The following is a 69184-nucleotide window of genomic DNA, read 5'->3' as shown; positions in this document are numbered from 1 at the left end:
GGTGGATGAGGACTATAAAACCTCTGCCTGTGGCCTTCAAAGTCTTAATAAACACGGCTGCTTAGATAAAGTGATATTTACGGAAGCAGAGAACCGGTTGTTCACCTATATGAATCCCACCACTGATCTCAGCAGGTTACCCAGCTATGTCTGTCTGCTGGGAGAAAGAGTGCAAAGAAGAGCGACAAAGATGATAAAGCATCTGGAAATTAAATCATACAATGAATGGTTGAGGGAACTGGGAATGTCTAGTTTAATGAAGAAAAGGACGAGGGGGGACATGACAGCAGTCTTCCAGTATCTCAGGGGCTGCCCCAAAGAAGAGGGAGTCAAGCTATTCTCCAAAGCACCTGAGGGCAGGACAAGAAACAAGGGATGGAAACTAACCAAGGAGAGAAGCAACCTGGATCTAAGGAGAAATTTTTTGTCAGCCAGAACAATCCACCAGTGTAACGGTTTCCCCCAGACGTTGTGGGTGCTCCATCACTGGAGGCTTCTAAGAAGAGGCTGGAAAGCCATCTGTCTGGGATAAAATAAGGACTCTTGCCTTGGGCAAAAAGTTGGATTAGAAGACATCTGAGCCGTTCCACTGATAAATTGTTCTTAGTGTCAGATAATTTCTCCTTAGTGCTAGATTGGATCTCTCTTTAATAAGCTTCTAACTATTTCTTCTTCCAATGAGGCAGTTTTGGATTTTATTTCCTTCTTCCAGAGAATTAACTCAATATACTCCCCCCTCTTCATCCAAGCATTCAGAGCTAAACTGAACAGAAGAGGACCCAGAAACCCTTGTGGCACCATCCTTGATCATTCCTGATGGATCCTGGGTGTTCTGAGAATCTGGTTTGCATATTGCTCATGTTTGGTAATGTCATCAGTGCAGGAAGATTGGTCCAAGGATAGGAAGGGTTAGTACACAGCAGCTTCTCCTACCTGCTTGGGGTATTTTTTTATTCCTTGTTCCTTTATCTGTCCTTGTTCCTCCTTAACTAGGGTTGGTTATAGGATTGGGGAGGTGAGGGAGGGGCCCTCTGAGCTGATTAGGGCAGCCAGAAGACCCAACTGAAATTCCTAAATTTCACAAGACAGAGAGAACTTCAACTGCAGTGAGTGATGGAACACGATTTGGATTAAGTAAGCTTGAGATTGCAGAATTCCTAGAGGTTATTGCATATCAATAATCCTCATTGATACTGAACATTAAAATTGCTTGGATTTTACTAGTGTCATAGTTCCAACAGATGAAACCCTTCAAAGAACTTCGAGGCATTGTTTACCTTAAAGAATCTTTATTAGAGAAGCATGACATTGGCACTAACACGGTTGAAGCCAAAAACTGGATTCCCCTCCCCTGAGCACATAGCATCAAAGCACAATTCCCTCCTCTATTAACAGTCACAAATCACATTCTCCAATTAGTTTGAAATGCAGGCTTTCCCTCCAGTTCTCCACCCCGGCCAATTCTTATCATCTCTTATTTCATTAACCTTGGTTCTCACGCTAGGTCCAGAATTGTTATGTCTATCCAAACTCTCATGCATCATCTAACTCTAACTCTAACTCTAAGAGTAAAACATAAGAAGAAAATGGTGGCATCTCTAACTGTTGTCAAAGCAAAAACATCCAATGTTAGCAGGGTTGAGAACTAGATAGCAACTGGGGTGGCAGGGCTGCTCAATTGCAATTCCAGTGTGGGGATGGAGGCTGAGTTGGCCCTGTTGAGTAAACCTGGCAAAGAGGGAACAATTCGATCTTACAGAAATGATCTGCAGGGTCCCTTCCAGTGGATCACATTTCATTTGTATAGAAAAGGAATGTCAAAGAGATCGGTTTCAGGAGATGTGATCAAGATAACGCTTCTGTAAAACACATGTTTTTACAATGTCCTGATAGGAGAGAATATTTGTAGTGTAGGATTGAGGGCATGCTCTTTGGTGCTCCCTGAGCTGGTTGGTTTTCTTGCAGACGTTTCATGACCTGACTAGGTGATAGCATCAGTACTAGAAGAGAGGGGGGTCTTGTGGTGAGGAGAATGGAGGAGGAGGAGGAGGAGCAGGAGAACTGTGGGGCCTTGGTGCTCTTTGAGCTTGGTGGTCTGCTTGCAGACATTTCATTACCCAACCAAGGGTGCAAGAAGGGAATGGGGTTGTGGACTAGAGAATAGGGAGGGAAGAGAAGGAGGAGGAGGAGGGGGTGGGGAGGGGAAGAGGGAGAGGACAACTGTGGGGTCCTTGGTGCTCCCTGAACTTGGCTGTTTTCTTCCAGATATTTTATGACCCAAACTAAGTAATATTTGTGGAGAGGAGGAGGAGGAGAAAAATTGTGAAATGTCAAGGTTCAACACTGGAGGTTTTTGAGAAGAGACTGGACAGCCATTTGTCTGAAATGGTGTAGGATTTCCTGCCTGAGCAGGGGATTGGACTAGATGACCTCCAAGATCCCTTCCAACTTTATTATTATTATTATTATTATTATTATTATTATCATCATCATCATCATCATCATCATCAGAAACAAGTAAATCAGAAATTTGGAGGCTAGCAAATTTCTCAAAAAACATATTTATTGTTACAGAGTATCGGCATAATCAAAAGTGAAACCAAGTCTGGAATATCAATAACAAACTCTCCATTACAAAGTATAAAGTTCCCACCCCCAAAACTATGCAATATACCATGTTCCCCCAATAAACGCAGTTCGCAGGCTTTTGTGCTCTACACCCCGGGCCTGGATGTGGGAGCAATAGAGGACCTTGGTTCCCACCGGACAGCAAATTTGAATTTCACCGAACATGCCTTGACTATCTGGCGTACTGGATTTTGGATGAGGGCATAGAGGTGGATCCTGCCAAAGTGAAGGCGATACTGGAATGGCCACTCCCACGCAGCGGAAAGCCGCTCCAAAGCTTTCTGTGGTTTGCTGACTTTTACCGGCAATTTATCCCCTCTTTGTCAAAAATAGCCATGTCAATCACTGATCTACTCAAAACAGAAAAAAGGGGGCGGGAACCTCGACCTTGTTGGCCATTGTAATGGTCGCTAGAACGCCGGACTGTGTTAAATTAAACCAAGCACCTGGGCAAATCCCCTTCCCTCCATTCCATGTGGCAATTTCAAATGAGGGGGGAAATGGCTGCAGTCAGGCTCATTTGCAAAGATAATAATAATAATAATAATAATAATAATAATAGTAGTAGTAGTAGTAGTAGTAGTAGTAGTAGTAGTAGTAGTAGTAGTAGTAGTAATGTTGGAAGGGAACTTGGAAGTCATCTAGTCCAACTCCCCCGCCCCAATATCCCCCTGAGACACTGGAAGACTGCTATCCTGTCCCCCCTTGTCCTTCTCTTCATTAGTCTAGACCATTGGTTCTCAACCTTTTTAATGCCGCGACCCCCCAACCGGTCATAAGTCGAGGACTACTCAACCGGTCATAAGTCGAGGACTACTCAACTGGTGCAGCACCGTTTGCAGAATGGGACTTTTGGCGGGCTCAGCAGGGCAGAGACAGCCTGGACAATTCCTATTGGCTTTTGAAAGCCAATAGAATTAGACTCTATTCAAGAGAGTCTATTCTATTGGTTTTCAAGAGCCAATAGAATAAAAGGGAGTAGCATAGCTAAGGAAAAGGGGGGAAAATGGTGGACTGCGTTGTTTGGTGACCCCCGTGAAATGGTCGTTCGACCCCAAATGGGGTCCCAACCCACAGGTTGAGAACCACTGGTCTAGACATACCCAGTTCCAGCAGCTGTTCCTTATATGCTTTAGCCTCCAGTCCCCTGATCATCTTTGTTGCTCTTCTCTGCACTTTTTCTAGAGTCTCAGCATCTTTTTTACATCGTGGTGACCAAAACTGGATGCAGTATTCCAAGTGTGGCCTTACCAAGGCCTTATAAAGTGATATTAACATTTCAGGTGATCTTGATTCTATCCCTCTGTTAATGCAGCCTAGCACTGTGTTGGCTTTTTTGGCAGCTGCAGCACACGGCTGGCTCATATTTAAGGGATTGTCCACTAGGACTCAGAGATCTGAGAGAGCTTGATTTTATTTATTAAAACCTTGGTGTTTTATTTCCTGGTGATCGCTTTCTTTTATATAACTGGAGTATACTCTTCTGGGAGATCGAAGATTGCATCATTGAACAAATATGCCCGGGATTCGTATTTTTACAACCATTAAGGATATATATTTGTTTATCTGCAAACAGCTTTGTAAGTGTTTTAGATTGGGAAATTAGTTATATAAAAGCAAATGTTTCCTGCTTTAGGTACAGGTGATTGTTTACATGAAAAGAGCACGGTAAGGGGAGGGCAGGAAAGGAGTTACGGATGGAGCCTGGGTTGCTGTGTATGAGTCATCATCTAGGAATTGTTTTGGGGTTTTTTTGTGCCATCTTATGCCTGGTACCATGACCTGATCTTTTTGTTCTGCAAAGGCATAAAAGGTGGAAGACATCTTTCCCGGCTGTTGCCTTCATCTGTCTACCAGCCACGAAGAGAGATGGGGTCGCCCAACTCTATTTTGATCAAAATAAAAGTTGTTTGCTTGCTGAAACCTCGGCTTAGGAGTTTCTTTGGCTCTTTTAAATTCCTGAGTAATGCTGGGACAATTCTGAGGCTAAGTGGAAAAACCTTAATTTTTTTTCTTTCTTTCCTTCTCACGCAATCAACGTGTATCAACTCTTGATCTCACCGGGTGGATCCTCGGTGTTCTGGGAACTTGGTTTGCATATTGCTCCCATTTCATGGCCATTCTTGCCATCCGTGCAGCAAGATTGGTCTATAAATAGGAAAGGTTGCTACACAGCAGCTTCTCCTACCTGCTTGGGGTATTTTTTTTATTCCTTGCTCCTTCATCTGTCCTTGCTCCTCCTTAACCAGGGTTGATTAATAGATGGGCAGTGAGGGGCACCCTGGGCTGATCAGTGTCCTCTGATGGCAGTCAGAAGACCCAATGGAAAATCCTTAAATTTCACAAGACAGAACTTCAACTGCCCTGGGAGATGGGTTTGGATGAGGCAAGGTTGGAGAATTCAGAAGTTCTTCCATAGCAATAAGCCTTACTGATACCAAATATTAAAATCAGCAGTCAAACAACAATTGCTTGGATTTGGCAAGGTTGCAATTCATCTGGTAGGGCTGCTCAGTTGAAGTCCCAATGTGGGGAATGGAAGCTGGGTTGAGTAAATCTGGCAATATTTGTAGCCCCGTGTTGAATTGTGGGGTCCTTGGTGCTCTCTCATTACACAACTAGCTAACCTCATCATTGCTAGAAGGGAGTGAGGTTTGTGGAGACGAGGAGGAGGAGGAGGAGGAGAAGGAGGAGGGAGAGGGAGAGGACTGTGGGGACTTGGATGCTCTCTGAGCTTGGTTGTTTTCTTGCAGATGTTTCATTACTCTAGGGAACAAGGGACTGGAACAGGACAACAGGGACCTGCCTAGCTTTCGCCAAACTGGCCAGCCAATCCAACTTTTGGAATTCCCCATCTCTTGTCCAACCGTCTTGTGAAAGAGGAAAGAATTCAAATTCTCACTGTATTACCTCATCCTGCTTCCTGGATCTGTAGGTGTGAAATTGCCACTGGGGAGAATAAGTAGAGCGAGCAGCCCAGGTGTGGGGCAAACAGCCATAATGTCTTCTGCTGCTGCTCAGACTCCTCACCCTCTGGGCAGAGCTGACCCCCGTCTCTGGCCAGGACCATCCAAGTGAGCTTCCAGAATGATCTTGAAATCCTTTGCTGGAAGGGGCTGACGTGATCAGAGTTCTCCCCCAGGAAGGGAAAACCAAGAACCCCAGTCTAGAACCTCTGGCTTGGTGGTGACTCTTCATGGAAGCTTCTTGAGATGGTAGTTGGGTGTCAGCTGAAGAGGAGACAGAAATGGGAGGAGGGAAAGAAAGAGAAATGCAGTTTCAGGGGAAGGCTGACCTGTCTCAATTCAATGCAACAGCAGAATCAGGATTTTAAGCAACAGGATCCATCATTCAGCCATCCGGTCCAAACCCCAGAGCAGGAAATCAAAGTAAAATGTTCTAGATGGCTCCCCATTGTTTGCAATCTGAGCGTGTTAGGAGGGCACCTGGTTGGGGAAGTGCGTTAAAGACTTTTTGCTAGCTAATAGATAATATTGGCCCCTTCATATTTCACAGAGTTTTGATATCTTCCTTCTGAAACGGGACCATGTAAAGCCAATGTTCAGGCCTTCTACTACAACTCGGCTTCAAACAATTGTGAACAGTTTACTTATGGTGGATGCCGCGGCAATGCCAATAATTTTGAGACCAAAAATAAATGTCACTACACCTGTGTTGGTAAGTAGGGAAGGAGCTGTGGACAGACTCTTCCAATATAAGATAATTTATGTTGCTCAAGGTTGAACTGTGGAGGTCCTTGGTGCTCTCTGAACTTGGTGGTTTTCTTGCAGATGTTTCATGACCCAACTAAGGAACATTGTCAGTACTAGAAGGGAGTGGAATTTGCGGGGAGGAGGAGGATAAGAAGGGGAGAAGGAGGAGGAGGAGGAGGAGGAGGAAGACTGTGGGGCATATTCTCATAGAATAGAATAGAATAGAATAGAATAGAATAGAATAGAATAGAATAGAATGGAATGGAATGGAATGGAATGGAATGGGATGGGATGGGATGGGATGGGATGGGATGGGATGGGATGGGATGGGATGGGATAGGATAGGATAGGATAGGATAGGATAGGATAGGATAGGATAGACCTGGAAGGGACCTTGGAGGTCTTATAGTCCAGCTCCGTGCTCAAGCAGGAGACGCTATACCAGCAGTAGGCCACCTTGGTTCTTTTATGACTTATGGACTTCAACTACCAGAATTCCTGAGCCAGCCATGCTGAGGGGAAAGGGAGAGGTTTCCAAGCTGAGCCATGCTGGCTGAGGAATTCTGGGAGTTGAAGTCCACCAGTCATAAAAGAACCAAGGTTGCCTACCCCTGACCTATACCATCTCAATCAGGTGATTGTCCAGTCTCTTTTTAAAAAACTCCAGCGATGGAATGCCCACAATTTTTGGAGGCAACTTCTATTCCACTGGTTGATTCTCCTCACTGTCAAGAAGTTTCTCTTGATCGTTTCCTTGCAGATGTCATGGACCTCTTCAGAGCGACTGTGTATGGGGTTTCCTCCCAGTTTATATACTGCACTTTGCCCTGGAAGTCTTGATCAGGGTGCTGTTTTCTTCTTGACAACTCCTTGATTGGGGAATTATTTTCTGTGTGGTTGTTTGTCCCTACTCATGTGCTTGTCGACATGGATACTCTACCCTCCCCTTTCTGGAAATATCAAAGAGCCATCTCTGTCTAAGTCCAGGTCTGTGTGCCGAGTGTCTCCGCTCAGAACTTCCACCCCACTTCCTGAAAGTCCTCTGCGTTTAGCCTAAGAACCTCAGGGTAACCTCCAGGAGACCCCAGGAAAGAGGAGGTCCAGAGGCAGAGTGCTATCTTTCCCCCTCTGTTTTGGGGGAAGGGGCTGCAGGTGTTGTGATTTTGTGCCAGTCTGTGATCCCAGTAGTTGAGTCTGGGGAATCAGAGGAGGAGGAGGAGGGGCCTGGAGAGCCATCAGAGTCAGAGGGAGGCTCTGATGAGTGCAGGACTTACAAACTAACGAAGAAGTTGGTCCTTCCACTCGTGATCAAGCTGAGAATCAGCTGTGCTGGGAAGCTGAGTCAGACTTGGAGGAAGCACAGCTGGAAGACCTCAGAGATGCTCGTAAATGTAGGCAGGTCACATGAGTAGGACAGAGGGAGGCAATGGGGCGACTCCAGGGGAGAAGGAGAAAGCAGTGAGAAGCTATGCCTTGGGGGCTGCATAACAAAAAGGGAATGTGTGGGCAGAGTGCTATATTTCCCCTCTGTTTTGGGGAAAGGGGCTGCAGGGATGTGCAGAGTCAGGAGAGAATGTCTCTGCCTCCCATTCCCTGGAATCCCTTCCTGATGGGGAGGGTAGACTAAGATGCACATTCAGCACACTCACAAGGAGAAACACCTTCCTCTTTGGTAGAAACTGGAGGTGCACGTTCCCCTTCCCAGGTCAAGAGAGAGGAGCCCAGTTATAAAGCCCAGCTCAGGGTCCCGAGAGGCTGACCCAAAAAGGAAACGGATCTGCTCTGTGGGGAAGGAGCTGGCTCATCTGGATGTATGGAGATGTTTTGGCTCCTGAAAGGCCCAGAGATGGGATCTTGCTTGATCTGGGATTCCAATTCTGAAAGAATCTCTCAGCCTTGGGATCTTCTATTTTGCAGAGAAACGTGGAGTGTGTCCCCAGGGTCCTCAACAACAGGGCCAGCATTCCTTGTCGTGAGAATTGTGAAAATGACTGGAAATGCCCTGGGCAGCAGAAGTGTTGCCGTTACGGATGCATGACTGAGTGCAAGGATGCCATCTTTGAGACGTTTGGTAGGTCCCACACATTGTCACTTGTGCAGTTTGCTCAGTGCAAAGGAACGACTGTGGGGTGTCTCCTTGGTCCAGATGTGCTCTGGGCACCTGCAGGTTTCTCTGGGGTCTCTCAGGCTCTCCTCCTGTCCATCAAAGGTGGAGCAGATGTTAAAAAAAAGGAAGGTGCCCTGATGTGGAAGCAGAGCTTGGTGTGGTGCGGTGGGTCGCTTCTTCCTCATAGATACCCCACCCATGAGACTGACCCTCACCCTCACCCTCCCACTGTCCCTTGACCTCTTCTCCTCCTGAACCTCCTTTGAGAGAATGCCCTCCCCCATTCCAGCTGCTGCTGGACACTGTGTTGGAGAAGATGGTCCTCCTGCCAGCCTGGTCAGGAAGCCAGAAGGTCTCAGGCAAGGAGGACTTCCAAGAGGAGGAGAGGCTGGGACAGAACCCCTTGCCCACTTTGGTCCAGCTCATCCTCTGGGCAGACCAGAACTGGTCCATGCTGAGGTGACAGGAAGGTCCACTATAGCTTTGCCTTGAGGTCTCTTGGAAAGAGAGGATTGAGAAAGGACATTGGGGGTCATCTAGTCCATCCTCTTTCCAGTACAGAAATCCTCAGAGCATCCTGGAGAGATTCTGTCCCACCTTTGCTTGAAACCTTCAGCCCCATAACTCCAGTGGGGAGGTTGCCCCATTGCTTCCCTTCTCTCCCAATCCGGACATTCACCCCCGATTTCAGGCCTGGGTCTCCATGGCTGAAAGATTAGGCAGGATGAAGCCCTGGAGGGAATTATGGGCAAAAACCTCATGTCTGAATGCTTGTTTTTACAGTGTCACCCACGAGGAGACCCACCAGAATTGGCTCTAGTGTTCCAACTTGAATCAAAGAGTCTTCTTCTGTCCTGGACCACCCTGGAGATCCTCCCCTCCAAAACTCACCCTGGGTTCATTCCTTCTTCTCTGCAATAAAGCATTGGCTCAACTGATCTCTTGGTCTCAGGTGTTTTCTTTGGCCCCTTTGGGGGTTTTCCCTCCCCACTTTAACCATTGTCCCCCCCCTGTCAGAGAAGAGGAGCATCGTTCCCTAATGTGGCTTTCCAGAGGGAATACACAGGGGAAGCACCTCTGGGAGACTGAAGTCCCTGAAACTCAGTCCCCACAAAGGGCTTACTCCAGAGTAAGTTTTGGATGGATGCAGAGATTCTGGTGTGTTGTGCAATAACTCCACACAGATGGTCCGGCTGGAGACCATGAAAAAAATCAGAAAACTTTCTGCCCTTATTTAAAATACGTATAACAGAAAAAAAAGAGAGAAGCAGCAGGAAAAATAAACGAGAATAGAAAACAGAACAGCAGGAAAAATATTAGCTGCATGAGGGCTGCTTATGCTTATAGATACGTGTCTGCTTTACTCATATGTCATCATAGCTGTCCACACAAAATCTCCTTTTCCTGCCCTCTGATCATAAGTCACCAGCACCTTCATCTCCTCCACCTGGAGAACCAAGAGCCTCTGCAGGAGACGAGCTCCTGGCCATCTTCCCTTGGGCTCCTTCTGATGTACCCAGATGCTCCTCAAAGGTCTTTGTTCTGGATCGTATAACTCTATGTAACCCTCACTAGAGCATGTAGGTTTGCATGTAAGAATGTTTGGCATTTATTGGGTTAAGTGCTGTCTCCTTAAGAGATGGCTTATGGGTGATGTAGTTTTAGCTAGTCAGTCATCCCATGTTAATGGGTCAGTGAGAGGACTTTCTAAAGGGCATTGGGAGACTTCCTGGACACAAGCCAGATTGGAAGGACTTTGTCTAAAGAGAAGCATGGGCCATCAGATGTCACCCGATGACCCTGTTCTGCTATAAAGATGGTATGGAGAGAGCATTATCTTCTCAACTATGGGAATGAACAGAGCAACCATCGTAAATGCAAGTAATCTCTCTGAATAAATACATTTCTGTTATGAAATTATTCCTATTGAGTTTATCTGTCTGATCTGATTTATAAGGCGTTTTAACTCTGGGTCAGAACAGTCTTAGCTTGGTTGTCTTCTCTCCAGAATGGCCACTAAAGGCTCTTCAGAAGCCTGTCCTCATAAGCCATGTCCAGAAGACTTTGTGTCATCTGGCAGATCTGGCAGAATTGTCAAAAGGCCAGAACGTGTCCTGGTGTAGGTTGGAGAGGAGACTCCTGTCATCTACTGCTACTTTCCCCACCTCAGATACGCCTGACAATCTCAGTTTAGAGGAGGAGGAGGAGGAGGAGGAGGAGGAGGAGGAGGAGGAGGACTTGGAACTGGAACTGTCCAACAGGGAAGGCATGCCAGGGGCTGAGGACAATGCTATCCCAAACTCCTCAGGCATTGGGAAGGTGGTCAACCAGGCAGCGAGCTGCCTGCCTGCACAGACATAGGGGGGAGGATCGGCTGCTGACTGGCAGTAGTGCTGATAGGCAGCTAATCCCCTCTGATGAAGAACAGCTGCCTCCTCCACCGATCCAGCTTTTTTTGTCTGCTGCTTCACACGCTCGCTCATAGTCAAGTGATTGTCCACTAGGATTCCAAGGTCCCTCTCACAGTTCCTGTTGGTGCTCAGATGCTCAACAAATCCACCCCCACACTCTCTCCTTAGTGGTCTATCTCAGCAATGCCTTCCCTACAGGACCAAGGCAAATGGTCAAGACAGAGGAGGACTTTGTTGCTCTGCTGTTAGGTGTCCTCTTTACACAAATCCTCCTGCAACAGTCTGAAGAAATCACCACGGCTGTGATCACACAACCTCCTCTTGCAGCTGTGTTTGCAGCTGTGGCGAAGGGCCCTTCCAGCCAGGGCGAGTTGGAGGCTTCTCACCTCCTCCTTGGGAAACATCAGAGTTGGAAGGGACCTTCTATCTTCTAGTCCAACCTCCTGCTCAAGCAGGAGACCCTACACCAGTCTGGACAAATTTACAGATGACACCAAGCTGATAGGAATAGCCAACACTCCAGAAGATAGGCTTAAGATACAAGATGATCTTGACAGATCATTCTATGTTGGGGAAAAGGTTTATCTTTCAGCTTGAAGGTTTGCCCAGGTGCTTTATTAGTCAAAATAATCTTTTATCCCGTGGGAACCAAGGTCATCTACTGCTTCCAGGACCAGAGACTGGGCATTGTATAAAAAGCCCACCAAATGAGTATATTGGGGAACGTAGTTGCTTGCATAGTTTTGTGGGTGGGACATTTAACTTTGTAATTGGGCAATTGTTACTTGGGTATTCAGACTTGGTTTCACTTTTGACCATGCTGGTACTTTGTAACTAATAAAGATGTTCTTTGAGGGATTTCCAATCCTTAGAGTTCTGCTTTATTTGTCTCTGTTTGTCAGAACTATGACGTTTAAACATGGGGTGCTATCTAACAAAATGAAATTCAGTGGTGAAAAAAGTAAGGTTCTACATTTAGGCAAGAAAATGCACAGGTACAGTGTAGGTGGTACCTTGCTCAATAGTAGTAACTGTGAGAGGAATCTCGGACTCCTAGTGGACAATCACTTAAATATGAGCCAGCAGTGTGCTTCAGCTGCCCAAAAAGCCAACACAGTGCTAGGCTGCATTAACAGAGGGATAGAATCAAGATCACATGAAGTGTTAATACCACTTTACAAGGCCTTGGTAAGGCCACACTTGGAATACGGCATCCAGTTTTGGTCACCACGTTGTAAAAAAGATGTTGAGACTCTAGAATGAGTGCAGAGAAGAGCAACAAAGATGATTAGGGGACCGGAGGCTAAAACATACAAAGAACTGATTGCTGGAATTAGGTATGTCTAGTTTAATGAAAAGAAGGACTAGGGGTGACATGATAGCAGCCTTCCAGTATCTCAGGGGCTGCCCCAAAGAAGAGAGAGTCAAGCTATTCTCCAAAGTGCCTGAAGGCAGGACAAGAAACAATGGATGGAAACTGACCAAGGAGAGAAGCAACCTGGAATTAGGGAGAAACTTCCTGACAGCTAAACAATTAACCAGTGGAACAACCTGCCTCCAGAAGGGGTGAATGCTCCAACACTGGAGGTTTTTAAGAAGAGACTGGACAGCCATTTGTCTGAAATGGTGTAGGGTTTCCTGCATGAGCAAGTGGTAATAATAATAATAATAATAATAATAATAATAATAATAATAATAATAATAATAATAGCAGAATAGAAGAGAAAGAACTGGAGAAGATAACAAAATACAAAGACCTACAAATAGAAATAGAAAGACTGTGGCAAAAGCAAGCAAGGTAGTACCAATAGTAATAGGCTCCTTAGGTGCAATCCCAAAACAACTGGAGCACCACTTGAACACCATTGGCATTGACAAATTCGCTAGTAGTCAATTGCAAAAGGCGGCCTTATTAGGAACTGCTTCCATCCTGCGACGATATCTGTAATACCATCAAACATCCACATCTGCCTATCCCAGGTCCTGGGTAAGGACTCGATAGGTAGACAAAATGCCAAATCCAGTCTGAACATCTGGCTGACTGTGCGATGATCAATAGTAATAATAGTAATAATAACAATAATAACAATAATAACAAGAAGAAGAAGAAGAAGAAGAAGAAGAAGAAGAAGAAGAAGAAGAAGAAGAAGAAGAAGAAGAAGAAGAAGAAGAAGAAGAAGAAGAAGAAGAACAACAACAACAACAACAACAACAACAACAACAACAACAGAGTTGAAAGAGACCTTGGAGGTGTTTTAGTTCAACCCCCTACTTAGGCAGGAAACTCTATAGTCTCTTCTTAAAAACTTCCAGTGTTGGAGCATTCCCCGCATCTGGAGGCAGGTTGTTCCACTGATTAATTGTTCTCACTGTCAGGAAGTTTCTCCTGGTTCCAGGTTGCTTCTCTCCTTGGTTAGTTTCCATCTGCTGCTTCTTGTCCTGCCTTCAGGCACTTTGGAGAAGAGCTTGACTCCCTCTTCTTTGGGGCAGCCCCTGAGATACTGGAAGGCTGCTATCCTGTCCCCCCTTGTCCTTCTCTTCCTTAAACTAGACATACCCAATTCCAGCAACCGTGCCTTGTATGTTTTTGTTCTGTTGCTCTTGGACTAGATGACCTCCAAGTTCCCTTCCAACTATGTTGTTGTTGTTATTGTTGTTGTTGTTATCTGTCCAGTCTCTTCTTAAAAAGTTCCAGCAATGGAGCACCCACAACTTCTGAAGTCATTCCACTGATCAGCTGTTCTCACTGTCAGGAAATTTCTCTTTCCTCATCTTCTACCCATTTCTTCTTGTAATGAGGAAATTTTGGATTTCATTTCCTTCTTCCAGAGGATTAACTCTCGCATGCGATCAATATACTCCCCCTTCTTCATCCAGGGATTCAGAGCTAAAGCAAAGAGTGGAGGACCCAGGAGAAACCCTTGTGGCCCCACCCTCGATAATTCCTGTTGGATCCTGAGTGTTCTGAAAACCTGGTTTGCATATTGCTCACCTTTCACTGTCATTCTGGGTAACGTCATCAGTGCAGTGAGATTGGTCCATGGATAGGAACGGTTGGTACACAGAAGCTTCTCCTAACTGTGGAGGATTAGAGTTCTCACATGGCAGTCAAAAGAAGCAAAACAAATTCCTAAATGTCACAAGACAGAGAGGTGGAAAATGGTATTGATCATTAGGCAACGTAGGGGAATGTAGGAGGAGGTCAAGAAGTTACTGCATAGCAATACGTCTCATCGATACCAAACATTTAAAAACAGCATCCAAATAATAATTGTTTCAAGAATGATTTCTACTTTCAACTATAATAATAATACTAACAACAACAACAATAACAACAGCAGCAGCAATAATAATAATAATAATAATAATAATAATAAAATTGGAAGGGACCTTGGGGGTCATGTAGTCCAACCCCCTGCTCAGGCAGGAAACCCTATACCATTTCAGCCACATGGTTGTCCAGTCTCTTCTTAAAAACTTCCAGTGCTGGAGAAGGGAGGGAGGGAGGGAGGGAGGGAGGGAGGGAGGGAGGAAGGAAGGAAGGAAGGAAGGAAGGAAGGAAGGAAGGAAGGAAGGAAGGAAGGAAGGAAGGAAGGAAAGAAGGAATAACAGGATAACAGATGGAAGGGACCTTGGAGGTCATCTAGTCCAACCCCCTGCTCAGACAGGAAACCCTATACCATTTCAGACAAATGACTGTCCAGTGTCTTCTTGAAAACCTCCAGTGATGGAGCACTCACAGCTTCTAGAGGCAAGCTGTTCCACTGGTTAATTGTTCTGTCAGGAAATTTCTCCTTAATTCTAGGTTGCTTCTCTCTTAGGTGAGTTTCCATCCATTGCTTCTTGTCCAGCCTTCAGGTGCTTTGGAGAATAGCTTGACTCCCTCTTCTTTGTGGCAACCCCTGAGATATTGGAAGACTGATATCAAGTCATCCCTTGTCCTTCTGTTCATTAGACTAGACATACCCAATTCCAGCAACCGTTTCTTGGGGTTTGAACCCTGTCTGGTTTTTCGTTGACATGTTTTGCTTCGCTGCCAACTTGCCCCTGTGGATTTCTTTCTTTCTTTCTTTCTTTCTTTCTTTCTTTCTTTCTTTCTTTCTTTCTTTCTTTCTTTCTTTCTTTCTTTCTTTCTTTCTTCCTTCCTTCCTTTCTTTCTTTCTTCCTTTCTTTCTTCTTCTTTATTGGCCAAGTAATAATAATAATAATAATAATAATAATAGTAAAGTTGGAAGTGACCTTGGAGGTCATCTAGTCCAACCCCCTGCTCAGGCAGGAAACCCTATACCATTTCAGACAAATGACTGTCCAGTCTCTTCTTAAAAACTTCCAGCGTTGGAGTATTCACCGCTTCTGGAGGCAGGTTGTTCCACTGATTAACTGTTCTAACTGTCAGGAAATATTTAGCTTGATAAAAAAGGGGGGGGACAAGGGGAGGGAATGCAAGGGGGGAGGGAAATTGCATCTGAGCATCATCATTTCTGGTGAGAGACTGCCCAGCCCAAGAGCCCAGTGATCAGGTGGACTAGCGTGGGTCACTGGTTCCCATAACAAAATAAAGAGAAGCGATTGGTGGGTGTTAATGGGTGACCCACAGGGAAAGGGGGGGGATTAACTATGCTAGCTTTTACATGGTGTGGGAAGTCAGCACCCCCCCCCAGAGAAGGAAATATTTAAAAGGCAGAATATATTTCCCTAAAGGATTTTAAAAGCAGAAACCAACCCCGCCCCTAAGTCTCTCTGTCCCAAACAGAAACCAACTCTACAGAATTACAGATGTGTTAATCTTGTCAGAAAGACAGGAGTCAGGAAACTGGGATTAGGAAGAAAGATCTCTAGAATCAACACCAACAATCTAAGAGTCGTCAGCCACAGCCCCAGGGAAGCAGGATATGACCCTTGGGAGATAATAGGATTAACCCACCACCATCAGAATACCAGAAAGGCACACTCAGACTTAGGTCAAAGTTCATGCCACAGGAACAACTCCAAACAAAAAGGCTCCAGAGGGTATAAAAACCCACTCCCTACATGTGCTCTCTCTCTCTCTCTTTTCTTCCAGAGCCATTTTTCTGTCTGGCTCTCCTCTTCAATAAACTGCAACCTTCTTTCTAAAGCAGTCGCCATGTTGTTTATTCCTGGCTTGGACTGAACCATGATGAAGACTTTTCCTTCAACAACGGGAAACCCAGAGCTGCTTTCGCTTCATCTTCTACCAATATGGTTTATTCGGTAAATGTTGGTAAAATAATGTCCCAGGAGTTCCTTTTTCTGGATCCACCAACTGGACAATTGACAAATTGCTTGGATTTTAGAAGATGCAGGTTTCCATCTTAGGCCCAGGACTCTTCAGTCTCTTCATCAATGACTTAGATGAGGGAATAGAAGGGGAAATTGTCAAATTTGCAGATGACACTAAACTGGCAGGAAGAGCCAACAGCCCAGAAGACAAACTCAGGATCCAAAAAAAACTTGACAGACTTGAACAGTGGGCCCTATCCAACAACATGAGTTTCAGTGTGGAGAAAACGTTTTACACTTAGGCAGGAAAAACCCCAAAGATACAAGTACTGGCTCAAAAACAGCAGCTGTGAGCGGGGCCTTGGAGTTCCTGGTGGACGATCACTTCAACATGAGCCAGCCATGTGTGGCAGCAGGCGAAAAAGCTAACACAATCCTTAGCTGTATAAGCAAAGGCATAGAATTAAAATCACATGAAGTATTAGTACCACTTTACAAAGACTTAGTAAGGCCCCACCTGGGACCCTGCACCCAGTTTTGGTCACCACATTACAATAAAGATGTTGGGACTTTGGAAAAAGTGCAGAGAAGAGCAACTAAGATGATTAAAGCCCTGGAGAACAAAACATATGAAGAACAGTTGCAGGATTCGGGAATGGCCAGTCTAGAGAAAAGAAGGACTAGGGGGGACATGATAGTAATATTCCAGTATTTGAGGGGCTGCCACAAAAAAGACAAGGGGGTCAATTCATTTTCCAAAACAACCTGGAATTAAGAACAATCAACCAATGGAACAATTTGCCTCCAGAAATTGGTAGATGCTCCATCATTGAAGGTTTATAAGAAAAGACTGGATAGCCACCTATCTGAAGTGGTATAGGTTATTCTATTCTATTCTGTTCTGTTCTGTTCTGTTCCGTTCCGTTCCGTTCCGTTCTGTTCCATTCTATTCTATTCATTATTTCATTCCATATTTTCTATTCTATTCTATTCTATTCTATTCTATTCTATTCTATTCTATTCTATTCATTATTTCATTCCATATTTTCTATTCTATTCTATTCTATTCTATTCTATTCTATTCTATTCTATTCTATTCTATTCTATTCTATTCTATTCTCTATTCTATTCTACTCTATTCCTATTCATTTATTCTATTCTATTCTATTCTATTCTATTCTATTCTATTCTATTCTATTCTATTCTATTCTATTCTATTCTATTCTATTCTATTCTATTCTATTCCATTCCATTCCATTCCATTCTATTCTATATTATTTTATTCTGTTCCGTTCCATTCCGTTCCCTTCCCTTCCCTTCCGTTCCGTTCCATTCCATTCCATTCCATTCTATTCTACTCTATTCATTATTTCATTCCATATTTTCTATTCTATTCTATTCTATTCTATTCTATTCTATTCATTATTTCATTCCTTCTATTCTATTCTATTCTATTCTATTCTATTCTATTTATTCATATCTGTATATAATAATAATAATAGTAATAATAATAATAGTAATAATAATAATGGAGTAAGGACTTGATAGGTAGACAAAATGCCAAATCCAGTCTGAACATCTGGCTGACTGTGCGATGATCAATAATAATAATAATAATATTAATAATAACTGCTTCCAACCCTCAATGATATCTGTAATAACATAAAACATCCACATCTGCCTATCCCAGGTCCTTGGGATGGATTCTATAGGTAGACAAAAATACCAAATCCAGTCTGAATATCTGGCTGACTGTGTGATGATTAATAATAATAATAATAATAATAATACACATCTGCCTATCCCAGGTCCTGGGTAAGGACTCGATAGGTAGACAAAATGCCAAATCCAGTCTGAACATCTGGCTGACTGTGCGATGATCCAAAATAATAATAATAATAATAGTAGTAATAATAATAATAATAATAATAATAATAATAATAATAATAATAATAATAATAATAATATAGACAAAATGATCTTGGATAGACAAAATGATCTTGGAAAACTGCAAGAGAAGGAAGACCAACCTGAATGTAGCATGGATTGACTACAAAAAGGCATTTGACTCTCTGCCACATGATTGGATAATAAAGTGCCTAGAAATAACAGGAGTCAGTAGAAACATCAGAAAATTTGTGCAAAGATCGATGGCACAATGGAAGACACAGTTGCAGATCAATGGTGAGAAGCTGGGAGAGGTTAATATCAAGAGAGGAATATTTCAAGGAGATTCATTATCACCATTACTATTTGTTATTGCACTGTTTCCTCTGTCAACAATACTGAATAACTCAGGACATGGCTATCAAACATCAAAAACATCTGCTAGACTATCCCACCTCCTTTACATGGATGATCTGAAGCTGTATGGAAAAACATCATCTGAAATAGAATCGCTGCTCAACACTGTCCGTATATATAGCCAAGATATTGTAATGGAGTTTGGCTTGGACAAATGTGCCACACTTACTATCAAACAAGGAAAAATAGTGAAAACTGAAGGAATCAAGATGCCCCACGAAAATAACATTAAGAGTCTGGATGAGGAAGAGTACTACAAATACTTGGGTATCCTTCAAGCTGACAACATCAATCACACTGAAGTCAAGAAAAAGATTAGAGGTGAATACATCAAGAGAGTGAAGAAGATCTTAAAGTCCAAACTCAATGGAGGAAATACCATAAGGGCAATCAACACCTGGGCAATCCCAGTCATTAGGTACACAGCTGGAATAGTGGACTGGACTCAAGCAGAACTAAAAGCAATGGATAGGCAGACCAGAAAAATAATGACAATGAATCATGCCCTTCATCCACGCAGTGACATTGATAGACTTTATCTACCAAGGCAAATAGGTGGGCGTGGAATGCTACAAGTACATCAGATGGTTGAAGAAGAAAAAATGGCTTTGGAAGAATATCTGAAGAACAATGATGAAGATGCACTGAAATTAGTATATCAGGAAGGTTTACTAACTACTGGAGAGACCAAACTGGCCTACAAGAAAGATCAAATGAAGAACAGAATAGAGGCATGGGAAGACAAAGCACTACATGGCCAATACATGAAAAAAATAGCTGGGAAAGCAGATAATAATAAAACCTGGCAATGGCTAAGAGCAGGAAAATTGAAGAAAGAGACCGAGGGACTAATTCTGGCTGCACAAGACCAAGCCTTAAGGACAAATGCATACAAAGTCAAAATTGAGAAGACAGCAACAGACAGTAAGTGCCGCCTATGCAAAGAAGCTGAAGAAACAGTGGACCACTTGGTAAGCTGTTGCAAGAAGATTGCACAAACTGATTACAAGCAGCGGCATGACAAAGTAGCAACAATGGTGCATTGGAAGATCTGCAAAAAATATCATTTGCCTGTAAGCAAAAACTGGTGGGATCATAAAATAGAGAAAGTCATAGAAAATGATAAAATTAAACTGCTCTGGGACTTCAGAATTCAAACAGACAAGCACCTGCAACATAACACCCCAGACTTAACAATTGTCGATAAGAAAGACAAAAAAGTCTGGATAGTGGACGTGGCAGTGCCTGGAGACAGCAGAATAGAAGAGAAAGAACTGGAGAAGATAACAAAATACAAAGACCTACAAATAGAAATAGAAAGACTGTGGCAAAAGCAAGCAAGGGTAGTACCAATAGTCATAGGCTCCTTGGGTGCAATCCCAAAACAACTGGAGCACCACTTGAACACCATCATCGGCATTGACAAATTTGCTATTAGTCAATTGCAAATGGCAGCCTTGCTAGGAACTGCTTCCATCCTGCGACGATATCTGTAATACCATCAAACATCCACATCTGCCTATCCCAGGTCCTGGGTAAGGACTCGATAGGTAGACAAAATACCAAATCCAGTCTGAACATCTGGCTGACTGTGAGATGATCGATAATAATAATAATAATAATAATAATAAAAAAGTTGGAAGGGAGCTTGGAGGTCATCTAGTCCAACCCCTGCTCAGGCAGGAAACCCTACACCATTTTGGACCAATGGCTGTCCAGTGTCTTCTTAAAAACTTCCAGTGTTGGAGCATTCATCGCTTCTGGAGGCAGGTTGTTCCACTGGTTAATTGCCCTCACTGTCAGGAAGTGTCTCCTTAGTTCCAGGTTGCTTCTCTCCTTTATTAGTTTCCATCTGTTGCTTCTTGTCCTGCCTTCAGGTGCTTTGGAGAACAGCTTGACTCCCTCTTCTTTGGGGCAGCCCCTGAGATATTGGAATTTGTATATGTATATGTATAGAAAGGGAATGTCGAAACAATCACTTTCAGGAAGATGTAATAACATCTTACCTAACTTTCTCTCAAAGTAGCCAGCCAATCCAACTTTTGGGATTCCCCTTCTTTTGTCCAACCATCTTGTGGAAAGACAAAGGAACTAGGATTCTCACTGCATTAGGTCATCCTGATTCCTGGATCTGTAGGTGTGAAATTGCCAGTGGGGAGAATAAATAGAGCGAGCAGTCTGAGGTTAGGACAGACGGCTTCATCATGTCTTCTGGAGGTCTTCTGCTGCTTCTGGGAGTCCTCGCCCTCTGGGCAGAGCTGACCCCCGTCTCCGGCCAGGATCCTCCAAGTGAGATCTTTCAGAATGATCTTGAAACCCTTTGCTGGGAGGGGCTGATGTGATCCGAGGGCAGAGTTCTCCCCCAGGGAGGGAAAACCAAGAGCCCCAGTCTAGAACCTCTGGCTTGGTGGGGCTTCTTCTGAGAAAGTTCTTGAGATGGTAGTTGGGTGTCAGCTGAAGAGGAGACAGAAAGAGAAATGCAATTGCAGGGGAAGGCTGACCTATCTTTACTCAATGCAACAGCAGAATCAGGGCTTTAAGCCTCAGGGTCCATCCTTCAGCCATCCTCTCCAAACCCCGGAGCAGGAAACCAAATTAAATCTTCCCCGATGGCTCTTGACCATGTGCAAACCGAGCATGCTGGGAGGGCACCAGGTTGGAGTAGTGCCTTAAAGATTCTTGTGCTACTTAATCAAATAACCTCTCCCTCTCCCTATTTTAAAGAGTTTTGTTCTCTTCCTGCTGAAACCGGTCAGTGTAGAGGCAGAATTCCTCGTTTCTACTACAACTCGGCTTCGCAACAATGTGAACAGTTTTTTTACAGTGGATGCGCTGGGAATGCCAACAATTTTGAGACCAAAGATCAATGTCAGTACACCTGTGTTGGTAAGTAGGGAAGGAACTAAAGACTGACCTCTTCATCATAAAAGAACTGCTGTCTCCTAAAATTAAGCCTAGGATGGCTTAATGTAGTATCCTGGTTCTCACAACAGGCTAGGATTGATTCCGTAGAAGAGAATCTTGGGTCATTCAAGTTTGAATTGTGGAATTTCTGGCACTGTCTAAGCTTGGTGGGTTTTTTGCAGACTGTTTTATGACCCAACTAGGGAACATCATCAGTGCTAGAAGGGGGTGAGTTTGCAGAGAGGAGGAGGAGGAAGAGGAGGAGGATGACAATTTAGGGGTCCTTGATGCTCTCTGAGCTTTGTCATTTTCTTGCAGACATTTCAGGGCCCAGCTAGGTAATATCACCACTGCAGTGTGGGTTTAGATACTTCAGCTTCTCCTACAAGTCTTGGTGGGAGTGTGGTTTCCTTCTTGATAGTTCCTGGATTGGGGAATTATTTTCTGCTGGGCTGTGTGTCCCTGATGATGTGGATATTGGTGTTATGGCTCCCACCTGCCTGGTCCATGAACCACCAAGGGCCCAATTCTGAGTGAGCCTAGTTGCGTGTGCTGAGGGAGCCAGCTCAGAACTTCAACCTCCCCATTTAGCCTAAGAACTTCAGGCAACGTCTAGGAGGTCCAAGGAAAGAAGAACTCTCTGGTTGTCCATCCCCAGCTTGGGGGAGGGCGCTCTCTTGCCCCCTCTCTATTTGGGGAGGGGGCTGTGGGAGTGTGCAGGACCAGCGTAGACAGCCTCTACCTCCCATTCCCTGGAATTCCACCTTCCTCTTTGGTGGAAACCGGGGTTCTCCATGTCCACCCCCAGGATCTGTGGCTAAAGGGAGGGGAGCCCAGTTATAGGGACCCTCCCCCAGATCCTGAGAGGTCGACCCCCAGCAGGAAACAACTCTGCTTTGTGGGGAAGGAGGTGGGCAGCTGGGATCTGGCAGCATCTCACCTGGATGTATGGAGATGTTTCAGTTCCTGAAAGGCCAGAGATGGGATCTTGCTGGATCTGAGATTCCAATTCTGGAGGAATCTCTCAGTCTTGGGATCTTCTATTCTGCAGAAAAGCCTGGGGTGTGTCCCCAGGGCCCTCAACAACAGGGCCAGCAAGGCAAGATTCCTTGTCGCAAGAATTGTGAAAATGACTGGAAATGTCCTGGGCAGCAGAAGTGTTGCCGTTACGGAGGCATGACTGAGTGCAAGGATGCCGTCTTTGAGACGTTTGGTAGGTCCCGCACATTGTCACTTGTGCAGTTTGCTCAGTGCAAAGGAATGGCTGTGGGGCGTCTCCTGGGTCCAGACGTGCTCTGGGCACCTGCAGGTTTCTCTGGGGTCTCTCAGGCTCTCCTCCTGTCCATCAAAGGGGGAGCAGATGTAAGAAAAGGAAGGTGCCCCGATGTGGAAGCAGAGCTTGGTGTGGTGCAGAGGGTCCCTTCTTCCTGTCAGGGACCCCACCCCCACTCTGGGGGAGCCATGAGACTGACCCTCCCCCTCCCCCTGTCCCTTGACCTCTTCTCCTCCTGAACCTCCTTTGGGAGAATGCCCTCCCCCGTTCCAGCTGCTGCTGGACACTGTGTTGGAGAAGATGGTCCTCCTGCCAGCCTGATCAGGACGCCAGAAGGTCCCAGGCAAGGAGGACTTCCAGGAGGAGGAGAGGCTGGGACAGAACCCCTTGCCCACTTTGGTCCAGCTCATCCTCTGGGCAGACCAGAACTGATCCATGCTCAGGTGACCGGAAGGTCCACAGCTTCACCAGAGGCACCAAAGATAAGCCCACATTTATTTAGTAATAGTAGTAAAGTTGGAAGGGACCTTGGAGGTCATCTAGTCCAACTCCCTGCTCGGGCAGGAAACCCTACACCATTTCGGACAAATGGCTGTCCAGTCTCTTCTTAAAAACTTCCTGTGTTGGAGCATTTACTGCTTCTGGAACAGGAAAAAAAAGAAAGAAAGAAAAAAGGAAAACATGAAATTGCTCCCAGTCAGAGTTAGGAACATGTGAACATGCTCAAGTGGTGGCGTTGAGGTTTCTTGGAAAGAGAGGATGGGGATAACTCTGGAGGTCTTCTAGTCCATCCTCTTTCCAGTGAAGAAATCCTCAGAGCATATTGGAGAGATCCCGTCCCACCTTTGCTTGAAAGCCCCAGTAATGGAGCCCCATAACTGCAATGCGGAGGCTGCCCCTTTGCTTCCTTTCTCCCCCAAACAGGCCATTCCGCCTGATTTCAGATCTGGATCTCCGTGGCTGAAAGATTCAGCAGGATGAAGCCCTGGAGGGAATCATGCGCAGAAACCTCATGTCTGAATATTTGTTTTTACAGCTTCACCCACAAGGACACCCACCCCAATTGGATCTACCCCAATTGGATCTACCCCAATTGGATCTAGTGTTCCATCTTGAATCAGAGCCTTCTTCTGTCCTGGACCACCCTAGAGACCCTCCCCCCAAAACCCACCCTGGGTTCATTCCTTCTTCTCTGCAATAAAGCATTGGCTCCAACTGATCTCTTGGTCTCAGGTGTCTTCTTTGGCCCCTTTAGGGGTTTCGCCTCCCTACTTTGACCTGTGTCCCTGCCCCATGTCAGGGGAAGAGCATTGTTCCCCAAGGTGGCTTTCAAGGCAGTGGGGGAGGGGCACCCTGGGCTGATCAGCGTCCTCTGATGCCAGTCAGAAGACCCAATGAAAACTCCTTAAATTTCACAAGGCAGAACTTCAACTGCCCTGGGAGATGGGTTTGGATTAGGCAAGGTTGAAGAATTCAGAAGTTCTGGCACAGCAATAAGCCTCATCCACACCAAACAATTAAAGTCATCAGTCAAATAACAGTTGCTTGGATTTTGCAAGGTTGCAGTTCCTCTGACAGGGCTGCTCAGTCGAGGTCCCAATGTGGGGAACGGAGGCCAGGAGGCCCCGTGGAGTAAATGGGGCAAAGGGGAAAGAGAGTATTGGTAGCCCATGGTTGAACCATACAGTCCTTGCGGGTCCCCCAGCTTGGTGCTTTTCTTGCACACCTTTCATTACACAACTAATTAACCTCATCAGCGCTAGAAGAAAGGGGGGTTTGAGGGGGAGGGGGAGGAGGAAGACTGTGGTGTCCTTGGTGCTCTTGCACACCTTTCATTACACAACTAGCTAACCTCCCCAGTGGTAGAAGGAAGTTGAGTTGGAGGAGGGGAGGGGAAGGAGAAGGAGGAGGAGGATTGTGGGGTCCTTGGTGCTCTCTGAGCTTGGTGGTTTTCTTGCACCTTTCATTACACAACTGGCTAACCTCATCAGTGGTAGAAGGCAGTTGAGTTGCAGGGGGAGGGGGAGGAGGAGAAGAAGGAGAGGAAGGGAGGGGAGGATTGTGGGGTCCTTGGTGCTCTCTGAGCTTGGTGGTTTTCTTGAGCGCATTTTATTACTAGATAACTTCATCTGTTCTAGAATTGTGTGCAGTTTGGGGAGAGGAGGAGGAGGAGAGGAGGAGAACTGTGGGGTCCCTTGTGCCCTCTGAGCCTGGTCCTTTTCTTGCAGATGTTTCAGGACCCAGGTCCGTACTCTCCTCAGTGCTAGAAGGGTGTGGGATTTGTGGAGAGGAGGAGGAAGAGCAACGTGATGTTGGAAGCAACTGCCCATTATCCCTCTCGTGGGGGTATCCCAACTCGGTGGCTTCTGTTTTCTTGGCCTCTGCTTCATTTGAGCGCATATTTGGACCCTGTAGTTCTTCATTGGGTTCTGGACTCACACCTTGGCATGGCTTCCATCTGTGGACTTTGGACCTGGATTCTGCAGTTTGTGTAGGTGGATCTGTGCACTTTGATCCTGGACTTCTGACCGTGTGCCTAAGCTAAGCAGTACCGGACCCAACAGAACTTTCCTTTTGGCGAGGGTGGGGACCTGGGGAATACACTGGGAACCTGGAGTGTGTGAGGGGGGAAACCGGAAGCGGACAACAGGGACCTGCCTAGCTTTCCCCAACCATCCAGCCAATGCAACTCTCAGGATTCCCAACCTCTTGTTCAACCAACTGATGAAAGAGGAAAGACTTGAAATTCTCACTCTGTTACTCCATCCTGCTTCCTGGATGTGAAATTCCCAGTGGGGAGAATAAATAGAGTGAGCAGCCTGGGTGTGGGGCAGACGGCTTCATCATGTCTTCTGGAGGTCTTCTTCTCCTGCTGGGACTCCTCACCCTCTGGGCAGAGCTGACCCCCGTCTCCGGCCAGGACCGTCCAAGTGAGACCTTTCAGGATGCTATTGAAACCCTTTTCTGGGAGGGGCTGAAGTGATCAGAGGGCAGACTTCTCCCCCAGGGAGGGAAAACCAAGAGCCCCAGTCTAGAACCTCTGGCTTGTGAAGCTACTTCTTGGGAAGGTTCTTGAGATGGTAGTTGGGAGTCAGCTGAAGAGGAGACAGAAATGGGAGGGGGGGAGAAAGAGAATGCAATTTCAAGAGAAGGCTGACCTATCTCGATTCAATGCAACAGGAAAATCAGGATTTAAGTAACAGGATCCATCATTCAGACATCTAGTCCAACCCAGGAAACAAAATTAAATCATCCCAGATGGCTCTTGACCATGTGCAGACTGAGTATGCTAGGAGGGCACCAGGTTGGGGAAATGACTTCAAGATGTTTCTGCTAGCTAATCAAATAACACACACACACACACATACACACACACACACACACACACACACATACCTTTCTATTTCCTGCAGAGCTTTGTTATCTTCCTTCTGAAACTGGAATGTGTTTGGCGTATATGCCTCGTTTCTACTATGACTCGACTTCAAACGAATGTAAAGGATTTATTTACGGTGGATGCCAAGGCAACGCCAACAATTTTAAGACCAGGGATGAATGTCATTACACCTGTGTTGGTAAGTAGGGAAGGAGTTACAGACTGGGCTCTTCATTGGAAAAGAAGTGGGTGGCTTAATGTAACATCCTGGTTCTCACAACAGGCTATGATTGGTTCAGTAGAAGGGAAGGGAAATGTGGGAACATCATCAGTGCTAGAAGGGCTTTGCAGACAGGAGGAGGAGGAGGAGGATTGTGGAGTCCTTGGTGCTGGCTGTGCTCGGAGGTTTTCTTAGAGCTTTTACTGTACATTACCCAACTAGTGAACATCATCAGTGGTGGAAGGGAGTGGGGCTTGCAGAGAAGAGGAGGAAGAAAAGGAGGAGGAGTAACAGGAGGAGGAGGAGGAGGAGGAGGAGGAGGAGGAGAAAGAATGCTGAGGAGGAGGAGTTAGTGGTCTTGGAGGAGGAAGAGGAGGAGAAGGAGGAAGCATCCCTGTTTAGATACTTCAGCTTGCCTAACAAGCCTTGGTGTGGAGGGTTTTTCTTTTTGATATTTACTTGATTGGGATATCATTTTCTTCCTGGGGGAGGGGGCTATCTTGCCCCCGCTGGGTTTGGGGAGGGGGCTGTGGGAATGTAGAGCCAACAGAGGAAAGGTCTGTCTCTCATTTCCTGGAATTCCTGCCTGAGGGGAAGGCAGACCGAGATGGACCCACAAGGAGAACCTTCCTCTGTGGTAGAAACGGGGGGACACATTTGCACCCCCAGCAGAGGAGCCCCGTTATAAAGTCCAGCCCAGAGTCCTGAGAGGTTGACCCCAGGAGGAAATGGCTGGGCTTGGTGGGGACATGGGGGGGAAGAGATGGTGTTTTGGGTGCTGAAAGGTCCAGAGAGGGATCTTGCTTGATCTGGGATGCCAGTTCTAGAGGAATCTCTCAGCCTTGGGATCTTCTATTTTGCAGAAAAACGTGGGAGGTGTCCCCAAGGCCATCAACATCCCCAACATCCTCAACATCCTCAACATCCTCAACATCCTCAACATCCTCAACATCCCCAACATCCTCAACATCCTCAACGTCCGCAACATCCTTGCCAGAATGACTGGACATGTCCTGGGAGGCAGAAGTGTTGCCGTTATGGATTCCTGGCTGAGTGCAAGAATCCCGCTTAGGGGAGGTTTGGTAGGTCCCGCACGTTGTCACTTGTGCAGTTTGCTTCGACCAAATGGTCAGCTGTGTGGTGTCACCTTGGCCTAGACTTCATCTTGGTACATGCAGATCTCTGTGGGATCTTTCAGGCTGCTGCATCTCCAGGCTCTCCTCTCGTCCATCAAAGTTGGAGCTGAAGTAAGGTTCCCTGATGCTAAAGCAGATCTTGGTGTAGCGGGGGTCTTCTTCCTAATAGATAGCCACCCCCACTCTCTGCAAGCCATGAGACTGACCCTGCCTCTCCCCCTCCCACTGTCTCCTGACTTCTCCTCCTCCTGAAGCACCATTGGGAGAATGCCCCAAACCCACCCCAGTCCAGCTGCTGCTGGCCACTGTGTTGAGGAAGATGGTCCTCCTATCAGCCTGGTCAGGAAACCAGAAGGCCCCAGGCAAGGAGGCCTTTTAGCAGGAGGAGAGGAGAGGACAGAACCCCTTGCCCACTTTGGTCCAGCTCATCCTCTGGACAGACCAGAACTGGTCTTTGCTCAGGTGACAGGAAGGTCCACAGCTTCATCTGGGGAGCCAAAGCCAAGCTGACATTTTTGACTGTAAGAAATGCCCCCTGTCTAAGCTAGAAAGAGCCTGTGAAGATGCCCAAGCTGTGGCCTTGAGGTCTCCTGGAAAGAGAGGATGGGGGAAAGGTCTTCTAGTCTACCCTCCTTGCAGGACACAAATCCTCAGAGCATCCTGGAGAGATCTTCTCCCACCTTTGCTTTGCTTTGTCCTGGAGAAGAGCGGTCCACCTATTCTCCAGAGCCCCAGAGGGCAGGACAAGAAACGACGGGTGGAAACTCATCAAGCAACCTGGAACAAATTTCCTGACAGGGAGAACAATTAATGAGTGGAACAGAAGTTGCCTCCAGATGTTCTGGGTGCTCCATCACGGGCGGTTTTCAAGAGGAGACAGTTCACCCCCTTGTCTGAAAAGGTGTAGGGTTTCCTGCCTGAGCAGGGGGTTGGACTAGAAGACCTCCAAGGTCCCTTCCAATTCCGTTATTCTATATTCTGTGTTCTGCTTGAAACCCCCAGTCATGGAGCCCCATAACTCCTGTGGGGCAGCTACCCCATTGCTTCCTGGCTCTCCCAATCAGGCCCTTCCTCCTGAATTCAATTCCGGTCTCTGTGGTTGTAAGATTAGCCAGGATGCAGCCCTGCTTGCACTCGTGGGCAGAAATCTCACGTCTGAATATTTCTTTTTACAGCATCCCCAACGAGGAGACACCCCTGAATTGGGTCTGATTCACCAACTTCACTGAGAGGCTTTTCTTTCATTCTGGATTATTCTGGAGACCCTCCCCCAAATCCCACCCTGGTTCCATCCCTTCTGTTCTGCAATAAAGCTTTGCTTTTTGCTGCCTTTTTGGCCTCCGGTGCCTTTTTCTGCCCCCTTAAGCAGTTTCCCTCCCCACCTGAGCCCCAGTGAGGCCTTCCGCAAGGGAAACACCTGTCTGAGCCAGAAAGGCTTCAAGTTGCCAAGTTTGAAGACCCCTGGATTAGGAAGACAAAGAGCCTTAAAATCTACATACCCCACCCAAATTCTAAGGACAGGAGACATAATAGGATGAACCCACCAATACCAAAAGGGCACACTCAGAATCAGGTCAAAGTACATGACACAGGAAATAAAAAGCCTCAAACAGGAACAGTAAACAACCTTAAGAGCCCCAGAAGGTATATAAAAGTCCACCACTCTGCTCCATGTGGTCAGTTTTTTTCCAGAGCCATCTTTCTGTCTGGCTCTCCTCTTCAATAAACTACAACCTTCTTTCTAAAGCAGTCTCCCTTTTGATTGTTCCCGGCTTGGACTGGACCCTGATGGAGATTTTTCCTTCAAGACTTGGTAACGTCATCAGTGCAGGAAGATTGGTCCACGGATAGGAGGGGTGGGTACCCAGCAGGTTCTCCTACCTGCTTGCGGTATTTTTTTAATTCCTTGCTCCTTCATCTGTCCTTGCTCCTCCTTAACCAGGCTTGGTTAATAGATGGGCAGTGGGGGAGGGGCACCCTGGGCTGATCAGCATCCTCTGATGGCAGTCGGAAGACCCAACAGAAACTCCTTAAGTTTCACAAGGCAGAACTTCAACTGCCCTGGGAGATGGGTTTGGATGAAGTAAGGTCGGAGAATTCAGAAGTTCTGGTGTAGCAATAAGCCTCATCCACACCAAACAATTAAAGTCAGCAGTCACATAACAGTTGCTTGGATTTTGCAAGGTTGCAGTTTATTTATTTATTTATTTATGAGACTTATATACCGCTTTATGTTCCTCTGTCAGGGCTGCTCAGTCGAGGTCCCAGTGTGGGGAACGGAGGCCAGGGGGCCCTACGGAGTAAATGGGGCAAAGAAGAAAGAGAGTATTTGTAGCCCATGGTTGAACCGTACAGTCCTGGCTGGTCCCCCAGCTTGGTGGTTTTCTTGCACACCTTTCATTACACAACTAGCTAACCTCATCAGTGGTAGAAGAAAGGGGGGTTGGAGGGGGAGGGGGAGGAGGAAGACTGTGGTGTCTTTGGTGCTCTTCCACACCTTTCATTACACAACTAGCTAACCGCATCAGTGGTAGAAGGTGGTTGAGTTGGAGGAGGAGGAGAAGAGGAGGAGGAGGAGGAGGAGGAGGAGGAGGAGGAGGAGGAGGAGAGGAGGAGGATTGTAGGGGTCCTTGGTGCTCTCTGAGCTTGGTTGTTTTCTTGCACCTTTCATTACACAACTGGCTAACCTCAGTGGTAGAAGGCAGTTGAGTTGCAGGGGGAGGGGGAGGAGGAGAAGAAAAAGAGGAGGGGAGGGGAGGATTGTGGGGTCCTTTGTGCTCTCTGAGCTTGGTGGTTTTCTTGAACGCATTTTATTACTAGATAACTTCATCTGTTCTAGAATTGTGTGCAGTTTGGGGAGAGGAGGAAGAGGAGGAGAGGAGGAGGAGGACTGTGGGGTCCCTGGTGCTTTTCTTGCAGATGTTTCAGGACCCAGGTCGGTACTCTCATCAGTGCTAGAAGGGTGCAGGATTTGTGGAGAGGAGGAGGAAGAGGAGGAAGAGCAACGTGGTGTTGGAAGCAACTGCCCATTATCCCTCTCGTGGGTGTATCCCAACTCTGTGGCTTCTGTTTTCTTGACCTCTGCTTTGTTTGAGCGCATATTTGGACCCTGTAGTTCTTCATTGGGTTCTGGACTCACACCTTGGCGTGGCTTCCACCTGTGGACTTTGGACCTGGATTTTGCAGTTTGTCTAGGTGGATCTGTGGACTTTGATCCTGGACTTCTGACCATCTGCCTAAGCTGAGAGTACCAGACACAACAGAACTTTCCTTTTGGCGAGGATGGGGACCTGGGGAATAGCACTGGGGACCTGGAGTATGTGGGGGAGGGAGACCTGAAGTGGACAACAGGGACCTGCCTAGCTTTCCCCAACCGTCCAGCCAATGCAACTCTCAGGATTCCCAACCTCTTGTTCAACCAACTGATGAAAGAGGAAAGAATTGAAATTCTCACTCTGTTACTCCATCCTGCTTCCTGGATGTGAAATTCCCAGTGGGGAGAATAAATAGAGCGAGCAGCCCGGGTGTGGGGCAGACGGCTTCATCATGTCTTCTGGAGGTCTTCTTCTCCTGCTGGGACTCCTCAGCCTCTGGGCAGAGCTGACCCCCGTCTCCAGCCAGGACCGTCCACGTGAGTTTCCAGAATGACCTTGAAACCCTTTGCTGGGAGAGGCTGACATGGTCAGAGGGCAGAGTTCTCCCCCAGGGAGGGAAAACCAAGAGCCCCAGTCTAGAACCTCTGCCTTGGTGGGGCCTCTTCTGGGAAGGTTCTTGAGATGGTTGTTGGGTGTCAGCTGAAGAGGAGACAGAAAGAGAAATGCAATTTCAGGGGAAGGCTGACCTATCTCTACTCAATGCAACAGCAGAATCAGGACTTTAAGCCACAGGGTCCGTCATTCAGCCATCCTCTCCAAACCCCAGAGCAGGAAACCAAATTAAATCTTCCCAGATGACTCTTGACCATGTGCAGAGTGAGCATGCTAGGAGGGCTCCAGGTTGGGGTAGTGCCTTAAAGAAGTTTCTGCTAGCTAATCAAATAACACACCCACACAAACACACAACCCTTTCCATTTCCTGCAGAGCTTTGTTATCTTCCTCCTGTTCGTGGACCATGTAGAGGCAGAATTCCTCGTTTCTACTACGACTCGGCTTCAAATGGATGTAGAGAATTTATTTACGGTGGATGCCAAGGCAATGCCAACAATTTTAAGACCAGGGATGAATGTCGATACACCTGTGTTGGTAAGTAGGGAAGGACCTATGGACTGGGCTCTTCACTGGAAAAGAAATGGGTGGCTTAATGTGACATCCCGGTTCTCACAACAGGCTATGATTGGTTCAGTAGAAGGGAATTTTCAGAGTTGAACTGTGGAGTCCTTGATGCTCTCTGAGCTCAGGTGTTTTCTTGCAGCTGTTTCATGACCCAACTAGGGAACATCATCAGTGCTGGAAGGAAGTGGGGTTTGTAGAGGGGAGGAGGAGGAGGAGGAGGAGGAGGAGGAGGAGGAGGAGGAGGAGGAGGAGGAGGAGGAAAAAGAATGCTGAGTGAGGAGAAGAAGGAGGAGGTAGTGGTCTTGGAGGAAGAGAAGCAAACATCCCTATTTAGATACTTCAGCTTGCCTAACAAGCCTTGGTGTGGAGGGTTTTTCTTCTTGATATTTGCTTGATTGGGATATCATTTTCTTCCTGGGGGAGGGGGCTATCTTGCCCCCTCTGGGTTTGGGGAAGGGGCTGTGGGAATGTAGAGCCAACAGAGGAAAGGTCTGTCTCTCATTTCCTGGAATTCCTGCCTGAGGGGAAAGCAGACCGAGATGGACCCACAAGGAGAACCTTCCTCTGTGGTAGAAACGGGGGGACACATTTGCACCCCCAGCAGAGGAGCCCCGTTATAAAGTCCAGCCCAGAGTCCTGAGAGGTTGACCCCAGGAGGAAATGGCTGGGCTTGGTGGGGACATGGGGGGGAAGAGATGGTGTTTTGGGTGCTGAAAGGTCCAGAGAGGGATCTTGCTTGATCTGGGATGCCAGTTCTAGAGGAATCTCTCAGCCTTGGGATCTTCTATTTTGCAGAAAAACGTGGGAGGTGTCCCCAAGGCCATCAACATCCCCAACATCCTCAACATCCTCAACATCCCCAACATCCTCAACATCCTCAACGTCCGCAACATCCTTGCCAGAATGACTGGAACTGTCCTGGGAGGCAGAAGTGTTGCCGTTATGGATTCCTGGTTGAGTGCAAGAATCCTGCTTAGGGGAGGTTTGGTAGGTCCCGCACGTTGTCACTTGTGTAGTTTGCTTCGACCAAATGGTCAGCTATGTGGTGTCACCTTGGCCTAGACTTCATCTTGGTACATGCAGATCTCTGTGGGATCTTTCAGGCTGCTGCATCTCCAGGCTCTCCTCTCGTCCATCAAAGTTGGAGCTGAAGTAAGGTTCCCTGATGCTAAAGCAGATCTTGGTGTAGCGGGGGTCTTCTTCCTAATAGATAGCCACCCCCACTCTCTGCAAGCCATGAGACTGACCCTGCCTCTCCCCCTCCCACTGTCTCCTGACTTCTCCTCCTCCTGAAGCACCATTGGGAGAATGCCCCAAACCCACCCCATTCCAGCTGCTGCTGGCCACTGTGTTGAGGAAGATGGTCCTCCTATCAGCCTGGTCAGGAAACCAGAAGGCCCCAGGCAAGGAGGCCTTTTAGCAGGAGGAGAGGAGAGGACAGAACCCCTTGCCCACTTTGGTCCAGCTCATCCTCTGGACAGACCAGAACTGGTCTTTGCTCAGGTGACAGGAAGGTCCACAGCTTCATCTGGGGAGCCAAAGCCAAGCTGACATTTTTGACTGTAAGAAATGCCCCCTGTCTAAGCTAGAAAGAGCCTGTGAAGATGCCCAAGCTGTGGCCTTGAGGTCTCCTGGAAAGAGAGGATGGGGGAAAGGTCTTCTAGTCTACCCTCCTTGCAGGACACAAATCCTCAGAGCATCCTGGAGAGATCTTCTCCCACCTTTGCTTTGCTTTGTCCTGGAGAAGAGCGGTCCACCTATTCTCCAGAGCCCCAGAGGGCAGGACAAGAAACGACGGGTGGAAACTCATCAAGCAACCTGGAACAAATTTCCTGACAGGGAGAACAATTAATGAGTGGAACAGAAGTTGCCTCCAGATGTTCTGGGTGCTCCATCACGGGCGGTTTTCAAGAGGAGACAGTTCACCCCCTTGTCTGAAAAGGTGTAGGGTTTCCTGCCTGAGCAGGGGGTTGGACTAGAAGACCTCCAAGGTCCCTTCCAATTCCGTTATTCTATATTCTGTGTTCTGCTTGAAACCCCCAGTCATGGAGCCCCATAACTCCTGTGGGGCAGCTACCCCATTGCTTCCTGGCTCTCCCAATCAGGCCCTTCCTCCTGAATTCAATTCCGGTCTCTGTGGTTGTAAGATTAGCCAGGATGCAGCCCTGCTTGCACTCGTGGGCAGAAATCTCACGTCTGAATATTTCTTTTTACAGCATCCCCAACGAGGAGACACCCCTGAATTGGGTCTGATTCACCAACTTCACTGAGAGGCTTTTCTTTCATTCTGGATTATTCTGGAGACCCTCCCCCAAATCCCACCCTGGTTCCATCCCTTCTGTTCTGCAATAAAGCTTTGCTTTTTGCTGCCTTTTTGGCCTCCGGTGCCTTTTTCTGCCCCCTTAAGCAGTTTCCCTCCCCACCTGAGCCCCAGTGAGGCCTTCCGCAAGGGAAACACCTGTCTGAGCCAGAAAGGCTTCAAGTTGCCAAGTTTGAAGACCCCTGGATTAGGAAGACAAAGAGCCTTAAAATCTACATACCCCACCCAAATTCTAAGGACAGGAGACATAATAGGATGAACCCACCAATACCAAAAGGGCACACTCAGAATCAGGTCAAAGTACATGACACAGGAAATAAAAAGCCTCAAACAGGAACAGTAAACAACCTTAAGAGCCCCAGAAGGTATATAAAAGTCCACCACTCTGCTCCATGTGGTCAGTTTTTTTCCAGAGCCATCTTTCTGTCTGGCTCTCCTCTTCAATAAACTACAACCTTCTTTCTAAAGCAGTCTCCCTTTTGATTGTTCCCGGCTTGGACTGGACCCTGATGGAGATTTTTCCTTCAAGACTTGGTAACGTCATCAGTGCAGGAAGATTGGTCCACGGATAGGAGGGGTGGGTACCCAGCAGGTTCTCCTACCTGCTTGCGGTATTTTTTTAATTCCTTGCTCCTTCATCTGTCCTTGCTCCTCCTTAACCAGGCTTGGTTAATAGATGGGCAGTGGGGGAGGGGCACCCTGGGCTGATCAGCATCCTCTGATGGCAGTCGGAAGACCCAACAGAAACTCCTTAAGTTTCACAAGGCAGAACTTCAACTGCCCTGGGAGATGGGTTTGGATGAAGTAAGGTCGGAGAATTCAGAAGTTCTGGTGTAGCAATAAGCCTCATCCACACCAAACAATTAAAGTCAGCAGTCACATAACAGTTGCTTGGATTTTGCAAGGTTGCAGTTTATTTATTTATTTATTTATGAGACTTATATACCGCTTTATGTTCCTCTGTCAGGGCTGCTCAGTCGAGGTCCCAGTGTGGGGAACGGAGGCCAGGGGGCCCTACGGAGTAAATGGGGCAAAGAAGAAAGAGAGTATTTGTAGCCCATGGTTGAACCGTACAGTCCTGGCTGGTCCCCCAGCTTGGTGGTTTTCTTGCACACCTTTCATTACACAACTAGCTAACCTCATCAGTGGTAGAAGAAAGGGGGGTTGGAGGGGGAGGGGGAGGAGGAAGACTGTGGTGTCTTTGGTGCTCTTCCACACCTTTCATTACACAACTAGCTAACCGCATCAGTGGTAGAAGGTGGTTGAGTTGGAGGAGGAGGAGAAGAGGAGGAGGAGGAGGAGGAGGAGGAGGAGGAGGAGGAGGAGGAGAGGAGGAGGATTGTAGGGGTCCTTGGTGCTCTCTGAGCTTGGTTGTTTTCTTGCACCTTTCATTACACAACTGGCTAACCTCAGTGGTAGAAGGCAGTTGAGTTGCAGGGGGAGGGGGAGGAGGAGAAGAAAAAGAGGAGGGGAGGGGAGGATTGTGGGGTCCTTTGTGCTCTCTGAGCTTGGTGGTTTTCTTGAACGCATTTTATTACTAGATAACTTCATCTGTTCTAGAATTGTGTGCAGTTTGGGGAGAGGAGGAAGAGGAGGAGAGGAGGAGGAGGACTGTGGGGTCCCTGGTGCTTTTCTTGCAGATGTTTCAGGACCCAGGTCGGTACTCTCATCAGTGCTAGAAGGGTGCAGGATTTGTGGAGAGGAGGAGGAAGAGGAGGAAGAGCAACGTGGTGTTGGAAGCAACTGCCCATTATCCCTCTCGTGGGTGTATCCCAACTCTGTGGCTTCTGTTTTCTTGACCTCTGCTTTGTTTGAGCGCATATTTGGACCCTGTAGTTCTTCATTGGGTTCTGGACTCACACCTTGGCGTGGCTTCCACCTGTGGACTTTGGACCTGGATTTTGCAGTTTGTCTAGGTGGATCTGTGGACTTTGATCCTGGACTTCTTTTCTTGACCTCTGCTTTGTTTGAGCGCATATTTGGACCCTGTAGTTCTTCATTGGGTTCTGGACTCACACCTTGGCGTGGCTTCCACCTGTGGACTTTGGACCTGGATTTTGCAGTTTGTCTAGGTGGATCTGTGGACTTTGATCCTGGACTTCTGACCATCTGCCTAAGCTGAGAGTACCAGACACAACAGAACTTTCCTTTTGGCGAGGATGGGGACCTGGGGAATAGCACTGGGGACCTGGAGTATGTGGGGGAGGGAGACCTGAAGTGGACAACAGGGACCTGCCTAGCTTTCCCCAACCGTCCAGCCAATGCAACTCTCAGGATTCCCAACCTCTTGTTCAACCAACTGATGAAAGAGGAAAGAATTGAAATTCTCACTCTGTTACTCCATCCTGCTTCCTGGATGTGAAATTCCCAGTGGGGAGAATAAATAGAGCGAGCAGCCCGGGTGTGGGGCAGACGGCTTCATCATGTCTTCTGGAGGTCTTCTTCTCCTGCTGGGACTCCTCAGCCTCTGGGCAGAGCTGACCCCCGTCTCCAGCCAGGACCGTCCACGTGAGTTTCCAGAATGACCTTGAAACCCTTTGCTGGGAGAGGCTGACATGGTCAGAGGGCAGAGTTCTCCCCCAGGGAGGGAAAACCAAGAGCCCCAGTCTAGAACCTCTGCCTTGGTGGGGCCTCTTCTGGGAAGGTTCTTGAGATGGTTGTTGGGTGTCAGCTGAAGAGGAGACAGAAAGAGAAATGCAATTTCAGGGGAAGGCTGACCTATCTCTACTCAATGCAACAGCAGAATCAGGACTTTAAGCCACAGGGTCCGTCATTCAGCCATCCTCTCCAAACCCCAGAGCAGGAAACCAAATTAAATCTTCCCAGATGACTCTTGACCATGTGCAGAGTGAGCATGCTAGGAGGGCTCCAGGTTGGGGTAGTGCCTTAAAGAAGTTTCTGCTAGCTAATCAAATAACACACCCACACAAACACACAACCCTTTCCATTTCCTGCAGAGCTTTGTTATCTTCCTCCTGTTCGTGGACCATGTAGAGGCAGAATTCCTCGTTTCTACTACGACTCGGCTTCAAATGGATGTAGAGAATTTATTTACGGTGGATGCCAAGGCAATGCCAACAATTTTAAGACCAGGGATGAATGTCGATACACCTGTGTTGGTAAGTAGGGAAGGACCTATGGACTGGGCTCTTCACTGGAAAAGAAATGGGTGGCTTAATGTGACATCCCGGTTCTCACAACAGGCTATGATTGGTTCAGTAGAAGGGAATTTTCAGAGTTGAACTGTGGAGTCCTTGATGCTCTCTGAGCTCAGGTGTTTTCTTGCAGCTGTTTCATGACCCAACTAGGGAACATCATCAGTGCTGGAAGGAAGTGGGGTTTGTAGAGGGGAGGAGGAGGAGGAGGAGGAGGAGGAGGAGGAGGAGGAGGAGGAGGAGGAGGAGGAGGAAAAAGAATGCTGAGTGAGGAGAAGAAGGAGGAGGTAGTGGTCTTGGAGGAAGAGAAGCAAACATCCCTATTTAGATACTTCAGCTTGCCTAACAAGCCTTGGTGTGGAGGGTTTTTCTTCTTGATATTTGCTTGATTGGGATATCATTTTCTTCCTGGGGGAGGGGGCTATCTTGCCCCCTCTGGGTTTGGGGAAGGGGCTGTGGGAATGTAGAGCCAACAGAGGAAAGGTCTGTCTCTCATTTCCTGGAATTCCTGCCTGAGGGGAAAGCAGACCGAGATGGACCCACAAGGAGAACCTTCCTCTGTGGTAGAAACGGGGGGACACATTTGCACCCCCAGCAGAGGAGCCCCGTTATAAAGTCCAGCCCAGAGTCCTGAGAGGTTGACCCCAGGAGGAAATGGCTGGGCTTGGTGGGGACATGGGGGGGAAGAGATGGTGTTTTGGGTGCTGAAAGGTCCAGAGAGGGATCTTGCTTGATCTGGGATGCCAGTTCTAGAGGAATCTCTCAGCCTTGGGATCTTCTATTTTGCAGAAAAACGTGGGAGGTGTCCCCAAGGCCATCAACATCCCCAACATCCTCAACATCCTCAACATCCCCAACATCCTCAACATCCTCAACGTCCGCAACATCCTTGCCAGAATGACTGGAACTGTCCTGGGAGGCAGAAGTGTTGCCGTTATGGATTCCTGGTTGAGTGCAAGAATCCTGCTTAGGGGAGGTTTGGTAGGTCCCGCACGTTGTCACTTGTGTAGTTTGCTTCGACCAAATGGTCAGCTATGTGGTGTCACCTTGGCCTAGACTTCATCTTGGTACATGCAGATCTCTGTGGGATCTTTCAGGCTGCTGCATCTCCAGGCTCTCCTCTCGTCCATCAAAGTTGGAGCTGAAGTAAGGTTCCCTGATGCTAAAGCAGATCTTGGTGTAGCGGGGGTCTTCTTCCTAATAGATAGCCACCCCCACTCTCTGCAAGCCATGAGACTGACCCTGCCTCTCCCCCTCCCACTGTCTCCTGACTTCTCCTCCTCCTGAAGCACCATTGGGAGAATGCCCCAAACCCACCCCATTCCAGCTGCTGCTGGCCACTGTGTTGAGGAAGATGGTCCTCCTATCAGCCTGGTCAGGAAACCAGAAGGCCCCAGGCAAGGAGGCCTTTTAGCAGGAGGAGAGGAGAGGACAGAACCCCTTGCCCACTTTGGTCCAGCTCATCCTCTGGACAGACCAGAACTGGTCTTTGCTCAGGTGACAGGAAGGTCCACAGCTTCATCTGGGGAGCCAAAGCCAAGCTGACATTTTTGACTGTAAGAAATGCCCCCTGTCTAAGCTAGAAAGAGCCTGTGAAGATGCCCAAGCTGTGGCCTTGAGGTCTCCTGGAAAGAGAGGATGGGGGAAAGGTCTTCTAGTCTACCCTCCTTGCAGGACACAAATCCTCAGAGCATCCTGGAGAGATCTTCTCCCACCTTTGCTTTGCTTTGTCCTGGAGAAGAGCGGTCCACCTATTCTCCAGAGCCCCAGAGGGCAGGACAAGAAACGACGGGTGGAAACTCATCAAGCAACCTGGAACAAATTTCCTGACAGGGAGAACAATTAATGAGTGGAACAGAAGTTGCCTCCAGATGTTCTGGGTGCTCCATCACGGGCGGTTTTCAAGAGGAGACAGTTCACCCCCTTGTCTGAAAAGGTGTAGGGTTTCCTGCCTGAGCAGGGGGTTGGACTAGAAGACCTCCAAGGTCCCTTCCAATTCCGTTATTCTATATTCTGTGTTCTGCTTGAAACCCCCAGTCATGGAGCCCCATAACTCCTGTGGGGCAGCTACCCCATTGCTTCCTGGCTCTCCCAATCAGGCCCTTCCTCCTGAATTCAATTCCGGTCTCTGTGGTTGTAAGATTAGCCAGGATGCAGCCCTGCTTGCACTCGTGGGCAGAAATCTCACGTCTGAATATTTCTTTTTACAGCATCCCCAACGAGGAGACACCCCTGAATTGGGTCTGATTCACCAACTTCACTGAGAGGCTTTTCTTTCATTCTGGATTATTCTGGAGACCCTCCCCCAAATCCCACCCTGGTTCCATCCCTTCTGTTCTGCAATAAAGCTTTGCTTTTTGCTGCCTTTTTGGCCTCCGGTGCCTTTTTCTGCCCCCTTAAGCAGTTTCCCTCCCCACCTGAGCCCCAGTGAGGCCTTCCGCAAGGGAAACACCTGTCTGAGCCAGAAAGGCTTCAAGTTGCCAAGTTTGAAGACCCCTGGATTAGGAAGACAAAGAGCCTTAAAATCTACATACCCCACCCAAATTCTAAGGACAGGAGACATAATAGGATGAACCCACCAATACCAAAAGGGCACACTCAGAATCAGGTCAAAGTACATGACACAGGAAATAAAAAGCCTCAAACAGGAACAGTAAACAACCTTAAGAGCCCCAGAAGGTATATAAAAGTCCACCACTCTGCTCCATGTGGTCAGTTTTTTTCCAGAGCCATCTTTCTGTCTGGCTCTCCTCTTCAATAAACTACAACCTTCTTTCTAAAGCAGTCTCCCTTTTGATTGTTCCCGGCTTGGACTGGACCCTGATGGAGATTTTTCCTTCAAGACTTGGTAACGTCATCAGTGCAGGAAGATTGGTCCACGGATAGGAGGGGTGGGTACCCAGCAGGTTCTCCTACCTGCTTGCGGTATTTTTTTAATTCCTTGCTCCTTCATCTGTCCTTGCTCCTCCTTAACCAGGCTTGGTTAATAGATGGGCAGTGGGGGAGGGGCACCCTGGGCTGATCAGCATCCTCTGATGGCAGTCGGAAGACCCAACAGAAACTCCTTAAGTTTCACAAGGCAGAACTTCAACTGCCCTGGGAGATGGGTTTGGATGAAGTAAGGTCGGAGAATTCAGAAGTTCTGGTGTAGCAATAAGCCTCATCCACACCAAACAATTAAAGTCAGCAGTCACATAACAGTTGCTTGGATTTTGCAAGGTTGCAGTTTATTTATTTATTTATTTATGAGACTTATATACCGCTTTATGTTCCTCTGTCAGGGCTGCTCAGTCGAGGTCCCAGTGTGGGGAACGGAGGCCAGGGGGCCCTACGGAGTAAATGGGGCAAAGAAGAAAGAGAGTATTTGTAGCCCATGGTTGAACCGTACAGTCCTGGCTGGTCCCCCAGCTTGGTGGTTTTCTTGCACACCTTTCATTACACAACTAGCTAACCTCATCAGTGGTAGAAGAAAGGGGGGTTGGAGGGGGAGGGGGAGGAGGAAGACTGTGGTGTCTTTGGTGCTCTTCCACACCTTTCATTACACAACTAGCTAACCGCATCAGTGGTAGAAGGTGGTTGAGTTGGAGGAGGAGGAGAAGAGGAGGAGGAGGAGGAGGAGGAGGAGGAGGAGGAGGAGGAGGAGAGGAGGAGGATTGTAGGGGTCCTTGGTGCTCTCTGAGCTTGGTTGTTTTCTTGCACCTTTCATTACACAACTGGCTAACCTCAGTGGTAGAAGGCAGTTGAGTTGCAGGGGGAGGGGGAGGAGGAGAAGAAAAAGAGGAGGGGAGGGGAGGATTGTGGGGTCCTTTGTGCTCTCTGAGCTTGGTGGTTTTCTTGAACGCATTTTATTACTAGATAACTTCATCTGTTCTAGAATTGTGTGCAGTTTGGGGAGAGGAGGAAGAGGAGGAGAGGAGGAGGAGGACTGTGGGGTCCCTGGTGCTTTTCTTGCAGATGTTTCAGGACCCAGGTCGGTACTCTCATCAGTGCTAGAAGGGTGCAGGATTTGTGGAGAGGAGGAGGAAGAGGAGGAAGAGCAACGTGGTGTTGGAAGCAACTGCCCATTATCCCTCTCGTGGGTGTATCCCAACTCTGTGGCTTCTGTTTTCTTGACCTCTGCTTTGTTTGAGCGCATATTTGGACCCTGTAGTTCTTCATTGGGTTCTGGACTCACACCTTGGCGTGGCTTCCACCTGTGGACTTTGGACCTGGATTTTGCAGTTTGTCTAGGTGGATCTGTGGACTTTGATCCTGGACTTCTGACCATCTGCCTAAGCTGAGAGTACCAGACACAACAGAACTTTCCTTTTGGCGAGGATGGGGACCTGGGGAATAGCACTGGGGACCTGGAGTATGTGGGGGAGGGAGACCTGAAGTGGACAACAGGGACCTGCCTAGCTTTCCCCAACCGTCCAGCCAATGCAACTCTCAGGATTCCCAACCTCTTGTTCAACCAACTGATGAAAGAGGAAAGAATTGAAATTCTCACTCTGTTACTCCATCCTGCTTCCCGGATGTGAAATTCCCAGTGGGGAGAATAAATAGAGCGAGCAGCCCGGGTGTGGGGCAGACGGCTTCATCATGTCTTCTGGAGGTCTTCTTCTCCTGCTGGGACTCCTCAGCCTCTGGGCAGAGCTGACCCCCGTCTCCAGCCAGGACCGTCCACGTGAGTTTCCAGAATGACCTTGAAACCCTTTGCTGGGAGAGGCTGACATGGTCAGAGGGCAGAGTTCTCCCCCAGGGAGGGAAAACCAAGAGCCCCAGTCTAGAACCTCTGGCTTGGTGGGGCCTCTTCTGGGAAGGTTCTTGAGATGGTAGTTGGGTGTCAGCTGAAGAGGAGACAGAAAGAGAGATGCAATTTCAGGGGAAGGCTGACCTATCTCTACTCAATGCAACAGCAGAATCAGGACTTTAAGCCACAGGGTCCGTCATTCAGCCATCCTCTCCAAACCCCAGAGCAGGAAACCAAATTAAATCTTCCCAGATGACTCTTGACCATGTGCAGACTGAGCATGCTAGGAGGGCTCCTGTTTGGGGAAGTGCCTTAAAGACGTTTCTGCTAGCTAATCAAATAACACACACACACAAACACACAAACCTTTCCATTTCCTGCAGAACTTTGTTATCTTCCTCCTGTTCATGGACCATGTAAAGGCCATTTCCATCACTTCCATTACCACTCGGCTTCAAACGGATGTAGAGAATTTATTTACGGTGGATGCCAAGGCAATGCCAACAATTTTAAGTCCAGGAATGAATGTCTCTATACCTGTGTTGGTAAGTAGGGAAGGAGCTACGGATTGGCTTCTTCATTGGAAAAGAAGTGGGTGGCTTAATGTAACATCCCGGTTCTCACGACAGGCTATGATTGGTTCAGTAGAAGGGAAGGGAATTTTCAGAGTTGAACTATGGATTCCTTTCTTGCTCTCTGAGCTCAGGTGTTTTCTTGCAGATGTTTCATGACCCAACTAGGGAACATCATCAGTGCTGGAAGGGAGTGGGGTTTGTAGAGAGGAGGAGGAGGAGGAGGAGGAGGAGAAGGAGGAGGAGGAGGACCGTGGGGTCCTTGATGCTCTCTGAGGTTGGATGTTTTCTTGCAGATGTTTCATGACCCAACTAGGGAACATCATCAGTGCTGGAAGGGAGTGAGGTTGACAGAGAGGAGGAGGGGGAGGGGGAAGAGGAGGAGAAAGAATGCTGAGTGAGGAGAAGAAGGAGGAGGTAGTGGTCTTGGAGGAGAAGGAGGAAGCATCCCTGTTTAGATACTTCACCTTGGCTAACAAGCCTTGGTGTGGAGGGTTTTTCTTCTTGATATTTACTTGATTGGGATATTATTTTCTTCCTGGGGGAGGGGGCTATCTTGCCCCCTCTGGGTTTGGGGAGGGGGCTGTGGGAATGTAGAGCCAACAGAGGAAAGGTCTGTCTCTCATTTCCTGGAATTCCTGCCTGAGGGGAAAGCAGACCGAGATGGACCCACAAGGAGAACCGCTTTCTTCTGTGGTAGAAATGGGGGACACATTTGCACCCCCAGCATCCTGAGTTCAGGCAGAGGAGCCCCGTTATAAAGTCCATCCCAGAGTCCTGAGAGGTTGACCCCAGGAGGAAATGGCTGGGCTTGGTGGGGACATTGGGGGGGGGGGAGAGATGGTCCACTGGGAACATTTCATCTGGATATGTGGAGATGTTTTGGGTGCTGAAAGGTCCAGAGATGGGATCTTGCTTGATCTGGGATGCCAGTTCTAGAGGAATCTCTCAGCCTTGGGGTCTTCTGTTTTGCAGGAAAACGTGGGAGGTGTCCCCAAGGCCATCAACATCCCCAACATCCCCAACATCCTCAACGTCCTCAACATCATTGCCAGAATGACTGGAACTGTCCTGGGAGGCAGAAGTGTTGCCTTTATGGATTCCTGGCTGAGTGCAAGAATCCCGCCTAGGGGAAATTTGGTAAGTCCCGCATGTTGTCACTTGTGTAGTTTGCTTCGACCAAATGGTCAGCTGTGTGGTGTCACCTTGGCCTAGACTTCATCTTGCTACATGCAGATCTCTGTGGGATCTTTCAGGCTGCTGCATCTCCAGGCTCTCCTCTCGTCCATCAAAGTTGGAGCTGAAGTAAGGTTCCCTGATGCTAAAGCAGATCTTGGTGTAGCGGGGGTCTTCTTCCTAATAGATAGCCACCCCCACTCTCTGCAAGCCATGAGACTGACCCTGCCTCTCCCCCTCCCACTGTCTCCTGACGTCTTCTCCTCCTGAAGCACCATTGGGAGAATGCTCCAAACCCACCCCATTCCAGCTGCTGCTGGCCACTGTGTTGAGGAAGATGGTCCTCCTGCCAGCCTGGTCAGGAAGCCAGAAGGCCCCGGGCAAGGAGGCCTTTTAGGAAGAGGAGAGGAGAGGACAGAACCCCTTGCCCACTTTGGTCCAGCTCATCCTCTGGGCAGACCAGAACTGGTCCATTCTTAGGTGACAGGAAGGTCCACAGCTTCATCTGGGGAGCCAAAGCCAAGCTGACATTTTTGACTATAAGAAATGCCCCCTGTCTAAGTTAGAAAGAGCCTGTGAAGATGCCCAAGCTGTGGCCTTGAGGTCTCCTGGAAAGAGGGGATGGGGGAAAGGTCTTCTAATCCACCCTCCTTGCAGGGCACAAATCCTCAGAGCATCCTGGAGAGATCTTCTCCCACCTTTGCTTTGCTTTGTCCTGGAGAAGAGCGGTCTGCCTATTCTCCAGAGCCCCAGAGGGCAGGACAAGAAACTCATCAAGCAACCTGGAACTAGGAACCAATTTTTCTGACAGGGAATACAATTAATGAGTGGAACAGAAGTTGCCTTCAGACGTTCTGGGTGCTCCATCCCTGGAGGTTTTCAAGAAGAGACAGTTCACCCCCTTGTATGAAATGGTGTAGGGTTTCCTACTTAACCAGAGGGTTGGACTAGAAGACCTCCAAGGTCCCTTCCAATTCTGTTATTCTATATTCTGTGTTCTGCTTGAAACCCCCAGTCACGGAGCCCCATAACTCCAGTGGGGCAGCTACCCCATTGCTTCCTGGCTCTCCCAATCAGGCCATTCTTCCTGAATTCAATTCCGGTCTCTGTGGTTGTAAGATTAGCCAGGATGAAGCCCTGCTTGCACTCGTGAGCAGAAATCTCACGTCTGAATATTTCTTTTTACAGCATCCCCAACAAGGAGACCCCCCTGAATTGGGTCTGATTCGCCAACTTCACTGAGAGGCTTTTCTTCCATCCTGGATTATTCTGGAGACCCTCACCCAAATCCCACCCTGGTTCCATCCCTTCCGTTCTGCAATAAAGCTTTGCTTCTTGCTGCCTTTTTGGTCTCCGGTGCCTTTTTCTGCGCCCTTAAGGAGTTTCCCTCCCCACCTGAGCCCCTGAGGTTGGTTAATAGATGGGCAGTGGGGGAGGGGCACCCTGGGCTGATCAGCATCCTCTCATGCCAGTCAGAAGACCCAATGGAAACTCCTTAAGTTTCACAAGGCAGAACTTCAACTGCCCTGGGAGATGGGTTTGGATGAGGCAAGGTCAGAGAATTCAGAAGTTCTGGCACAGCAATAAGCCTCATCCACACCAAACAATTAAAGTCAGCAGTCAAATAACAGTTGCTTGGATTTTGCAAGGTTGCAGTTCTTCTGGCAGGGCTGCTCAGTCGAGGTCCCAGTGTGGGGAACGGAGGCCAGGGGGCCCTACGGAGTAAATGGGGCAAAGAGGAAAGAGAGTATTTGTAGCCCATGGTTGAACCGTACAGTCCTGGCTGGACCCCCAGCTTGGTGGTTTTCTTGCACATCTTTCATTACACAACTAGCTAACCTCATCAGCGCTAGAAGAAAGGGGGGTTTGAGGGGGAGGCGGAAGACTGTGGTGTCCTTAGTGCTCTTGCACACCTTTCATTACACAACTAGCTAACCTCATCAGTGGTAGAAGGGAGTGGGGTTGGAGGGGGAGGAGAGGGAAGAGGAGGGGGAGGACTGCGGGTTCCTTGATGCTCTCCAAGCTTCATGGTTTTCTGGGAGACGTTTCATGATACAACTGGGTAACATCACCAGTGCCAGAATGGAGTGGGGAGGGAGGAAAAGGAGAAAGAGGAGAAGGTCTCAGATGCCTTTTTCTGCCCCCTTAAGCAGTTTAAGTCTGGAGTGGACACGGAGACTCAGCTGTCCTGCGATGGCTCCACATGGATGGTCTGGCTTGAGGCCATGAGGCCAATCAGGGAAAGTTTTCTGCCTTCATTTAATTAAGCAGAACAAAAATAAAGGGGAAGCAGGAAAAAAAACAGGGAAAGAAAACAAAATGGCAGAGAAAATATTAGATACGTGAGGGCTTCTCATGCATGTAATACGTGTCTGCTTTACACATATGTCATCATAGCTGTCCACACAAAATCTCCTTTTCGTGCCCCCTGTTCATAAGTCACCAGCGACTTCATCTCCTCAGCCTGGAGAACCAAGAGCCTCTGCAGGAGAAGAGCTCCTGGCCAACTTCCCTTGGCTCCTACTGATGTACCCAGATGCTCCTCAAAGGTCTTAGCCTGGTTGTCTTCTCTCCAGAATGGCCACTCCAGGCTCTTCAGAAGCCTGTCCCCAAAAGCCACGTCCAGAAGACTCTGTGTCGTCTGGCAGAATCGCCCAAAGGCCAGAAAGTGTCCTGGTGTAGGTTGAGGAGGAGACCCCTGTCATCTACTGCTACTTTCCCCACCTCAGATACACCAATAGTAGCCACTATAAAAAAGAAGTTGAGACTCTAGAAAGAGTACAGAGAAGAGCAAGAAAGATGATCAGGGGACTGGAGGCTAAAGTATATAAGGAACGGTTGCTGGAATTGGGGATGTCTAGTTTAACAAAGAGAAGGACGAGGGGGGACATGATAGCAGTCTTCCAGTATCTCAGGGGCTGCCCCAAAGAAGAGGGAGTCAAGCTATTTTCTAAGGTGCCTGAAGGCAGGACAAGAAGCAACAGATGCAAATTAATCAAGGAGAGAAGCAACCTGGAATTAAGGAGAAATTTCCTGACAGTGAGAACAATCCACCCATGGAACTGAAGTTGCCTTCAGATGTTGTAGGAGCTTCATCACTGGAAGCGTCCAAGAAGAGACTGGACTGCCACTATCAGAAATGGTCTAGAGCACGGGTGTCAAACTTGCCACGTCACGTGACATGTCGTGACGTATTGTGACTTTTTGCGCATTGCCAGAGCTGGGGTGGGCATGACCTCCGCATGATGCAACCGGCCCGCAGGCCGGCAGTTTGACACCCCTGGTATAGAGTCTCCTGCTTGGGGGGGTTGGACTAGATGACCTCCAAGGTCCCTTCCAACTCTGTTATTCTAATCAAATTGCCTACACCTACCTCTATCCCTCTGCCCCTCCCCCACTTCTTATGATCCTAGAAAAAGATGTGTGACGTCTATTTCATAGACAAAAGATCGGAAACAAGGAGGGCATATTCTAAGCCAAAAGAAGAAAATATACAATAATTCCTTTGCCCCCACCCACTAGATCAGTGGTTCTCAACCTGTGGGTTGGGACCCCATTTGGGGCCGAACGACCATTTCATGGGGGTCACCAAACAACGCACTCCGCCATTTTTTTACCCCTTTTCCTTAGCTATGCTACTCCATTTTATTCTATTGGCTTTTGAAAGCCAGTAGAATAGACTCTCTTGAATAGAGTCTAATTCTATTGGCTTTCAAAAGCCAATAGGAATTGTCCAGGCTGTCTCTGCCCTGCTGAGCCCGCCAAAAGTCCCATTCTGCAAACGGTGCTGCACCCGTTGAGTAGTCCTCGACTTATGACCAGTTGAGTAGTCCTCGACTTACAACCGGTTGGGGTCACGGCATTAAAAAGGTTGAGAACCACTGCACTAGATGTTCACATTGTCCAATAATAAAACTTCTTTTTGTTATGGGAACGGTTCACTTCTCCACTGAGCACGTTTTGCAGGCTCTCACAGTCCATGCTTCTTGGCATTCCGTTTCTTCATTTCACTAGCTACCCCTCCCCCATTTCAATGGCAAGTTGGTTAGTGACAGAAGCTAGCAGGCATTCAATCTTGACAGTGCCTGGTGTGAATTCTCTAACTGTCAGGAAATTTCTCCTTAGTTCTAGGTTGCTTCTCTCCTTGATTAGTTTCCATCCATACTTAAAATTTTAGTATTGACACGTACCTTTTCCCAATTCTCATGTTCTGAAAAATTTGCAGAATGTGAGATAATAACATTTTTTGACCCTCTGTAATCCTATATGCCTTTGATCCTGACTGATAACTATAAATTTCAATTTCCTTGCCTTTGGCTGTCCTTTCCTTCTAATTATTTTGGGAATGTGCACCTGTGCACTGCTACCAAGGATTCTTAAATGTGCCAGAGATGCTTGTCTTCCATATAACATGTAATATGGAGTTTAATTAATTTCTGAACTCCATAGTCTATTGACCAATAATTGGCAGTTAAAATTGCCCCACCCCAATACAGCTTACTCATTCCTGCCTCTGCTGGGAATGCATCTTTCATATTTCATAACACACCATTCCTGTGTTCAACAACTCCATTCTCTGCTGGAGTGATAGGATTGGGTTTTCTATGTCTTATGCCTTTCTTTCTTAGCCACTGTTGAAGCATATTAGATTAAAACTCTGCACCTCTGTCTGTTTGTAGCAGACATACACTTAGAACCATGGTGGTGCAGTGGTTAGAATGCAGTATTACAGGCTAACTCACTGCCCACTGCCAGGAGTTCGATTCTGACTGGCTCAAGGTTGACTCAGCCTTCCATCCTTCCAAAGTCAATAAAATGAGGACCCAGATTGTTGGGGGCAAAATGCTGCCTCTATAAACTGTTTAGAGAGTTTAGAAGCTGTTTATAATAATAACAACAACAACAACAAAATACAAAGACCTACAAATAGAAATAGAAAGACTGTGGCAAAAGCAAGCAAGGGTAGTACCAATAGTCATAGGCGCCTTGGGTGCAATCCCAAAACAACTGGAGCACCACTTGAACACCTTTGGCATTGACAAATTTGCTATTAGTCAATTGCAAAAGGCGGCCTTGCTAGGAACTGCTTCCATCCTGTGACGATATCTGTAATACCATCCAACATCCACATATGCCTATCCCAAGTCCTTGGTGAGAACTCGATAGGCAGACAAAAATGCCAAATCCAGTCTGAACATCTGGCTGACTGTGCGATGATCCATAATAATAATAATAATAATAATAATAATAATAATAATAACAACAACAACAACAACAACAACAATAATAAAGTTGGAAGGGACCTTGGAGGTCATCTAGTCCAACCCCCTGCTCAGGCAGGAAACCCTATACCATTTCAGACAAATGACTGTCCAGTCTCTTCTTGACAATCTCCAGTGTTGGAGCATTCACTGCTTCTGGAGGCAGGTTGTTCCACTGGTTAATTGTCCTCACTGTCAGGAAGTTTCTCCTTAGTTCTTGGTTGCTTCTTGTCCTGCTATTGCTATTTTGATTATACCTCCTCTCTGCAAACATGACCCATGGTTTAAATTATTGAAACACTTCAGTTTTGCTTTTTAGTAAGTAACAAAATCTATATCTAGAGTAATCGTTAACAATTACCAAAGCAAATTTGACCTCTCCCACTGATGGAAATAGAGGGCCAGTTAAAACAGCATGCACTAACTGAAAAATTCTTTCGGATTTTCTATCACTTCTTTTGCTGAAGTGAAGAGGTGGCCTCTTAGCAAATAGCAATCATTCGATTTGGCCTCTTTGCAAATAGCACAAGCCAAATATTTGTCATGATCTTTCACATTCAAGCCTACAGCCAGGGCAGGCACTTTCCACAGTGCTTTGAGGCTTGCCCAACCCAGCCTTCTGTGCAATAAATGCGCACACCCATGATGTTTTGGTTCATTGGAAAAGGTTGTCTGCACACACAGTTTTCCATATAAATTGTTTCATTTCAATTTGGTGCACACACCCTGTTACCCTTTGCAAAAATTACCTTATATCCTTCATTGTCTAATGACGGATGCAAGGTAATGGTGATCTAAATCTGGTACATGTAAAACCTTATCAAACCTCGCCACTGTACAAAAGAATGATTACCATTTGCCAGGCTTGTTGACCCGGAATTAGGGGACAGCATAGGAAGTATTTGAAGAAGGAGTCAACACTGGAAGTTTTTAAGAAGAGACTGGACAGCCATTTGTCCGAAATGGTGTAGGGTTTCCTGCCTTAGCAGGAGGTTGGACTCGATGACCTCCAAGGTCCCTTCCAACTTTATTATTATTATTATTATTATTATTATTATTGTTGTTGTTGTTGTTGTTGTTGTTGTTGTTGTTGTTATTGTTATTATTATTCTCCAAAGTGCCTGAAGGCAGGACAAGAAGCAACGGATGGAAACTGATCAAGGAGAGAAGCAACCTGGAACTAAAGAGAAACTTCCTGACAGTGAGAACAATTAACCAGTGGAACAACCTGCCTCCAGAAGGGTGAATGCTCCAACACTGGAAGTTTTTAAGAAGAGACTGGACAGCCATTTGTCTGAAATGGTGTAGGGTTTCCTGCATGAGCAAGTGGTAATAATAATAATAATAATAATAATAATAATAATAATAATAATAATAATAGCAGAATAGAAGAGAAAGAACTGGAGAAGATAACAAAATACAAAGACCTACAAATAGAAATAGAAAGACTGTGGCAAAAGCAAGCAAGGGTAGTACCAATAGTCATAGGCTCCTTGGGTGCAATCCCAAAACAACTGGAGCACCACTTGAACACCATTGGCATTGACAAATTCGCTATTAGTCAATTGCAAAAGGCGGCCTTACTAGGAACTGCTTCCATCCTGCGACGATATCTGTAATACCATCAAACATCCACATCTGCCTATCCCAGGTCCTGGGTAAGGACTCGATAGGTAGACAAAATGCCAAATCCAGTCTGAACATCTGGCTGACTGTGCGATGATCAATAGTAATAATAGTAATAATAATAATAACAATAATAACAATAATAAGAAGAAGAAGAAGAAGAAGAAGAAGAAGAAGAAGAAGAAGAAGAAGAAGAAGAAGAAGAAGAAGAAGAAGAAGAAGAAGAAGAAGAAGAAGAAGAAGAAGAAGAAGAAGAAGAAGAAGAAGAAGAAGAAGAAGAAGAAGAAGAAGAAGAAGAAGAAGAAGAAGAAGAAGAAGAAGAAGAAGAAGAAGAAGACTGCTGAGTGGATCCAAGGGCAAAGCAGCATTTCACTACACAGACTGTATCTTCCCCCTTGTTATCTCGCTGGAAAACAGTCCCTTTCTGACCGAGGCTGCAAATTATTACTTTTTCTTTCTAGTCTTTTCTTTTCTTCTTCCAAAAATCTCCCAGTCGGTTAACTCACGGTTAAATCACGCCTGTTCATGTCGTTACTAACACGTCCCAAGCATCATCCTGCAAGAACCCTCTTGGCCTTTAGGACCTGCTTCCCATGGAATCATCTTCAATCTCATTTGGCTAAAATTGGCCTTTTATGTTTGGGATTTTATGGAGGGATTTGAACTTTCAGAGAAACAGCATCTGGGAACTCCCTGAAGTGGACAAATTCACTGTGTTGCCTTATGTGCACAACATGGAAACTCCATGGAAGAGGACTACAGGTCACTGCTGGAAGCTCAGAGGTTTGTCTCAGGCTAAAACAGATGAAGAACTGGGAATAGCCAGTCCGAGGAATAACAGGGTAACAGAGTTGGAAGGGACCTTGGAGGTCTTCTAGTCCAACCCTCTGCTCAGGCAAGAGACCCTGGGCCAGGGGTACGCAACCTTGGCTCTTTTATGACTTGTGGACTTCAACTCCCAGAATTCCTGAGCCAGCCATGCTGAGGGGAAATGGAGAGGTTTCCAAGCTGAGCCATGTTGGCTCAGGAATTCTGGGAGTTGAAGTCCACGAGTCGTGAGGGGGCCATAGTTCCCCCATGCTGGCTCAGGAATTCTGGGAGTTGAAGTCTGCAAGTCATTCAGGGGTCATAGTTCCCCCGTGCTGGCTCAGGAATTCTGGGAGTTGAAGTCTGCAAGTCATTCAGGGGCCATAGTTCCCCCCTGCTGGCTGAGGAATTCTGGGAGTTGAAGTCCACGAGTCATGAAGGGGCCATAGTTCCCCCATGCTGGCTCAGGAATTCTGGGAGTTGAAGTCCACCAGTCATAAAAGAGCCAAGGTTGCCTACCTCTGCCCTGGACCATTCTGGCAAATGGCTGTCCAATCTCTTCTTAAAAACTTCCAGTGTTGGAGCATTCACAGCTTCTGGAGGCAGGTTGTTCCACTGGTTAATTGTTCTAACTGTCAGGAAGTTTCTTCTTAGTTCTAGGTTGCTTCTCTCCTTGATGAGTTTCCATCCGTTGCTTCTTGCAATGAAGTAATTTTGGAATTTCTTTCTTTCTTCCAGAGAGTTAACTGGCCCATGCAATCAACATGCATTTCTTCCCTCTCTCCCTCCAGGGATTCAGAGCTAAACTGAAGAGCAGAGGACGCAGGAGAAACCCTTCTGGCCTCACCCTTGATACCTCCTGTTGGATCCTGGGTGTTCTGAAAACCTGGTTTGCATATTGCTCACCTTTCTCTGCCATTCTTGGTAATGTCATCAATGCAACAAGATTGGTCCATAGATAGGAAGGATTGGTAGACAACAGCTTCTCCTACCTGCTTGGGGTATTTTTTTTTTTTTTTGGTTGTTGTTGTTATTGTTCCTTGTTCCTTTATCTGTCCTTGTTCCTCCTTAACCAGGATTGATTATAGGATTGGGAGTTGAGGGAGGGGCACCCTGGCTGATTAGGACAGCCAGAAGACCCAACTGAAATTCCTAAATTACACAAGAGAGAGAGAACTTCAACTGCAGTGAGAGACGGAACATGTTTGGATTAAGCTTGAGAATGCAGAATTCCTGGACGTTATTGCATAGCAATAGGCCTCATTAATACCAAAGATGAAAAACAATAGACAAATAACAACTGCTTTGATTTTACTAGATTGCAATTGGTGTGGCAGAGCTGCTCAGCTGAAGTTCAGAGGCTGGATTGACCCTATTGAGTAAATCCTGCAAAGAGGGAACAATTGAATCTTACAAAAATGATCAATATAAAAGGAAAATTTAAAGAGGGGAAAATGACATTGCTGTAGGACAGGGGTTCTCAACCTTGGCAACTTTAAGACTTGTGGACTTCAACTCTCAGAATTCCTCAGCCAGCAAAGTTGAAGTCCACAAGTCTTAAAGTTGCCAAGGTTGAGAACCCCTGTTGTAGGATATACTACAAACCACCTAACCAAGCAGAAGAAATAGATGAACTCTTTGCTAATCAATTAACAAATATATGTAGGAAACATACCACAGTAGTAATGGGAGACTTTCACTACCCTGATATTAACTGGGAGACAAATTCTGCAGCAAGTGGGAGATTGAAAAGATTCCTAAGAGACTTAGCTGACAACTTTGTCATCCAAAAGGTAGAGGGGGGAACTAGAGGAAAAAGTACATTGGACTAATTCTTACTAATAGAGAAAAAGTGATAGAGGGAGTTGAAATTGCCGGGACTTTGGGCCAGAGTTACTACGTCATGTTGGAATTCAATTCAATACAAACACAAGTGATAGAGTATAATCCAACCACTGTCCTAAACTTTAAAAGAGCTGATTTTAACAAACTCAGAGAGAGCCTAGGAAAGACTCCAGGGATAAAAATCCTACAGGGGAAAACAACTTAAGAAGCCTGGGGAAACTCTGAAAAATATAATCATAAAAGCCCAGTCTAGCACAATACCACTGAAAAAGAAATTCAAGAAATTCAAGAGGAAACCAACATGGCTCCCCAAAATCTCTCTGATCAACTAAAACACAAAAAAGGATACGTACCAAAAATGGAAAGAGGGACACATAACTAAGGCAGAATATCAGCAGACCGCCAAAATATGCAAACATGAAGTCAGGAAAGCAAAGGCTCAGAATGAACAAAGACTGGCAACAAAAGTCAAGATAATAAAAAAAAAGTTTCTTTCAACATATAAATAACAAAAAAAAAAGTCAAGGAAACTGTAGGTCCACAAGGAAGTAACAGGCAGCAAAGAGAAATTGAGTTGCTTAATTCATTCCACTAGTCTACAAGGAAATGAAAATAGCTACATTTTACCAGAATTGGGTAACAAATAAAGGAAAATTAAGTCCTGAGTATTAATTGGCTCCAGTTTCCAAGATACAGCTTCAGGTCAACATTGCATCAAAATAATTCCAAATTACGAGGGGGATGTGCTATTACGCCCCATAACATTTCTGCAAAACGTGATATAGCAATGAGAATGGTGTCATAATGATGCAATTTATAATGGTGCAATCATTATAAATTTATCTTTTTATAGCATAACTTTCCATTCATTTATTGGTTTTTCATGTAACATTTTCATGCTTTTTGCATGAAAAACTGACAAGCTCTAACATCAGATTAAATGACAAGGTTCTGGAGGCAACAGCCAGTATGCCCACAGTAACAAAAAATGATAATAGAAATTGTCTATCTGTCTGTCTGTCTGTCTCCTATTTATCTGTCTATCTGTCTGTCTGTCTATCTATCTATCTATCTATCTATCATTGTCTGTCTGTCTATATCTCCTATCTGTCTGTCTGTCTGCCTGTCTATCTATTATCTATCTATCAAGCTGTCTCTCTATCTCTCTCTGTCTCTCTGTCTCTATCTATCTCTATCTATCTATCTATCTATCTATCTATCTATCTATCTATCTATCATCTGTCTGTCTATTTATCTCCTGTCTGTCTGTCTGTCTGTCTATTTATTATCTATCTATCTAGCTCTGTCTGTCTGTCTGTCTGTCTGTCTGTCTCTCTCTCTCTATCTATCTATCTATCTATCTATCTATCTATCTATCTATCTATCATCTGAGTCTAGAGAACAGGATTCTGGTGGATCTGGAATTGGCAAGTCCTCCCCATGGGAAACAGGACACAGTGTGGATGGAATGCTTGGATATTCCTGGGTCCACTTCTTCTTTCCTGAGATCCCTTTTGCAATTGAGGGAATCATGCAAAAATAGCAGTTGCTGCCCTGATTGGTGGGTTCCCTCCACACCCTTGGAATTGGGAAAGGCATGGACTTTTTCTTTTTGATTAGCCCCTGACACAGATAAGTTGCACATGTAATCCAACAATAATGAGGGGGCCAACTCTTGTCCTGATCCCCTATTTTGCATCCAAAATATCGGTGGTGTGCCTTCATGCTGCATACTGCACTTTTGAGATGCAAATGTAACCTCAACACAACTGTAGCAGAAGATATTTGCATTGTTTACACAATGTCAAGGCATCTTGGCTCCTGAGGGAAAATATCACGCAACTGTTCCTTGAAAATGTTAGGCAACAAACACTTTCACAAGCCACCAGATGTAACTGTATAATGCATAGATCCGACCAGGACAAATGTATCTTGCAATAAAAGAACAGTAAATTACAGTTAGGTAATAATCTTTAGTCTCAAAGTGAAGATAAATTTATACACTTCCATGTGGTACCATTTTCATTGTTCTACCTTACTTCGTCGAGACGTTACGAGACATCATGATCACTATACATCCCCCTCCCTTGCAGGCAAATATACTCACCTGTGTATAAATCTTTATTGTGAAATATCTCAAAATCTTTAGCCAACCAGCACTTTTATCACCTGTCTTCTAATATAGAGTGGAGTGGAGTGGAGTGGAGTGGAGTGGAGTGGAGTGGAGTAGAGTAGAGTAGAGTAGAGTAGAGTAGAGTAGAGTAGAGTAGAGTAGAGTAGAGTAGAGTAGAGTAGAACAGAACAGAACAGAATAGAACAGAATAGAATAGAATAGAATAGAATAGAATTAGAGTAGAATAGAATTAGAGTAATAGAATTAGAGTAGAATTAGAGTAGAATAGAATAGAATAGAATAGCATAGCATAGCATAGCATAGCATAGAATAGGAATAGGAATAGGAATAGGAATAAAATATGGAACAGAACGGAACAGAACAGAATAGACTAGACTAGACTAGACTAGAATAGAATAGAATAGAATAGAATAGAATAGAATAGAATAGAATTAGAGTAGAATAGAATTAGAGAGAGTAATAGAATTAGAGTAGAAAGAGTAGAATAGAATAGAATTAGAGTAGAATAGAATAGAATAGAATAGAATAGAATAGAATAGAATAGAATAGAATAGAATAGAATAGAATAGAATAGAATAGAATAGAATAGAATAGAATAGAATAGGAATAGGAATAAAATATGGAACAGAACAGAACAGAATAGAATAGAATAAGAAATAGAATAGAATTAGAGTAATAGAATTAGAGTAGAGAAGAATAGAATAGAATAGGAGTTGAGTAGAGTAGAGTAGAGTAGAGTAGAGTAGAGTAGAATAGAACAGAATAGAATAGAACTGGAAAGGACCTTGGAGATCTTCTAGTCCAGCTCCTTTCTCAAGCTGGAGAACCTATACAATCTCAGACAGATGATTGTCCAGTCTCTTCTTAATTCATCTAATCAAAATATGTAAGAATAACACATTTTATCTCAGAGGTCAATAATTTCCCCAAATTGCACAATCTTCATGATAAACCATAACGCAACCTACTAAAAACATAACTGTAGAAGACAGACTAGAAATAAAAATTACAATAAGCAAGAAAATGGTTAGAGGAGCGCCTATCTGATCTTGACAAATATAAATCACAGAGACCTGAAGGATTTCACCCCAGAGATCTGAAGGAGCTGGCAGATGTTCTCTCAGAACCATTGCATCATATCTTTCCAAAATCCTGGAGCATCAGGGAGGATTGGAAAAGGGCTGATATGGTTCCCATCTTCAAAAAAGGAGAGAAAAAAAAACAGACCCAGGAAACTACAGACCAATCAACCTAACACCAATACCTGGGAAAGATCCTAGGAAAGATAATCAAAAAACAGATCTGTGAACATCTAGAAACAAATAATGTTATAACTAGAAGCCAGCATGGGTTTGTTAAAAACCGATTGTGCCAAACCAATCTTATTTCATTCTTTGACAAACTGATGTTGTAGGTGCTCCATCAGTGGAGATTTTTATGAAGAGACTGGACAGCCATTTGTCTGAAATGGTATAGGGCAGAGGTGTCAAACTGCCGGCCCGTGGGCTAGATGCATCATGGCGAAATCGCGCCCACCCATCGCCAGCAATGGAAAAAAAGTTGTGATATATCATGACACGTCACGCGACGTGGCGAGATTGACTCCCCTGTTGTATAGCTTCTCCTGCTTGAGTGGTGGGTTGGACTAGAAGACCTCCAAGGTCCCTTCCAGTTCTATTCTGATGGACTGACCTACAGGGTCCCTTCCAATGGATCCCATTTCATTTTTATAGAAAGGGAACGTCAAAACAATCATTTTCAGGTTGGTGTAATAACAAGGAACATCTCAACAGGGCCCTGCCTAGCTTTCCCTCAAAGTAGCCAGCCAATCCAACTTTTGGGATTCCCCACCTCCTCTTCAACCATCTTGTGGAAAGAGAAAGGAACTAGGATTCTCACTGCATTAGGTCATCCTGATTCCTAGATCTGTAGGTGTGAAATTGCCAGTGGGGAGAATAAATAGAGCGAGTACCCCGAGGTTGGGACAGACGGCTTCATCATGTCTTCTGGAGGTCTTTTGCTGCTTCTGGGATTCCTTGCCCTCTGGGCAGAGCTGACCCCCGTCTCCGGCCAGGACCGTCCAAGTGAGTTTCCAGAATGTTCTTGAAACCCTCTGCAGGAAGGGGCTGAAATGACCGGAGTCCTTCACCCAGGAAATGAAAACCAGTTTAGAACCTCTGGCTTGATGTTTTTCTCTCCTGGGAAGCTTCTTGAGATGGTAGTTGGCTGTAACAGAGGTGCTTTTCAAGAGGCATTTTCTTGAAGATATTGTTTTTCTTGAAGATATTTCACTTCTCATCCAAGAAACTTCTTCCGTTCTTCAGTTCCTGGATGAGGAGGGAAATATTTTCAAGTCACAAAGTAAGAAAGTCCAGTTGGCTTTTGGAAAAGCACCTTGACTTGAATGATGGAGAATCTCCATAAACATTCTGAGTAGGAAACCAAATAACCAAATTAAAACATCCCAGGTGGCTCTCAACTGTTTGCAATCTGAGCATGCTAAGAGGGCACCAGGTTGGGGAAGTGCCTTAAAGATTCTTGTGCTACTTAATCAAATAACCTCTCCCTCTCCCTATTTCAAAGGGTTTTGTTCTCTTCCTGCTGAAACCGGTCAGTGTAGAGGCAGAATTCCTCGTTTCTACTACAACTCGGCTTCGAAACAATGTGAACAGTTTTTTTACAGTGGATGTAGTGGGAATGCCAACAATTTTGAGACCAAAGATCAATGTCACTACACCTGTGTTGGTAAGTAGGGAGGGAGCTGTGGACTGACCTCTTCATCATTAAAAAGAACTGCTGTCTCCTAAAATTAAGCCTAGGGTGGCTTAATGTAGTATCCTGCTTCTCACAACAGCTAGGATTGATTCCGTAGAAGGGAATGTTTGTCACCCAGGGTTGAACTGTGGAGTTTCTCTGAGCTTGGTGGTTTTCTTGGAGATGTTTCATGACCCAGCTAGGGAAGATCTTCAGTGCTAGGAAGGAAGAGGAAGAGGAGGAGGAGAAGGAGGAGGAGGAGGAGGAGGAGGAGGATGAGAACTATGCATTTCTTGGTGGTTTTCTTGCAGACATTTCATAACTGAACTAGGTAACATCATCAGTGCTAGAATGGAGTGGGGTTTGCAGAGAGGAGGAGGAGGAGCAGGAGGAAGAGGAGGAGAACGACAACAACGACCTAGGGGTCCTGGGTGCTCTCTGAGCTTCATTATTTTCTTGCAGACGTTTCATGACCCAACTAGGTAACATCATCAGTGCTAGAAGGGAGTGGGGTTTGCAGAGAGAAGGAGGAGGAGCAGGAGGAGGAGGAGGAGGAGCAGGAGGAGCAGGATGATGATGATGACGACTTAGGGGCCTAGGTGCTCTCTGAGCTTGCTGTTTTCTTGCAGACATTTCATGACCCAACTAGGGAACATCCTCAGTGCTAGAAGGAAGGGGCCTTGTGAAGAGGAGGAGGAGGAGGACTGTGGGGTCCTTAGTGCTCTTTGAGCTTGGTGTTTTCTTGCAGACATTTCATGACCCAGCTAGGTAATATCACCACTGCAGTGTGGGCTTTGCTCCCTGTTTAGATATTTCAACTTGTCCTACAAGTCTTGGTGGGAGTGTGGTTTCCTTCTTGATAGTTCCTGGATTGGGGAATTATTTTCTGCTGGGTTGTGTGTCCCTGATGATGTGGATGTTGGTGTGATGGCTCCATCCTGCCTGGTCCATGAACCACCAAGGGCCCAATTCTGAGTGAGCCCAGTTGCGTGTGCTGAGGGAGCCAGCTCAGAACTTCAACCTCCTCATTTAGCCTAAGAACTTCAGGCAACGTCTAGGAGGTCCAAGGAAAGAAGAACTCTCTGGTTGTCCATCCCCAGCTTGGGGGAGGGCGCTCTCTTGCCCCCTCTCTATTTGGGGAGGGGGCTGTGGGAGTGTGCAGGACCAGCTAGACAGTCTCTGCCTCCCATTCCCTGGAATTCCACCTTCCTCTTTGGTGGAAACCGGGGTTGTCCATGTCCACCCCCAGGATCTGTGGCTAAAGGGAGGGGAGCCCAGTTATAGGGACCCTCCCCCAGATCCTGAGAGGTCGACCCCCAGCAGGAAACAACTCTGCTTTGTGGGGAAGGAGGTGGGCAGGTGGGATCTGGCAGCGTCTCACCTGGATGTATGGAGATGTTTCAGTTCCTGAAAGGCCAGAGATGGGATCTTGCTTGATCTGGGATTCCAACTCTGGAGGAATCTCTCATCCTTGGGATCTTCTATTTTGCAGAAAAACGTGGAGTGTGTCCCCAGGGCCCTCAACAACAGGGCCAGCAAGACAAGATTCCTTGTCGCAAGAATTGTAAAAATGACTGGAAATGTCCTGGGCAGCAGAAGTGTTGCCGTTACGGATGCATGACTGTGTGCAAGGATGCCGTCCTTTGGAAGTTTGGTAGGTGCCACATATTGTCACTTGTGTAGTTTGCTCAGTCCAAAGGAACAGCTGTGTAATGTCACTTTGGCCTAGACGTGGTCTGGGCACCTGCAGGTTTCTTTGGGGTCTCTTCGTGTCCATCATAGGTGGAGTTGATGTAAACAAGGAAGATGTGGTGATGCAGAATTTGGCATTCTACGTCCCTTCTTCCTAAGAGATCTCCTTCCCCATTCTGTGGAAGCCATGAGACTGATCCCACTTCTCTTGACCTCCTCTCCTCCTGAACCTCCATTGTGTTGGAGAAGATGGTCCTCCTGCCAGCCTGGTCAGGAAGCCAGAAGGTCCCAGGCAAGGAGGACTTCCAGGAGGAGGAGAGGCTGAGACAGAACCCCTTGCCCACTTTGGTCCAGCTCATCCTCTGGGCAGACCAGAACTGATCCAAGCTCAGATAACAGGAAGGTCCACCATGGCTTCACCAGAGGCACCAAAGATAACCTCACATTTCCGACGTAAGAAATGCTCCTCATCTGAATTAGAAATCTCCCGTGAAGATGTTCTTGCCCAAGCTCTAAATGGCCGTCTTGAGGTCTCCTGGAAAGACAGGATGAGGAAAAGATCCTGGAGGTCTTCTAGTCCAGAGTTTGCCAACCTTTTGGGCACCAGGGACCAGTTCTGTGGAGAGAGTTTTTCCACAGAATGGAGAGTATGTGGGTTTGTGTGCTGCCTGCATCCCATGGATGGGGCTTTGCTTGTTTGTGCGGATCGGTTGCTGGCATGCTGCAGCCCAGTACCAGTCCATGCACCAGGGGTTGGGGACCCCTCTTCTAGTCCACCTTCCTTCCAGAAATGTTCCATGTCCGAGTTAGGAAGCTCCTATGAACCTGCCCTTACCTGTGCTCCAAGCAGTGGCCTTGAAGTCCCCTAGAAAGAGAGATGTTGGGGGGAGGGGGATGCCAGAGGTTTTCTAGGCCATCTTTCTTCCAGTGTAGATCATCCTGGACAAATGAATGTCCCACTTTTGCTTCGATTTGCCATGGAGAAGAGCTGGTCAACCTATTCTCCAAAGCAGCTAAAGAAGAGGACAAGAAACAATGGATGGAAACTAATCAAGGAGAAATCCAATCTAGAACTAAGGAGAAACTTCCTGACAATGAGAACAATTAATCCAGGGGTCTTCAAACTCGGCCCTTTTATGACTGGGCTGAGGAATTCTGGGAGTTGAAGACCACAAGTCATCAAAGGGCCAAGTTTGAGGACCCCTGGATTAATCAGTGGAACTGCTTGCCTCCAGAAGTTGTGGGAGCTCCATCACTGGAGGTTTTCGAGAAGAGACTGGACAGCCATCTGCCTGAAATGGCACAAGGTCTCTTGCTTGAGCAAGGAGTTGTACGAGAAGACCCCTGAGGTTCCTTCCCATGTTGTTAGTCTGTATTCTGCTTGAAACCCTCAGCTATGGAGCCCCATAAACTCCAGGGTTCCTGGCTCTCCTGATCAGGCCATTCCTCCAGATTTTAGGTTCCTGTCTCCCTGGTTGTAACAATGAGTAGGGTGAAGCACCGGAGGCAGTTCTGGGCAGAAACCTGACATCTGAATTTTGTTTTTACAGCACCAGCAACAAGGAGACCCTGAACTGGGTATAATTGACAAACTTCACAGAGAGGACCTTCTTCTGTCCTGGACCACCCTGGAGACCCTCCCCCCAAAGGCACCCTGGGTTCATTCCTTCTTTCCTGGAATAAAGCATTGGTTCTAGTTGCCTTCTCCGTCTCAGGTATCTTCTTCTGCCCCATTGGGGTGTTTCCCACCCCACCTTGACCCATGTCCCCCCCCCATGTCAGAGGAAGAGGGGCTGAGCGGCATCACAAGTTCTACATTTAGGCAAGAAAAACCAAATGCACAGGTACAGTATAGGGGGTACCTTGCTCAATAGTAGCAACTGTGAGAGGGATCTCAGAGTCCTAGTGGACCATCACTTAAATAGGAGCCAGCTGTGTGCTGCAGCTGCCAAAAAGGCCAACTCGGTGCTAGGCTGCATTAACAGAGGAATGGAATCAAGATCACGTAAAGAGTTAATACCACTTTACAAGGTCTTGGTAAGGCCACACTTGGAATATGGCATCAGGTTTTCGTCACCACGATGTAAAAAAGAGGTTGAGACTCTAGAAAGTGTGCAGAGAAGAGCAACAAAGATGATTAGGGGACTGGAGGCTAAAGCATATAAGGAACGGCTGCTGGAATTGGGTATGTCTAGTTTAATGAAGAGAAGGATGAGGGGGGACAGGATAGCAGCCTTCCAATATTTGAGGGTCTGCCCCAAAGAAGAGGGAGTCAAGCTATTCTCCAAAGCGCCTGAAGGCAGGACAAGAAGCAACGGATGGAAACTCATCACGGAGAGAAGCAACCTGGAACTAAGGAGAAACTTCCTGACAGTCAGAACAATTAACCAATGGAACCACCTGCCTCCAGAAGTGGTGAATGCTCCAACACTGGAAGTCTTCAAGAAGAGACTGGACAGCCATTTGTCCAAAATGGTATAGGATTTCCTGCCTGGGCAGGGTGTTGGACTAGATGATCTCCAAGATCCTTCCCAACATTATTATGGATCATCGCACAGTCAGCCAGATGTTCAGACTGGATTTGGCATTTTGTCTACCTATCGAGTCCTTACCCAGGACCTGGGCAAGTCATCAAAGGGCCAAGTTGGAAGACCCCTACCCTGTACAACTTCAGACAAGTCGCTTTCCAATCTCATCTTGAAAACCTCCAGTGATGGAGCACCCAGAACGTCTGAAGTCATTCCACTAATTAATTTTTCTCTTTTTTTTTTAATGAAAGTTTTTTATTTTTTCCATATAAACATTATAAAAAAAAGTATACAATACAATTTTAAGATAAAATAAACATTATTACGACCTGCGCACTCCCCCCAGGCCGCGTCCACCGTCTCTTAAAACATTCCCTACTTCCCTCCTCTTTCTCACCTCCCATCCTACTCTCTTCCCCTCCCCTTCTTCTCTCACTACCCTACTTCCTCTCTACACTTGCCCACCTCTCATTCCTATCAAACCCATGAACGCAGCATAAGGGGAGTGCCCAGGCCGCACCCCTATAAGCAACCATTATCTATATTACACTTACCCCCCCACATTTCCTCCCTCCCTCCCACCCCCAACCCCCCTCCCTTCACTTCCCAGAGCAGAATACAGGGTTAATAATTAAAAGGATTTATAATAATAAGAAAAAAGAAAAGAAAAAGAAAAAGAAAAAAGAAAAAAAAGAAATAATAATAATAATAAAAAAGGAAAAAAAATATCATACTTAACCTTTAACTCCAATAGCCTATAAGACAATTCTCTGTAATATTTACTATAATATTCATTCATAAAATAAATGAAACTTTTTAGTTCCATACTTTTTCTGAATATAATCTATCCATCTTCTCCATACAGTGATATATCTTTCTTGTGTATGATCCTTTAAATAGGCAGAAATTTTTGCCATCTCTGCAAAACTAGATACTTTAAATACCCATTCTTCTAAAGTAGGCAAAGAATCTTTCTTCCAATATAAACCTATTAATAACCTTGTGGCAGTTAATAAATTCAACATCAAAATAGTTTCTTTATCATTTAAATCCACAAAGATATCCAATAAAAATAGTTGAGGAGTAAACTTTTATCTTCCTTCTAAAAATCTTTTGAATGTTCCACCAAATCATAATCCAAAATGCCTTTACCTTTTTACAATTCCACCAAATATGAAAATATGTCGCATCTTTATTGCCACATCTCCAACATTTGGGCTGTATGTTAGGATACATACAAGATAATTTTTTAGGATCTAAATGCCATCTGTAAAACATTTTATAAAAATTTTCTCTCAAATTTTGAGCTTGTGTAAATTTAACATTTCTAGTCCAAATTGTCTCCCATAAATCCAATGAAATCGGTTCCTGTATATTTTGAGTCCATTTAATCATACAATCTTTAACCAATTCTGTTTCCGAGTCTAACTCTAATAAAACATTGTAAATTCTTTTTATATGGGCCTGACTCTGATTTTTAATCTGAATAACCAATTGTTTATCTTCTAATGTTATTCCCTCTTTCTTATCTACAGTCCATCTATCCACTATTTGTAAGTATTGAAACCATGACTGTAGAGTATTTTCTTGCCTTAATACATCTAGGGATTTCAAATGCCAATTCGAACCAGACCAAATTAACAATTCTTTATACGAGATTTTATCGAAATTTGCCCCCTTAGAAATTCCCGCCCTTAGAAATTTTTCTCAACTGTGAGACAAAGTTGGAGGTTGGATCACTAATGATCTTCTACCCATTATTTCTTGTAACGGGGTCATTTTGGATTTCATTTCTTTCTTCCAGAGGGTTAATTCTCCTGTGCAATCAACATGCATTTCCTCCCTCTCTTCATCCAGGGATTCAGAGCTAAAGCAAAGAGTGGAGGACCCAGGAGAAACCCTTCTGGCCTCACCCTCGATACCTCCTGTTGGATCCTGGGTGTTCTGAAAACCTGGTTTGCATATTGCTCACCTTTCACTGCCATTCTTGGTAATGTCATCAGTGCAGGAAGATTGGTCCATGGATAGGAAGGGTTGGTACACAACAGCTTCTCCTACCTGCTTGGGGTATATTTTTTTTTTGTTCCTTTATAATAATAATAATAAAATTGGAAGGGACCTTGGAGGTCATCTAGTCTAACCCCCTGCTCAGGCAGGAAACCCTACACCATTTCGGACAAATGGCTGTCCAGTCTCTTCTTAAAAACTTCCAGTGTTGGAGCATCCACAGCTTTTGGAGGCAGGTGGTTCCATTGGTTAATTGTTCTAACTGACAGGAAGTTTCTCCATAGTTCCAGGTTGCTTCTCTCTTTGATTAGTTTCCATCCATTGCTTCTTGTCCTGCCTTCCTTCAGGCGCTTTGGAGAATAGCTTGACTCCTTCTTCTTTGTGACAGCCTCTGTGATACTGGAACACTACTATCATGTCCCCCCTCATCCTTTTCTTCGTTAAACTAGACATACCCAACTCCAGCAACCGTTCTTTGTATGTTTCAGTCTCCAGACCCCTAATCATGTTTGTTAATAGATGGGTAGTGAGGGATGGGCACCCTGGGCTGATCAATGTTCTCAGCTGGCACTCAGAAGACCTGATGGAAATTCCTAAATTTCACAACATGAAGAGAACTTGCACTGCACTGTGAGAGATGGATTTGGATTAGGCAAGATTTCGGAATGCAGAATTCCTGGAAATTATTGCATAGCAATAAGCCTCACCGATACCAAATTTTAAAAATAGCAGCCAAATAATAATAGCTGCTTAGATCTTAGGAGATTGCAATTGGCGTGGCTGGGCTGCTCAGCTGCAGTTCAGATGTGAGGATGGAGGCTGGGTTGGCCCTGTTTTGTAAATCCTGCAAAGAGGTGTGGGAAGTCAGGCCCCCCCCCAGAGAAGGAACTATTAAAAGGGCAGAAAAATATATTTCCTTAAAGGATCTTAAAGAGGCAGAAAAGCACGCCCAGTTTTTTCTTAATAGCCCCAAGTCTCCCTCCCCCAAGCAGAAACCAGCTCTGTAGAAATGCAGATGTAAATAATCCAGGAAGGTTGGAGGCCCCCAGCTAGAAGATTAAGAGGACAAAGACCCTTAAAATCTACATACCCCACCCAAACTCTAAGACATGACATAACTTTACAAGTAGCTGAAAATGCAGCGGGGTTAGCTGCAATTTTGGAATATAAGCTGGACACTAACTTTTATTATGATGGTGCTAGAATGGAGTAAATTGGAGAGGAGGAGGAGGGGGATGGTAACTATGGGGTCTTTTCTGGATCCATGAACTGAGATGCTTTATAATTCTGGTCCAGACAGCATAAACTCAACGAAAATAATTTTAAAACAAATATTTATTGTCCAGGAGTTCTAAGCAGAAACTTAACTTTGCAATAGATTCGTCCAGTCATTTGCATATCTGTCCATTTTCATAGGTAAAAAAAGATGACTCCTCCATCTCAGCTAGGTGTAGATAGGGATGCCAAATGATGCCTACGTGATGCTTTGCTAGACAAAGGATTTTTACAACCCTCACAGGTAGCCTGGACATCCTGTGATAAACTTTGAAGCCCCTCCCACTGACTAGATGGGATATAGGACTGACTAGCAAGTAGACTACATTTCCCAGAGGCCATCTCTTAAGGAGACGGCGTTAACCTTTTAAATGCTAAATGTTCTAACACAGTTCTTAATTCCTAAGCTAGCTACAATCTGCTCCAGCACAGGGTCCCCTGGTGCTCCCTGAGCTGGGTGGTTTTCTTGCAGATGTTTCATGACCCAATTAGGTAACATCATCAGTGCTAGAAGGAGGAAGAGGAGGAGGAGGAGGAGGAGGAGGAGGAGGAGGAGGAGGAGGAGGAGAAGAAGGAAAAAAGGAGAAGGGGAAGGAGGAGGAGGAGAATGATGATGAGGAGGAGGAGGAGAAGAAGAAGAAGAAGAAAAAGGAAGAGGAGGAGAAGGAGGAGGAGGAGGAAGAGGAGGAGGAGGAGGAGAAGAAGGAGGAGGAGGAAGAAGAAGAAGGAAGGAGAAGGAGGAGGAGGAGGAAGAGGAGGAGAAGGAGGAGGAGGAAAAAAAGGAGAAGGGGAAGGAGGAGGAGGAGGAGGAGGAGGAGGAGGAGGAGGAGAAAAAAGAAGGGGAAGGAGGAGGAGAAGGAGAAAAAAGGAGAAGGGGAAGGAGGAGGAGGAGGAGGAAGAGGAGGGTGACTGAGGGGTCCTTGGTGCTCCCTGAGCTTGGTGGTTTCCTTGCAGATGTTTCATGACCCAAGTAGGGAACACCATCAGTGCTAGAAGGGGTGGTGGTGGAAGAGGAAGAGTGGAGGGGAAGGGGGAGAGAAGAAGATAGCTCCTCCTGTGACAGTGATGCCTACTGGTGTAAGGGCAGCTTCCTGGCTGCCGTCTGTGGCTTTTTGGCATCTGCCATACATGACCGGCTGATTCTCTTTGGAAAACCGCATTGTGGAAGAGACGGAGACTGAGAGGGAAGCAAGGAGCCAAAGCTTTATTGAAGAAGAGAAGGAAGGAGCCCGGGGCTTCTTTGGGGGGATGGTCTCCAGGGTGGCCCAAGACAGCAGAAAGGACTCTAGGTCTGGTTGGGGCCCTGGGCCCAATTCAGCTGGGTCTCCTCCTCAGTGATGCTCTGAAAACAAACTTCCAGATGTCAGATTTCTGTCCATAACTGCGTCCAAGGCTTCGCCCTGCCTACTCTCACAACTACAAAGACCCAACGCTGAAATCAGAGAAATGCCTGGATCGGGAGAGGAGGAAAGCCAGGGGGCAGCCTCCCCCTTGGGGTTATGGGGTTCCATCACTGAGGGTCTTCATGCAAAGGTGGGAGAGAATCCCTCCAGGATCCTCTGAGGGTTTCTGCCCTGGAAGGAGGGTGGACTAGAGATGACCTCTAGCATCCCCCCCCTCCCATCCTCTCTTTCTAGGAGACCTCAAGGCCACTGCTTGGAGCCCAGACAAGGAAAGGTCCACAGGAGCTTCCTAACTTAAGGAGGGAGCATTTCTTACAGTCAAAAATGTGAGCTTCTCTTTGGCACCCCTGGCGAAGCTATGGTAGACCTTCCCATTCTGGTCTGTCCAGAGGATGAACTGGACCAAAGGAATTCTGGGAGTTGAAGTCCACGAGTCATGAGGGGGCCATAGTTCCCCCATGCTGGCTCAGGAATTCTGGGAGTTGAAGTCCACGAGTCATGAAGGGGCCATAGTTCCCCCATGCTGGCTCAGGAATTCTGGGAGTTGAAATCCACGAGTCATGAGGGGGCCATAGTTCCCCCATGCTGGCTCAGGAATTCTGGGAGTTGGAGTCCACTAGCCATGAAGGAGCTATAGTTCCCCCATGCTGGCTCAGGAATTCTGGGAGTTGAAGTCCACAAATCATGAAGGGGCCATAGTTCCCCCATGCTGGCTCAGGAATTCTGGGAGTTGAAGTCCACGAGTCATGAAGGGGCCATAGTTCCCCCATGCTGGCCCAGGAATTCTGGGAGTTGAAGTCCACGAGTCATGAGGGGGCCATAGTTCCTCCATGCTGGCTCAGGAATTCTGGGAATTGATGTCCACGAGTCATAAAAGAGCCAAGGTTGCCTAGCCCTGACCTAGACCTTAGGAGAGGCCTGCTTTTAATGGCCTTCCTTTCCAACCCTGGCCAGGTAGGGTTGGGGGCACCAGAGGGCATGTGAAAACACTGAGAATTCACCTTTCTTCAGGAGTGCTAGATGCCACTGCTTTATCCATGGAAGCCAGAAGGAGTCAACTCTTGTCAGTGACCACAGGATGAGCAGAAACTAGAGAAGACAGAATGTGTCTCAAATAATTTGGGCCTGGGCCATGTTTATTTATTTATTTAGGAAATTCGATGCCCATCTCATATCCAGTGGCTCCAGGCAGCTGACAGCATACAGGCCTTCATAGGTGACAGGTGGGACCCAGAAGCTGAGGGTAGCCACGGTAACATGAAGTAAGGATGTTTTGTGGATGTGATATAGTTTGCACATCATCGCTTGAGCTACCGTATGCTGACTATCTCTGAAGGATCTTCAAGAGCAGCTCCATGAAGTGCACCTTGCAGTAGTCCATCCATGAGAGAATAGAATAGAATAGAATAGAATAGAATGGAATGGAATGGAATAGAATAGAATAGAATAGAATAGAATAGAATAGAATAGAATAGAATAGAATAGAATAGAATAGAATAGAATAGAATAGAATATGGGAATTAACAAAACAGAGCAGAGCAGAGTAGAGTAGAATATGGGAATGAGAAGAGAAGAGAAGAGAAGAGAAGACGAATAGAATAGAATAGAATAGAATAGAATAGAATAGAATAGAATAGAAGCTGGAAGGGACCTTGGAGGTCTTCTAGTCCAGCCCCTTGCTCAAAGTATTCTCCAAAGCACTAGAGGGCAGGAGAAGAAACAATGGTTGGACTTGGCTTGAATGATGGTTACAATGCACCCCATCCTCCAGGCCAGGGAAGGATGCAATGGCTTACAAGATGAATGTGTGTGAAACCCGTCCTGGTCACAGCTGTCACCTACTCTCCAAGCAAGAGCTGCATCTCCAGGAGGGCCCCCAGACGATGGATCAGCCCCCAAGGAGATATTAAATTCTTTTCAGGCACCAATATGGGAAAGCCACAGAACCAGGGACTAGAACAGCCCAGCCATTCAGTCTTCCTACGGTTGAGTCTGAGCTGGTTCCATCCAACGAAACCCTCCAGGCATTTGGGCCAAGAGTTGACCGCATTGCTTGGCTGGCCAAGGGTCATGATGTACAGCTGAGTATCCCTCAGCATGCGGATGATACCTGATCCTGAGCTGATGGATGATTTGACCTAGGAGCTACCTGCAGATGATAAAGAGAATGGGTGAGAGCTTCAAACCCTGAGGCATCCCAAAGATTTCAAGGATGACCTCTCTCCTTCTATCAATACTTACTGGAACCAGTCATGGAGAAAGGAGGATGACCACCAGATCCTCTGCCTCCCACTCCCCCACCTAGAACGATA

At 46.4% G+C, this 69184-nt stretch overlaps 5 protein-coding genes and 1 pseudogene across 5 annotated transcripts in view; all 6 read left to right on the top strand.

The window, feature by feature from the left end:
- LOC120307514 (kunitz/BPTI-like toxin) overlaps positions 1-2835 on the top strand; it is an 18576-nt gene extending 15741 nt beyond the window's left edge. Inside the window, exon 4 of the mRNA XM_039342370.1 lies at positions 2697-2835. Within this exon, the coding sequence (XP_039198304.1) occupies positions 2697-2835 (139 nt within the window). The remainder of the gene's footprint in view (positions 1-2696) is intronic.
- Positions 2836-5632: 2797 nt separating this feature from the next.
- On the top strand, positions 5633-8911 carry LOC120307513 (annotated as a pseudogene).
- Positions 8912-20540: 11629 nt separating this feature from the next.
- Positions 20541-23800, top strand: LOC120307531 (fused toxin protein). Its single transcript, XM_039342386.1, has 4 exons — positions 20541-20693; positions 21129-21290; positions 22360-22521; positions 23618-23800. The coding sequence occupies exons 1-4, from the start codon at positions 20609-20611 to the stop codon at positions 23695-23697; spliced, it is 489 nt and encodes a 162-aa protein (XP_039198320.1). The 5' UTR covers positions 20541-20608; the 3' UTR covers positions 23698-23800.
- Positions 23801-30136: 6336 nt separating this feature from the next.
- Positions 30137-39425, top strand: LOC120307541 (kunitz-type serine protease inhibitor bitisilin-3-like). Its single transcript, XM_039342398.1, has 5 exons — positions 30137-30944; positions 31394-31555; positions 36863-37024; positions 37850-38041; positions 39271-39425. Exons 1-4 carry the CDS (start codon positions 30860-30862, stop codon positions 38029-38031), a joined length of 591 nt encoding a protein of 196 aa, XP_039198332.1. The 5' UTR covers positions 30137-30859; the 3' UTR covers positions 38032-38041; positions 39271-39425.
- A 1507-nt stretch (positions 39426-40932) lies between these two features.
- Positions 40933-42345, top strand: LOC120307542 (kunitz-type serine protease inhibitor PIVL-like). Its single transcript, XM_039342399.1, has 2 exons — positions 40933-41726; positions 42176-42345. Exons 1-2 carry the CDS (start codon positions 41642-41644, stop codon positions 42343-42345), a joined length of 255 nt encoding a protein of 84 aa, XP_039198333.1. The 5' UTR covers positions 40933-41641.
- Positions 42346-56896: 14551 nt separating this feature from the next.
- Positions 56897-61323, top strand: LOC120307536 (fused toxin protein-like). Its single transcript, XM_039342392.1, has 4 exons — positions 56897-57297; positions 57797-57958; positions 59460-59621; positions 61210-61323. Exons 1-4 carry the CDS (start codon positions 57213-57215, stop codon positions 61230-61232), a joined length of 432 nt encoding a protein of 143 aa, XP_039198326.1. The 5' UTR covers positions 56897-57212; the 3' UTR covers positions 61233-61323.
- The last annotated feature ends 7861 nt before the right edge of the window (positions 61324-69184 follow it).

The sequence above is a fragment of the Crotalus tigris genome, unplaced genomic scaffold (genome assembly GCF_016545835.1).
Source record: "Crotalus tigris isolate CLP2741 ecotype Arizona unplaced genomic scaffold, ASM1654583v1 scf7180000017791.1120302, whole genome shotgun sequence".
Classification (NCBI taxonomy): domain Eukaryota; kingdom Metazoa; phylum Chordata; class Lepidosauria; order Squamata; family Viperidae; genus Crotalus; species Crotalus tigris.
Note: the sequence above shows the minus strand (reverse complement) of the source record. Positions and strands in the feature narration are given on the sequence as shown.

What these genes read in the sequence shown, in the direction of transcription:
- LOC120307542 (XM_039342399.1), top strand. Translation starts at nt 41,642, where the DNA reads ATGTCTTCTGGAGGTCTTCTTCTCCTGCTGGGACTCCTCAGCCTCTGG. An exon ending in CTCCAGCCAGGACCGTCCAC is followed by an intron (nt 41,727 to 42,175) that starts GTGAGTTTCCAG and finishes CATTTCCTGCAG; the next exon opens with AACTTTGTTATCTTCCTCCT.
- LOC120307531 (XM_039342386.1), top strand. Translation starts at nt 20,609, where the DNA reads ATGTCTTCTGGAGGTCTTCTGCTGCTTCTGGGAGTCCTCGCCCTCTGG. An exon ending in CTCCGGCCAGGATCCTCCAA is followed by an intron (nt 20,694 to 21,128) that starts GTGAGATCTTTC and finishes CCTATTTTAAAG; the next exon opens with AGTTTTGTTCTCTTCCTGCT. An exon ending in TGCCGTCTTTGAGACGTTTG is followed by an intron (nt 22,522 to 23,617) that starts GTAGGTCCCGCA and finishes TTGTTTTTACAG; the next exon opens with CTTCACCCACAAGGACACCC.
- LOC120307536 (XM_039342392.1), top strand. Translation starts at nt 57,213, where the DNA reads ATGTCTTCTGGAGGTCTTTTGCTGCTTCTGGGATTCCTTGCCCTCTGG. An exon ending in CTCCGGCCAGGACCGTCCAA is followed by an intron (nt 57,298 to 57,796) that starts GTGAGTTTCCAG and finishes CCTATTTCAAAG; the next exon opens with GGTTTTGTTCTCTTCCTGCT. An exon ending in ATGTCACTACACCTGTGTTG is followed by an intron (nt 57,959 to 59,459) that starts GTAAGTAGGGAG and finishes TCTATTTTGCAG; the next exon opens with AAAAACGTGGAGTGTGTCCC.
- LOC120307541 (XM_039342398.1), top strand. Translation starts at nt 30,860, where the DNA reads ATGTCTTCTGGAGGTCTTCTTCTCCTGCTGGGACTCCTCAGCCTCTGG. An exon ending in CTCCAGCCAGGACCGTCCAC is followed by an intron (nt 30,945 to 31,393) that starts GTGAGTTTCCAG and finishes CATTTCCTGCAG; the next exon opens with AGCTTTGTTATCTTCCTCCT. An exon ending in ATGTCGATACACCTGTGTTG is followed by an intron (nt 31,556 to 36,862) that starts GTAAGTAGGGAA and finishes CATTTCCTGCAG; the next exon opens with AGCTTTGTTATCTTCCTCCT.